This window comes from Triticum aestivum, chromosome 7B, assembly GCF_018294505.1.
Source record: "Triticum aestivum cultivar Chinese Spring chromosome 7B, IWGSC CS RefSeq v2.1, whole genome shotgun sequence".
Classification (NCBI taxonomy): domain Eukaryota; kingdom Viridiplantae; phylum Streptophyta; class Magnoliopsida; order Poales; family Poaceae; genus Triticum; species Triticum aestivum.
The window spans coordinates 104807924-104880012 of NC_057813.1; positions in this window are offsets into that span (position 1 = coordinate 104807924).

The window sequence follows — 72089 nt, forward strand, 5'->3', positions numbered from 1 at the left end:
TCCTTTGTCAGTGATTCAAAGCAATAGTCTATCATTTGACATAAAAACAATAATACTTCGAGCGTACCAATAAAGCAATCATGTCTTTTCAAAACAACAAGGCCAAAGCAAGCTTATCCCTACAAAATCATATAGTTTGGCCATGTTTCATTTTCGTCACACAAAAATGCTCCCATCATGCACAACCCCTATGACGAGCCGAGCAATTGGTTCATACTTTTTAACGTGCTTCAGGTTTTTCAACCCTCACGCAATACATGAGCGCAAGCCATGGATATAGCACTATAGGTGGAATAGAATATAATGATGGAGTTTATGGGGAGAACACAAAAATGGAGAAAGTCTCACATCGACGCGGCTAATCAACGGGCTATGGAGATGCCCATCAATTGATGTCAATGTGAGGAGTAGGGATTGCCATGCAACAGATGCACTAAGAGCTATAAATGTTTGAAAGCTCAACAAAAGAAACTAAGTGGGTGTGCATCCAACTTGCTTGCTCATGAAGATCTAGGGCATTTGAAGAAGCCCATCGTTGGAATATACAAGCCAAGTTCTATAATGAAAATTCCCACTAGTATATGGAAGTGACAACATAGGAGACAATCTAAATGAAGAACATGGTGCTACTTTGAAGCACAAGTGTGGAAAAAGGATAGTAACATTGTCCCTTTTCTTTTTCTTTTTTTTTCTTTTTTTCGGTGGGCTTCTTTGGCCCCTTTTTTTATTTAGGCTTCTTTGGCCTTTCCTTTTTTTCTTTTTTTTCTTTTTTTATTTTTTTCATGGGGCAATGCTCTATAATGATGATCATCACACTTTTATTTACTTACAACTCAACATTACAACTCGATACTAGAACAAAGATATGACTCCATATGGATGCTTCCCGGCGGTGTACCGGGATGTGCAATGATCTAGCGTAGCAATGACATCAAAAAACGGACAAGCTATGAAAACATCATGCTAGGTATCTTATGATCATGCGAAGCAATATGACAATAAATGCTCAAGTCATGTATATGATGATGATGGAAGTTGCATGGCAATATATCTCGGAATGGCTATGGAAATGCCATGATAGGTAGGTATGGTGGCTGTTTTGAGGAAGACATAATGAGGCTTATGTGTGATAGAGCGTATCATATCATGGGGTTTGGATGCACCGGCGAAGTTTGCACCGACTCTCGAGGTGAGAAAGGGCAATGCACGGTACCAAAGAGGCTAGCAATGATGGAAAGGTAAAAGTGCGTATAATCCATGGACTCACATTAGTCATAAAGAACTCATATACTTATTGCAAAATTTTATTAGCCCTCGAAGCAAAGTACTACTATGCATGCCCCTAGGGGGATAGATTGGTAGGAAAAGACCATTGCTCGTCCCTCTCTGCCACTCATAAGGAATACAATCAAAGAAACACCCCATGCTTCAAATTTGTCGCACAACGGTTACCATACATGCATGCTACAGGACTTGCAAACCTCAAGACAAGTTTCTCTAAAATCCACAACCACCCACTAGCATGACTCTAATATCACCACCTTTATATCGCAAAACTATCGCAAGGAATCAAACATATCATATTCAGCGATCTACAAGTTTATGTAGGATTTTATGACTAACCATGTGAATGACCAATTCCTGTCATCTCTCTAAATAGATATAAGTGAAGCAAGAGAGTTTAATTCTTTCTACAAAAGATATGCCCGCGCTCTAATAATTATAAGTGAAGCAAATGAGCATTCTACAAATGGCAGTTTTCTATGTGAAGAGAAACAGGCAATCCAAACTTCAAATGATATAAGCGAAGCACATGAAGCATTCTATAAAGCCATACTCAAAAGATTTAAGTGAAGTGCAATGAGCATTCTATAAATCAACCAGGGACTATCTCATACCAGCATGGTGCATAAAATAAAAATGAAAACTAAATGCAAAAGACGTTCCAAGACTTGCACATAATGCTCGATACTTGTTGAAGAAAGAGGGGATGCCTTCCAGGGCATCCCCAAGCTTAGACGCTTGAGTCTCCTTGAATATTTACTTGGGGTGCCTCGGGCATCCCCAAGCTTGATCTCTTGCCTCTCTTCCTTTTCCTCATATCGAGACCTCCTCGATTAGACACTTCATCCACACAAAACTTCAACAGAAAACTCGGTAAGATCCGTTAGTATAATAAAGCAAATCACCACTCTAAGTATTGTATCAAACCAATTCATATTTTGTTTTTGGATTGTGTCTACTGTAACATAATTTTTTTCATGGCTTAATCCACTAATATAAATTGATAGATTCATCAAAACAAGCAAACTATGCATCAAAAACAGAATCTGTCAAAAACAGAACAGTCTATAGCAATCTGAACATTCACCATACTTCTATTACTCCAACAATTCTACCAAAATTAGGAAAAATAAACAAGTTGTATAGCAAGACATTGCAAAAGGAATCAAAATCAATTGACGTTCCAGTTAAAAATGTAAAAGCGCGCACTACAGCCAAAGGTTCTGTCCTGCACCGTACAAACCAACAACCATTGTAAACATCCTAAAGGCAAACCTTGGCATATTATTTTTAAAATAAAATGAAATTGTACAAGGGTATAATTATTTTGGATGAAAAGTTTCTGTAATTAAGATTCACAAAGTTTCCGTGAGCATGAACAAGGTTCAAGGCTAGCTCCCACTTCAACAATGCTTGTCTTTCTCACTTTCACTTTCCTTTTTGAAAAGTTTTTAGGTTCCCCTCTTTATTTTTTTGTTTTTAAACTATATAAAAGCACTCAACAGAAATAAATGACTCTCTAAAACTTCTGGGTTGTCTACCTGGCAGCGCTTTCTTTAAAGCCATTAAGCTAGGCATTTAGTGCTCAAGTAAAGAATCCACCCGGATCCCAAGGTATATCAAAGCCAATTTTAATTAATAATGATTTGTAATTTAGTAGTGAGCACAAAGTAAAATATATCAATCAATAACAAAGTCTAACTCTCTTCCTATGCATCGGCATGTCATAAAAGAACAATTCATGCACACATAGTAAAGGCCAATGCATAGTATAAGCAGTTTCTTGCAATTCTATCATATTGGAAACATAGAGAGGTGGAGATATAGTTCCTCTCTCATAATAATTGCAAGTAGGAGCAGCAAGCACATGCATATTATATCTATCAAGATTATCATGTGCAATGGTAAAAGGCAACCCATCAATATAATCCTTAATAAGCACAAACTTCTCCGATATAGTGTAGTAGGGAGAATTCAAAAAGATAATAGGATTATCATGCGTGGGTGCAATAGCAACAATTTCATGTTTAACATAAGGAACTATAGCAAGTTCATCTCCATAAGCATAATTCATATTGGCATCTTGGCCACAGGCATAGCAAGCATCATCAAAAAGGGATATTTCAAGAGAATCAACGAGATCATAGCAATCATCATAGCAATCATCCTTCGGTAAGCACGAAGGGGAATTAAACAATGTATGAGTTGAAGAGTTACTCTCATTAGAAGGTGTGCACGGGCAGCTAATCCGCTCTTCCTCCTTTTGCTCTTCGCTCTCCTCATCATCTTTTCCATCCAAAGAGCTCACAGTTTCATCAATTTCTTCTTCCATAGCTTCCTGCAAAATATTAGTCTCTTCTTGGACAGTGGAGAATTTCTCAATATATGGTTTAACATAGGCATTAGAAGCATAATTATCATAACAATATTCAAGTATGGCAAAACTTTCAGATTTGTAAAGAGTAGCATCATACTTTTCAATCAAAGAAGCAATTTCAAAAGCACCCTTAAAAGCAACAAATTCTTCAATCTGTTGAACATCATAGTAATTATAAACACCCTTAGCATACAAAGATACGATTCCATTATCAATAAACTCACATTGGTAGGGAAGGTGTTTCTTAGGGTTTTCAGAACAACAAGTAACATCATATATTTCACATAAATTCCAAGCATAGCATTGCAAAAGTTGAATTTGATCCCATGATAGTTTCCTTTTCAGATATACGGTGTCACACATAACAAGCATGCTCATCTAAAGATTTGCCCTCAACTAAGCTAGTTGGGGTCTCAGCACGAGCACAAAGGGATCAAAGATGATCCAAGTAAAAAGCTTCAGTAGTGTGATAGAATTTGAGTGGTTCTTCAACCATTGGAGCATTAGGTACAACTAATTTTTTTTGGTATTTTGCGTTTCCTAACCATAACTAAAGATAGAAAACAACTAAGAACAGCAAATAAAAATTACTTAGTAATAAAGCAAACAAGCACACACAAGAATATTCACCCCACGCTATGACTCCCCAGCAACGGCACCAGAAAAAGGTCTTGATAACCCACAAGTGTAGGGGATCGCAACAGTTTTCGATAAGTAAGAGTGTCGAACCCAACGAGGAGCTAAAGGTAGAATAAATATTCCCTCAAGTTCTATCAACCACTGATACAACTCTACGCACGCTTGACGTTCGCTTTACCTAGAACAACTATGAAACTAGAAGTACTTTGTAGGAGTGATAGGATAGGTTTGCAAGATAATAAAGAGCACGTAAACATAAACTAGGGGCTGTTTAGATAAAGATGCAATAAAGTAAATATAGCGAGTGTGGAAAAGTGGTGGTAGGAGTTGTGAAATTGTCCCTAAGAAATCGACTATGTTACTAGACCGGTAATCACTATTGCAATTCTATTTGAGGAAGAGGCATAAGCTAACACACTTTCTCTACTTGGATCATATGCACTTATGATTGCAACTCTAGCAAGCATCCGCAACTACTAAAGATTCATTAAGGTAAAACCCAACCATAGCATTAAAGTATCAAGTCCCCTTTATCCCATACGTAACAATCCCCTTACTCGTGTTTGTGTTTCAGTCACTCACGCAACTCACTATAAGTGAATCATGAACGCATTGCAACACCCTACAGCGGGAATCCCTCACGCTTGCGCGACACGGAGGGCACCATAGGACAGCACCAATAATAAAACATGCAACTCAAACCAATCATAGCAATTCATCAATCACTGATAGGACAATAGAAATCTACTCAGACATCATAGGTTGGCAACACATCATTGGATAATAATATGAAGCATAAAGCACCATGTTCAAGTAGAGGGTACAGCGGGATGCGGGAGAGTGGACCGCTGGATATAGATGGGGGAAGGTGATGGATATGTTGGTGAAGATGACGGCGGTGTTGGTGAAGATCGCGGTGATGATGATGGCCCCCGGCAGCGCTCCGGCGCCACCGGAAGCAAGGGGGAGAGAGGGCCCCTTCTTCTTCTTCTTCCTTGACCTGCTCCCTAGATGGGAGAAGGGTTTCCCCTCTGGTCCTTGCGTCCCATGGCGTGGGAGGGGCAAGAGCCCCTCCGAGATTGGATCTATCTCTTTGTTTCTGCGTTCCCTGGTTCTGCCCTGATACCATTTCCTTTATATCTGGAGATCCGTAACTCCGATTGGATTGAAACCTTTGCCCAGATCGTTTTCCAAAAATTAGCTTTCTTGCGGCCAAAGAGGGGCATCAACCGCCTTACAGGTGGCCCACGAGACAGGGGGCACGCCCCCCTGGAGTGGTGGCGTGGGCCACCCTCGTGGCCACCTCGGGCACCGTTTCACGTTGATTCTTCCTCCCAAAAATCACAAATATTCCAAAAAAAATCTCTGTCCATTTTTGTCCCGTTTAGACTCCGTTTTATATTGGGTTTCTGCGAAACAAAAACATGCAACAGACAGGAACTGGCACTGGGCACTGGATCAACATGTTAGTCCCAAAAAATAGTATAAAAAGTTGCCAAAAGTATATGAAAGTTGAATAATATTGGCATGGAACAATCAAAAATTATAGAGACGACGGAGATGTATCACTCGGCCACAGCAGCCATTCTCTTACTCAAAGGCAATGTGCGCGTTGGAGCACTGAACTGCGACTAGAACAGCTTTTCCACTTCATCATCTCTTTGATCCTCAAAAAACTTGGCCGTATCAGCCGCACTCTTCGCCAAATATGCATAGGCGTCTGCAGGACTCCAGCGTTGATCAAGAGGAGCGTACTTCGGATCTAAAAACTTCATCCGCAACAAATAGGGGTTTCCAGCCCCAATCTCTCCGGCCTGTCGAAGCTCCTCTCGCGCATCCCTAATGTCGGAACACGTCTCCTTGGCCGCATCAAGGGCCTTCTTCAGGTCAGCCTTATTTGCCTGATTTTCTTTTTCAAGCAACTCATACCGGTTGGCGGCGTTTTATAGCTCCACAGCCATTTCGGCTATTTTATCTTCGCTCCGGCGATGAGCAGCCTGTTCGGCTCTCAACTCTTCGGCCGCCTTTAGGGAAGCCGCATTGCTCGCCCGGGCCTGTTCCTTGGCCAGGGCAAGTGCCTCCCTCAGGGCTTCCACGGCAGCAGCACCATCTGCAGTCCAAAATATAACATTAGCATTATGCTCCTCTCAGTTTTTCCTACAACAAATATATAATAAGGAAAGAAGAGCACATACCTTGTGACTCGTTAAGCCGCTCATTCACCAGTGTGATATCGGCATCAATAACTCCAATCTACCTCCTCAGTTCGGCAACTTCAACGGATTGTTTGGCTGTCGGATCCTTAGACACCTGCGCATAAATACAGCGCAAACATTACTTTCAGAATATGATCCCCCGTTTGCCGACTAGGGCAGACAACTAGAGTCTCAAGGGCTACTATCTATATGGAACCCACCTAGCGCGTGCCTCATAGCCAAAAATTATGTATTTTTCATGACATACCTCAAAGCCTCTGAGCAGGCTCGTAAAGGCTTCATTCAACCCGCTTGTGGTGGACAAAATCTTCTTGAGCACCATGCTCATTAATGAACGGTGCTCCCCCGAGAGATCATCTCGCTCCAGAAGGCCCGTCAGTGTGTCCGGTCGGACGCCGGATTGCGCCGGACCCTTTTTATCGCCCCCCGTTGGAGCTGAACGCTCCGAGCTCAGGGCGGACGAAGTATTAGCTTCTGACTCCGGCAGGACTAGACTCCTCCGTGACGACACCTCGGGGTCACCCGCCTCATGAGGCAGAGAGTTTTGTGAAGTCTCACTCTCCATCATCTCCGGAAGGAGATCCCCCGAAGACGAACTCTGTCGAGAAGAGCTGCTAGCCGAACTACAAATAATAGATCTTGGTTATTGTTCTCGGAGAAGGAAGTAGTACCTTCATATTTACGATTAACTTACAGCTTGGCTGAGGGCTGGCCCATTAGCGGGCATGGCGCGGTGAGGACGCCCTTCGGGGCAGGGCCCCTTGGTGAAGCTTTCTTCCCCTGTTTGGCCACCTCTGTCTCCAAGTCTTCAGAGGCAGCCCTTTTCTTCCCACGAGGGGAGGAGGCCTTAGATTCCCCTGCTCTATTATCCTCCTTTGGGGAGGTAGCAATTCCCCCGGTTTGTATGCGCAATGTGTGAAGTTCTATTTCTCTGTTCTTCCCTTCGTCTTTCCCCGAGGGCACTTTACTTAGCACACGATCAAGCATCTTGGCTATGGCAGGACTAGCCGAGCCTTCGGGAAGTGGCGTCGGACACCTGATTCTCTCCGCCTTGCTGCGCCATTCCTTGCCACGGAGGATTTTCAGAATAATATTATGATAAATATAAATGAAGTGTTTGGTTTCTGGGTTACTTACTTGGTTATCTGGGCGATTGCAGCTCAGGGCCGCATCCTCGATGGTGTCCGGACACTTTGCTTGTGGTCCGAAGAATAACTTACACATCCCTTCGAGCGTCAAGCTGAAGAAGTGCAGAATAGTCCACGGACCTTCCGGATTGAACTCCCACACCCAGAGAGGCCGGCGTTTGCACGGCAACATCCATCAGATTAGCATTACCTAAATTATGCTGGCAAGGCTAATGTCCCTCTCAAGAAGCTCCCTTATACGGCTCCGTAGTTTTGGTACATCATTAGCATGCCCCAATCCCCTCCTATATTGGTCCATGACGCCAGTTGAGGAGGAGGACCCGAACAGAAGTTGGGGGTAGCCACCCACTTCGTGCCTCTGGGAGCCGTGGCGTAAAACCACCTCCGCTGCCATAAATCGGACACCTCTGGGAAGGAGCCCTCTGGCCATGGAGCTTCAGTGTTCCTGCTTATTATTGCACCTCCGCACTCCGTGTGTCGCCCTTCAATCATCTTCGGCTTCACATTAAAGGTCTTGAGACACAAGCCGAAATGTGGAGTGACATGAAGAAAATCTTCGCACACAATGATGAACGACAAAATATGGAGGATAGCGTCCGGAGCTAGATCGTGAAAATCTAACCCGTAATAGAACATGAGCCCTCTCACAAAGGGATCAAGGGTGAAGCCCAAGCCGCGGAGGAAGTGAGAAACAAATATGATGCTCTCATTGGGCTCGGGAGTAGGGATGACCTGCCCTGGAGCAGGAAGCCTATGCCTCATGTTGGCGGTCAGATATCTGACCTCCCTAAGCTTTGCAATGTCCTCCTCTGTGACCGAGGAGGTCACCCACCGGCCTTGATTTGATCCAGACATGATGAAGGATTCGGGGTGCTTGGGTTTGGGTTTCGAGTGTTAGAACTCGAGATGCGAAAAGGCACAAGGGTGGTGGAAAAGAGGGATAGGCCTCGGCCCCTTTATAAAAGGGGAGAATATCAAACGTCCTCAGCGTGACTGCTTGGGACTTGCCTAAAAACACGGAGTCCTACCAACAGGCGTTATGGGGCTGCACGCTCCCATATTGATGGGAAATCCCGCGACAAGAGGAGCATGATCTCTGCTTGGATAGGATGTGCCAATAAAAACCGCCTCACAACGTGTATCGAGGCACGCCAAGAAAAACCGGTTCATATTGGATCATACCATGGTGTAAGAGCACACCGTACAAAAATTGCCAGCAGATCAGATTTATGAAGTGCTATGCTCTCTATGAAGGTGTGCGGAAATTATCTCGCAAAGCCAGATACAATCATCGATCTACTTTGGAGTATTCAGAGATGGAACCCACCTTGCAATGCCGAAGACAAACTGCACGCCAGACTCATCGTCATTGAAGCCTAGTTCAGGGGCTACTGAGGGAGTCCTGGATTAGGGGGTATCCGGACAACCGGACTATATACTTTGGCCGGAGTATTGGACTATGAAGATACAAGACTCAAGACTTCGTCCCGTGTCCGGATGGGACTCTCCTTTGCGTGGAAGAGAAGCTTGGTGATTCAGATATTATATTTCCTTCCTTGTGACCGACTCCATGTAAAACCTAGCCCTCTCCGGTGTCTATATAAACCGAAGAGTTTAGTCCGTAGGAGGACGATCACAACATTCATAATCATCATAGGCTAGCTTCTAGGGTTTAGCCTCTACGATCTCGTGGTAGATCAACTCTTGTAACACTCATATCATCAATATCGATCAAGCAGGAAGTAGGGTTTTGCCTCCATCCAGAGGGCCCGAACCTGGTTAAACATTGTATCCCTTGCCTCCTGTTACCATTATCCTTAGAAGCACAGATCGGGACCCCCTACCCGAGATCCGGCGGTTTTGACACCGACAATGGAGGTGCGGGATTGGGTCATTCAGCAGCCTGGAAAGGATCTCATCACCCTGTGCAGATAAGCCAAACCTGACACCTTGTTCGTGTATCTCCAGAGATATGGTAAGCGATTCAGCGGCTGGGTTTGCAACCAATTGCATTGCCTGATCGGGCAAGAAGTACAGGTCCGATTCAGTGGAGCTTGAGCTATCAGATTGAGTGATGGAATCATTCCAAGCCTGGAATGCATTGTCCAGAATGTTGTTTTCAGGAACAACACCATGCTGCACCATCAGGCCCTGCGCAGCTAACCAGGCATGACAGTTAACCAAATGGGGCGACATAGGTGGCATAGGAGGAGCGGCAGGCTTGGGCCAGGCATCCCAGCCAGTGTTGGCATTTGCCTGTTGAGCAGGGGCACCATTGGCAGGTCCCGCTTTGTTGCCAGCTTTGGGGGCACCTTTCTGAACAAGCCAGTTGTGCACTTGTTGATAGAGCTGCTCAGCAGTGAGCTCCGGGCCAAACTGCGGGTGCGGGTTTCCATCTGGAGGTGGCTGTTCTTCACCGGGAGCAGGAACCTAAGGAAGTAGTCCGTTCTAGTCGTTGCTGCGGAGAATCGAGATCTGGATTTTCCAGCAATCACGCGCACCACCAAGATGCCAGACCACAAAGCTCTTTGGAATGAGGTGCAGGTTGATAACTCTGACCCTCAAAAGGATAAACCTGCGGTCCTGACGAGGGTTATACCAAGAAACCAAAGATCCATATCCTCCCAAAGCCTTAGTGATATAATAGTCTGTTTGGTAATCGTAAGGGAAGCCAAACATCATGATCCAAACCTCAGGCCCAAAAGATGTGGTTCTTCTGTTCAGAGCCTCGTTATGCGTGACAAAAGTGATCAGCAGGTCCTCATCTTCAAGATCAATCGGGGTATTCACCGCAGTATCCCGCATAAAAGAATCTATGAACCCAAAAATCCCAATGCCAAAGGGGTGATCACTGACATCAGTAGTAAAGAGCTAGGATTATTGGAGATGTTGCACGATCTGGTTGCGGATGGTGGCTCAACGATGCAGCGGAACATAAGCACTGGCTTCAGCAATGGACAGAAATTCATGGCTAAGCGGAGTAATCGGGCCGACTGTCGGTGTCAAAACCGGCGGATCTCGGGTAGGGGGTCCCGAACTGTGCGTCTAAGACTAATGGTAATAGGAGGCTAGGGACACGATGTTTACCCAGGTTGGGGCCCTCTCGATGGAGGTAAAACCCTACTTCCTGCTTGATTGATCTTGATGATATGAGTATTACAAGAGTTGATCTACCACGAGATTAGAGAGCTAAACCCTAGAAGCTAGCCTATGATTATTGTTGTTCTACGGACTAAACCCTCTAGTTTAAATAGACACCGGAATGGGCTAGGGTTATACAGAGTCGGTTTACAGAGGAGGAGATCTACATCCGAATCGCCAAGCTTGCCTTCCACGCCAAGGAGAGTCCCATCCGGACACGGGACGAAGTCTTCTGTCTTGTATCTTCATAGTCCAACAGTCCAGCCAAAGTATATAGTCCGACTGTCCGGATACCCCCTTATCCAGGGCTCCCTCAGTAGCCCCTGAACCAAGCTTCAATGATGATGAATCCGGCGCGTAGATTGTCTTCGGAATTGCGAGGCGGGTTCCATCTCCGAATACTTCAAGATAAATTTCGAACACAAGGACCGTGTCCGGCTCTGTAAGATAAATACCACCGTAGAGAGAATAATAATCCATGAATCTAATCTGCTGACAATTCTTCGAAAAGTGACATCACGCCACGGTCCGGTTTTTATACGAACCGTTTTTTACAACTTGCTACCGCACACACCACGAGGCAGTTTCCTTGGCACGTCCTGTCAGGACAGAGATCGTGTCCCCCTTACTACGTGTATGGGTGATATGTCTCCAACGTATCTATAATTTTTTATTGTTCCATGCTATATTATTATCTGTTTTGAATGATTATGGGCTTCATTATACACTTTTATATTACTTTTGGGACTAACCTATTAACCGGAGGCCCAACCCATATTGCTGTTTTATTGCCTGTTTCAGTATTTCGAAGAAAAGGAATAACAAACGGAGTCCAAACGGAATGAAACCTTCGGCAACGTGATTTTTTGGAAGAATATCATCCTGGAGATGTGGAGTTCAAGTCAGAAGATACTCGAGGACTCCACGAGATAGGAGGGCCCCCCCCCCTTGTAGGGCGCGCCACCCCGTCTCATGGGCCCCTCGAGAACCCCCCCCCCCCCGACCGACTTCTTTCGCCTATATAGTATCACGTACCCTAAAAACATCCAAGGAGAAGATAGATCGGGAGTTTCACCGCCGCAAGCCTCTGTAGCCACCAAAAACCTCTCGGGAGCCCTTCCCGACACCCTGCCAGAGGGGGGATCCTTCACCGGTGGCCATCTTCATCATCCCGGCTGTCAGGACCCCGACTCAATGCCACATCGATCTAGCATGTAACACCTCATATCACTTTGCGGCCTCACGCACGGTATCCCCACTGGTGTCGCCTTACCTATGCCCGGGACCGTTTGCGTCTTTTGGCACACGTATATGACAGTGTCGCTAGCATCCATATGATAAGGAGCCCGGGCTGACATGGCTAGTCGTAAACCCAAAGTGGCACAAACTTACAGGGATAGGCATCCATGACCCCGCATCGAACGTGTCGGTCATCAGCGAGTGAATCCAGGCTGTAGCACTGGGCTAACAGGACTCCGGTGAACTGGGTTGTAGCGGGCTAACAGGACTCCGGTATTCATCGCGTGACATTTCCCCAAAGGGACAGACACAGGAATGAAGAAGGACACATGCCGGCCAGCCTATGTGTTCCGGAGCAGTAGCAAGCTACCATGGCTCAGTGGAAGCACTAGGAGACATTTCCCGGTAAGAGAGGCTACTAAGGATAAACAACTAGATAGTCAGATCCCACACATACCAAGCATTTCAATAACATACACACAATATGCTCGATATGTGCAAATACAACATGGATCACAACATGACTCTACAACTCAAGTATTTTATTCAATAGGCTCCGAGGAGCGAGATATTAGAAACATGAGTCTCATGACCCAACATTCAAAGCATACAAGTCAAAGCACAAGCGGAAGCTTAACATGTCTGAGTACAGACATCTACAAATGAAAAAGGCTGAGAAGCCTGACTATCTACCAGATCCTGCCGAGGGCACAAGATCGTAGCTGAGGTAACAAGCTAAACGTCGAAGTCCACACAGAACTACTAGTGAGACGGAAATCTCTGCAAAAACGTAAAATAGGCAAACGTGAGTACAAATGTACCCAGCAAGACTTACATCAGAACTAACTACATATGCATCATTATCAAGAAAGGGGATGGTGGGGTTTAACTGCAGCAAGCCAGCTTTGACTCGGTGGCTATCCTGAACTACGACTGCAATGTAACTCTTTTGAGGTGGCGCACACGAGTCCACATATTCACCATATCAATACACCACTATGGATCCGCCCCGTCTCCCTACGAGAACGCCATCCATAGCACTCACTCTTATCTTGCGTATTTTAGAGTATCCACTTTCACTTGTCTATGAACTGTACAAGCAACCCAGAAGTCCTTTACCGCGGATACGGCTATTCGAATAGATGATGTTAACCCTGCAGGGGTGTACTTCTTCACACACGCTCTCACCACTTACCGTCGTTTACATGACATGTACTCGGCAACCTTCAAGCGGAAGCCTAGCGAGGGTGTCGGCCACGACCTGACTAATCACACAAGTCTCTCATCCAGGTTTATCGCCTATTCGGGTTCCATCCGCAAGGAGATTCGGCCGGGGTGTCGCTCACGGCCCCAAACGATGTGTGCAGGGTTCCCAAGCCCACCTAGACGGGTGGATCTATGCTTGGTACACCGTGCCACGGTGCCTAGTCTGTCCCAAGCCCACCTGTACCGGGTGCCACTTGGTAGACTACTAACACTACCTACAAACACCAGAAACTAGTTGCAACTCCTGGACAGAGATCAAGTTGACTAATAAGTCGAGAGAGCTTGGAGCGCCCGGAGCCCAATGTGTGGTAGTAACTGTTCATGGATCACAAACACAGAACTCAGTTCCTGAGGACGGCTGCAATAAGACAACCTACCATGTACTCCTACATGGCCTCTCACCGCTACCTTTACCAAATCGTGTTCACACACTTAGTTCACACACAGTAGGACATGTTTACACACCTCCAATTCATCCCCGATGAATCAGACCTAACTCAACTTAAGCAGTAGCAGGCATGACAAACAAGCATGAATGAGTAGGCACATCAGGGCTCAAACAACTCCTACTCATGCTAGTGGGTTTCATCTATTTACTGTGGCAATGACAGCTCATGCAGAGGATAAAGGGGTTCAGCTACCGCAGCAAGTAACAGATGAATCATTGTTGTCCTAATGCAGTAAAAGAGAGCAGGAGCGAGAGAGTGGGATTGTATCGGAATGAACAAGGGGGTTTTGCTTGCCTGTCACTTCTGAAGATAGCATTGAGTCTTCATCAGTGTCAACGATCACAACGTCGGAACAACGTCTACCGAGGGGGAACAACACCGACAAACAGAGAAGAAACACGATCAATGCAATGCACAATATGAAGCATGCTATGACATGGCAATAAGAATGTGTTTTGGCTAATGCAAGCTAGAACAGATTGAGATGAGTCCATTTGAACCAAAGATTCAAATGCAAACCCATTTTAAGAGGTCATAATAGTGCATTAACTTGTTTCACCTAAACAACAAGGTTAATGTGTTCTAACATGCATGAAACTAGTGCAGATGGATAGATTTGATTTTTCTGATCATTTTTCATATATAATTTATTCGATTTGGAGCTATGTTGATTTTCTATGATTTTTAGAAGTTTGCAACAATTTCTGGAATTTTCTAAATAAAAATAAATCCAGAAATTAGTTATTGCATCAGCAGTGCGTCAGAGTGACGTCAGGGGGTCAACGGGGGCGTCCAGGTCAACCTGACCAGTGGGTCCCGCTTGTCAGTAGCTAATTAGACTAACTAATTTTGATTAAACCTAAACTAGGTTAATTAGCAGAGGGCTCCACCTAGTCAACTAAGTCAGCAGGGTCAAACCCGCCGGTCAACGGGTCAAAGCCTGCCGGCGAGACCAGACGCGGCGGCGTCTTGCGGGTTTTGCCCACAGGGCTTTATTTGCTACGCGGAGAGCAGCTACGGGCAGCTGGTGCTCGCCCGCATCCAGCCGTGGTGATGGCTTGGCCGGGGAGTGGCCGGAGCATCGCCAGCGACGAGTTTGGCGGAGGCCGAAGCTCGGGAAAGCTCATGCGCGTGGCTGCAGTGGCCTAGGTGGTGTGGCGCTAACACCTACGGCCTCTACGCGGTGCGAGGAGTGTGACGGGCACAAGCCCGTGACCAAATGGTCACCGGAGCAGCACCGGCGACGAGGTCAGGTGGCGGCGCGTTCGGGCACAGGAGACGCGGCGTCTACGACACTCTAGGGGCGAAACAGAAAGCACGGGGAGGTTCAGTAGCTCACAGAGAAACCACAGGGATGGTCAGCATGCTCGGGGAGGGCTCGGTGCGGTCGGAACAGGGACGGCGATCTGGGCGGCCCGAGGTTGAAGACGACGACGGCAGGGATGATGCAGGGGCTCCGGCATCGTGCGGCTTGGCTAGTCGACGTAGCCGACGACGACGAACCGTCCGGACACGGTGAGAGGGCGCGGGGACGGCGTTGGACATGGCTGTGGCGAGCGGCGGTGACGACGACGTCTCGGGCGATGTCGGGGAGGGCGAGAAAGAGGAGCCAGGGGGAGGAGCGGGTGTCTGCGGGGTCGGGGAGAGGGAGAGGTTTCGTCCCACGTCAACAGCTGGACGAGGGGAGCGGCGAGGCGGCGGGCAGCTGCGTGGCACGCATACTGTGCTCGCCATCGAGCAGCTGCCTGCCAGCCTGGCCAAGACAAGCAGCTCGCTGGAGCGGTGGCTGGGCTGGGCCGGCTTTGGTGGGCTGCACAGGTAGGTGGCCAGGTAAGTGGCCCAGGTAAGTGTTCTCTCTCTCTCTTTTCTAAATTATTTCTGTTTTCTATTTTCTGTAATTGTGTTTGGCTTTAATAAAAATGCCAGGGCATTTCCAAAAATCATGAAACTGCTCAATGTCACTATTTGGAATATTACCAACAACAAACATTTCAGTTTGTGATTATTTGAGCATTTGAAATATTATTTAGCAATTAAATGCCCAAATGCAAATAACATATGATTTAATTCAAAAATCCAGAATGGCCTAGAAAAATGTGCACCATTTTTGGGAGATGTTCTAGACTAATCCAAAAATGATGAACTTTTCTGAAGGGCATTTTGGGTTCATTGAGAATATTTTTATTTTAACCTAGTTGATTTGATCTGGTGCTAGGGTTTGAGAAATCCCCATTTCAACTTTCAAATAAATTAGACATGATGCAACAACCAAGATAGTCCTAGTGCGTAGCAAGGCTAGGGATGTGACAACTCACCCCCACTAAACAAGAATCTCGTCCCGAGATTCAAGCGTATGGTAAGATGAAGGGGAAAACAAACTAACACAATCTTCACGATCTAGGTTGCACTTCATAAGAATGTTGATTCCATCACCATCATTGTCTCGACGTCTTGCTCTGAGAACTTCAACTAACATGACAACGAGAGGAAAAGAAAGACTCTAGAAGGATCGATCTTATCAAAGGTCGAACAACTTAGGATCAACTAACGGAATGAGACATAGCAACATATCTTGAGCTGAGACACGAAGCACACATCTAGAGGGATGGAGTGGAGCAGATGACGAGGGTTCACTAAGTAGACAATAACCCCACACTTAAAAGATGGTGATTGGTTGTCAACGTAGCGAGGAGTTGAGTTGCCATGATACCATATCGAGACACCTTAGGGATGGTGACTCGTAGATATATCCCCTTAAGTGGCAAAAAGAATTACCTTTGATTCAGAGATCATTGAAACTCTTTATACCAGCTTAAGGCAAATCACAATCGATCATTTGGAGGAGTTCGGTAGAATAACATACTCGGACTAGAACGGATGATGTGGACTACCTTGCTGAAGACAACGCAAGGGATGATTTTGCTTGCGCGTGCTCTCAAGAACTTGAGCAATCCCATATTCATCAAGGTATTACCAATATCCGTGTCAAGGATCCTGGCAACACAATGTACTACCATGATGAATGCCGGTGGAGGATACAGATGCAAAGGAAGATAACACCTTCTCATATTTCACCTCGGCGGGGCCAAGGGGACAAAATCTGGATGATCGACCGAGAGACATTTAGCACTCCGCTTCTAATGTTCTCCTTGATGTGCTAGCGTAACCATTAATAGATATGGTTTGGTATCTAGAACATCAAGTAAAAGTCGGACTTCGGGAACACAAAATCCATAAGGATCAACTTCTAGATTAAGTCATGCGAGATCCTCATGGGAGGTGACCAAACGACTTAGTCAAGATATTACGACAATAGTGCTTCCAGCTAGGTGCGTCCAATTCACTGGAACCTATATCATAGTTCTTGGAAGAGGTTCCAACCATCATATCTGCCTGAGATTCAGATCTGGTTGGTAACAGAATATTTCAGACAACATGTCTGGAAAAGAAAGTATGCAACACAAACCGACGAGATAACGTTGCGAGATTCTCAGGAAATGGACTGCGGTAGCAAGCTCCAAAACATGAGCGGGTTGTGCTACTCGCCTGTGAACACGCTGTCTCAGACAAGCATGACCATGTAGTAGTCTTATAATAAAACACTACCGAGTTCAAGTGGGGAATCCATCATCGAGGATATCGAAGTCCTTACATAAGTCTAGCTCTTAAGAAGGAACTTCTTCTCCTTGAACAAATCAATCAGTGGCTTGGTGTGCTAAGGAACACATATAGAATGGAGGCGGCCAACCTATCAAACCATAAGAGTACTTCGCACATGCATGACTAACTTGGGACGATTCCAGAGGAGGCAATGTTGACTTCTCGAGGTCACGGCGGCAACTTGCATCAGGTGCACATGAACTGGAGAAAGTCACTTCTTACATCCGAACATATGCTTCATGAGCTAGCATGAAGAGACGCTTTCAAAAGTTTCCAACACTAGCTTAACGTTCAACAAAATCATGGAGGAGATCAGGATGTTGTCGATGGGCTCAACAACAATTCATCCAGGTTTCCATATAAACGGGATTCCACAATTAGGTGAACACGGTGATAGCATTGGTCGGACCAAAGGATGTAATGGTGTATGCCCGAGGAAACAACCACGAGTAAGACAACATTATGAATATCATTGGTTCTGATTTGATTTGGCGATAACCCATACCCAAATCAATGGTTTGGTAAGACAATAGATCCAACAATTGACCATGAGGATCAATCAATGAAGATATCATCTTTCTTCAACACACACGCACAAAGATATCCCTTTGGAATGAACTGAGTCGGACAAGCTTTTATCTTCCAACTCTCCAAGTTGTCGTTTAGCTTAGCCAACTAGTTTAGGGTATCCAACACAGATTCTTGGAGAAAGGGTGGTTCATAGAGAAACCAACTTGATCACAAACTCAACATAGCGGTCAGGTGACGACCTGGTGATACTTCCGAGAAGATATCTGAAAATCAAGAACCACCGATATGTTACTAAGCTCGAGAACAATCTTGCTTTCGAGGCAAGACGATGTGCTCAAATAAGAAAAGATTGGCAAAATCCTAACTCATTGGTCGAAGAGTGCACCAAGAAAATGGACTAGGTAGCACAATCTATCTTAGAATGGTGATTCAATATCCAACACGCTAAGAATGAGAATACTGTCCATTTACTACCAAGCAATGAGTTGCTAGGAGTATAGATTTCACACATCACGATTCACTTGTCGGCATTCCGGTTACAATAACACGGGAACCAAGGAATTAACAATGATGGCAAGAAGCATTACTGCATCAAGAATTCATAAGAGGTGGTGCAATTATCATGACACTCTTGACATAAAGATGGTAACACTCCAAGGTAGAGCAGAGCAGAAGCTGGATTGGCATTTTGATCTGTGGAATAAAATTTCTTTGACCCAATCCTAAATGTGGATGAGGTTCTGGAGTTTGTTTCTCCTAGTCACTCTGGAATAGAATGGCTTGATGGACCACAAGAATAACAGGCATCGATGAACACGAGGCACAATTACTCCTGACTATCAATTGATAGACGGGGGTCGAAATACAACTAAAGAGGGACAACTCAAAAGAACATATGATTTTCTAAGTTGTGGATGCATGGATTAGCATGTCGAACGAGTTCAACATATTTCTTCCGGACAACCCATGCGGAAAGGTAGAACTGGCAGAGTCACAACATAGAATCGAGAACTCGTCAAGAGCTCTGGTTGTGATCTTTTGGTTCAAGAACTTCTGCCATAAGCAGTTCTTGGTATTTGGAAGAAGGAAATGCCACGGACCTCAAGGACTATCACAAAGGGTAATAATATCCTAAAGGCACTAGCAATTACTATCAACATGAAGTAAGTAGGGTGAATCTCGGGTTCAAAACCCAGGAGTAGAATACCTACTACTAAGTGGCATCACGGGATACTTTCGAGAATAAAGGCCAGAATCATCACACTGGGAACACAAAACATGGCTAGATTACTAGATGATCCCCTAAGACACCTAGGGTCATAATAATAATTCCAACATATATGTCGAGGAAATAGAATACCTCAACTCAACAATTAGTGTGATTGAGCTGGCATAAAGGAACATCGAAACCAGAGGGAAAAGATTTTGCAAATGCATCATATTGTTTAGAAACCTGGGATGACTTGGACATCATAACAGCTGTAAATGCTTGAAAAGGTTTGAGACATGCTACAAAATGGTGGCATAACCACTCAGAAGCACAATATCAAGGTTTCGAGATCAACAGTTAACATACAGAAGTAGTAGGAACTGGACTAAGGCTTAAATCCAACAATCTTATAAGTCTACGGATTAGTAACACGTGATCCTGATAGACAGAAGAGAAAGCCTAGTTCCTTAACCCCGTAGGAAAGATAAGATGACTCGGATCAGAAGGCATAAGGTATAAGGAGTAAAAAGAGCCTTACGTTCCATCCCAGAATCAATTCCCTTATATAACTAAAGAATTTCTTGACTCAACTTCGACCAGTTTGGCTTGGTAATCCTACAGGCAGTCAAGCTCTGATACCAAAACTGTCAGGACCCCGACTTAATGCCACATTGATCTAGCATGTAACACCTCATATCACTTTGCGGCCTCACGCACGGTATCCCCACGGGTGTTGCCTTACCTATGCCCAGGACCGTTTGCGTCTTTTGGCACACGTATATGACAGTGTCGCTAGCATCCATATGATAAGGAGCCCGGGCTGACATGGCTAGTCGTAAACCCAAAGTGGCACAAACTTACAGGGACAGGCATCCATGATCCCGCATCGAACGTGTCGGTCATCAGCGAGTGAATCCAGGCTGTAGCACTGGGCTAACAGGACTCCGGTGAACTGGGTTGTAGCGGGCTAACAGGACTCCGGTATTCATCGCGTGACATTTCCCCAAAGGGACAGACACAGGAACGAAGAAGGACACATGCCGGCCAGCCTAAGTGTTCCGGAGCAGTAGCAAGCTACCATGGCTCAGTGGAAGCACTAGGAGACATTTCCCGGTAAGAGAGGCTACTAAGGATAAACAACTAGATAGTCAGATCCCACACATACCAAGCATTTCAATAACATACACACAATATGCTCGATATGTGCAAATACAACATGGCATCACAACATGACTCTACAACTCAAGTATTTTATTCAATAGGCTCCGAGGAGCGAGATATTAGAAACATGAGTCTCATGACCCAACATTCAGAGCATACAAGTCAAGCACAAGCGGAAGCTTAACATGTCTGAGTACAGACATCTACAAATGAAAAAGGCTGAGAAGCCTGACTATCTACCAGATCCTGCCGAGGGCACAAGATCGTAGCTGAGGTAACAAGCTAAACGTCAAAGTCCAAGTGTAACTACTAGCGAGACTGAAGTCTCTCTGCAAAAACATAAAATAGGCAACGTGAGTACAAATGTACCCAGCAAGACTTACATCAGAACTAACTACATATGCATCATTATCAACAAAGGGGATGGTGGGGTTTAACTGCAGCAAGCCAGCTTTGACTCGGTGGCTATCCTGAACTACGACTGCAAGTAACTCTTTTGAGGTGGCGCACACGAGTCCACATATTCACCATATCAATACACCACTATGGATCCGCTCCCGTCTCCCTACGAGAACGCCATCCATAGCACTCACGCTTATCTTGCGTATTTTAGAGTATCCACTTTCACTTGTCTATGAACTGTACAGGCAACCCAGAAGTCCTTTACCGCGGACACGGCTATTCGAATAGATCATATTAACCCTGCAGGGGTGTACTTCTTCACACACGCTCTCACCACTTACCGCCGTTTACACGACATGTACTCGGCAACCTTCAAGCGGAAGCCCAGCGAGGGTGTCGGCCACGACCTGACTAACCACACAAGTCTCTCGTCCAGGTTTATCGCCTATTCGGGTTCCATCCGCAAGGAGATCCGGCCGGGGTGTCGCTCACGGCCCCAAACGATGTGTGCAGGGTTCCCAAGCCCACCTAGACGGGTGGATCTAGCTTGGTACACCGTGCCATGGTGCCTAGTCTGTCCCAAGCCCACCTGTACCGGGTGCCACTTGGTAGACTACTAACACTACCTACAAACACCAGAAACTAGTTGCAACTCCTGGACAGAGATCAAGTTGATTAATAAGTCGAGAGAGCTTGGAGCGCCGGAGCCCAATGTGTGGTAGTAACTGTTCATGGATCACAAACACAGAACTCAGTTCCTGAGGACGGCTGCAATGAGACAACCCACCATGTACTCCTACATGGCCTCTCACCGCTACCTTTACCAAATCGTGTTCACACACTTAGTTCACACACAGTAGGACATGTTTACACACCTCCAATTCATCCCGATGAATCAGACCTGACTCAACTCTAAGCAGTAGAAGGCATGACAAACAAGCATGAATGAGTAGGCACATCAGGGCTCAAACAACTCCTACTCATGCTAGTGGGTTTCATCTCTTTACTGTGGCAATGACAGGTCATGCAGAGGATAAAGGGGTTCAGCTACCGCAGCAAGTAACAGATGAATCGTTGTTGTCCTAATGCAGTAAAAGAGAGCAGGAGCGAGAGAGTGGGATTATATCGGAATGAACAAGGGGGTTTTGCTTGCCTGGCACTTTTGAAGATAGCATTGAGTCTTCATCAGTGTCAACGATCACAACGTCGGAACAACGTCTACCGAGGGGGAACAACACTGACAAACAGAGAAGAAACACGATCAATGCAATGCACAATATGATGCATGCTATGAGATGGCAATAAGAATGTGTTTTGGCTAATGCAAGCTAGAAAAGATTGAGATGAGTCCATTTGAACCAAAGATTCAAATGCAAACCCATTTTAAGAGGTCATAATAGTGCATTAACTTGTTTCACCTAAACAGCAAGGTTATTGTGTTCTAACATGCATGAAACTAGTGCAGATGGATAGATTGGATTTTTCTGATCATTTTTCATATATAATTTATTTGATTTGGAGCTACGGTTGATTTTCTATGATTTTTAGAAGTTTGCAACAATTTCTAGAATTTTCTAAATAAAAATAAATCCAGAAATTAGTTATTGCATCAGCAGTGCGTTAGAGTAACGTCAGGGGGTCAACGGGGGCGTCCAGGTCAACCTGACCAGTGGGTCCTGCTTGTCAGTAGCTAATTAGACTAACTAATTTTGATTAAACCTAAACTAGGTTAATTAGCAGAGGGCCCCACCTAGTCATAAGTCAGCGGGGTCAAACCCGTCGGTCAACGGGTCAAAGCCTGCCGGCATTTAGCCGCCGGCGAGGCCATACGCGGCGGCGTGCTGCGGGTTTTGCCCACAGGGCTTCATTTTCTACGCGGAGAGCAGCTACGGGCAGCTGGTGCTCGCCCGCATCCAGCCATGGTGATGGCTTGGCCGGGGAGTGGCCGGAGCATCACCGGTGATGAGTTTGGCGGAGGCCAAAGCTCGGGTCAGCTCGTGCGCGTGGCTGCAGTGGCCTAGGCGGTGTGGCGCTAACACCTACGGCCTCTACGCGGCGCGAGGAGTGTGACGAGCACAAGCACGTGACCAAATGGTCACCGGAGCAGCACCGACGACGAGGTCAGGCAGCGGCGCGTTCGGGCACAGGAGACGCGGCGTCTACGGCACTCTAGGGGTGAAACGGAAAGCACGGGGAGGTTCAGCAGCTCACAGAGAAACAGTAGGGATGGTCAGCGTGCTCGGGCAGGGCTCGGTGCGGTCGGAACGGCGACGGCGATCTGGGTGGCCCGAGGTTGAAGTCAACGGCGGCGGGGATGATGCACGGGCTCCGGCGTCGTGCGGCCTGGCTAGTCGACATAGCCGACGATGACGAACCATCCGGACACGGTGAGAGGGCGCGGGGACGGCGTTGGACGCGGCTGTGGCGAGCGGCGGCGACGACAACGTCTTGGGCGACGTCGGGGAGGGCGAGAGAGAGGAGCCAGGGGAGGAGCGGGTGTCTGCGGGGTCGGGGAGAGGGAGAGGGTTCGTCCCACGTCAATAGCTGGACGAGGGGAGCGGCGAGGCAGCGGGCAGCTGCGTGGCACGCATGCTGTGCTCGTCGTCGAGCAGCTGCCTGCCTGCCTGGCCAAGCCAAGTAGCTCGCTGGAGCGGTGGCTGGGCTGGGCCGGCTTTGGTGGGCTGCACAGGTAGGTGGCCAGGTAAGTGGCCCAGGTAAGCGTTCTCTCTCTCTTTTCTAAATTGTTTCTGTTTTCTACTTTCTATAATTGTGTTTGGCTTTAATAAAAATGCCAGGGCATTTCCAAAAATCATGAAACTGCTCAATGTCATTGTTTGGAATATTACCAACAACAAACATTTCAGTTTGTGATTATTTGAGCATTTAAAATATTATTTAGCAATTAAATGCCCAAATGCAAATAACATATGATTTAATTCAAAAATCCAGAATGGCCTAGAAAAATGTGCACCATTTTTGGGAGAGGTTCTAGACTAATCCAAAAATGATGAACTTTTCTCAAGGGCATTTTGGCTTCATTGAGAATATTTTTATTTTAACCTAGTTGATTTGATTTGGTGCTAGGATTTGAGCAATCCCCATTTCAACTTTCAAATAAATTAGACATGATGCAACAACCAAGCTAGTCCTAGTGCATAACAAGGCTAGGGATGTGACACCGGCGCTCTCCCTGATGAGGAGGGAGTAGTTCACCCTCGAGGCTGAGGGTATGTACCAGTAGCTATCTGTTTGATCTCTATCTCTCGTGTTCTCTCTTGTGTTCTCTCTATGGAACGATCTTGATGTATCCCGAGCTTTGCTATCGTAGTTGGATCTTATGATGTTTCTCCCCCTCTACTCTCTTGTGATGAATTGAGTTTCCCCTTTGAAGTTATTTTATCGGATTGAGTCTTTTATAAGAACACTTGATGTATGTCTTGCCGTGCTTATCTGTGGTGACAATGGGATATCATGTGCCTCTTGATGTATGTTTTGGTGACCAACTTGCGGGTTCCGCCCATGAACCTATGCATAGGGGTTGGCACGTGTTCTTGACTCTTCGGTAGAAACTTTGGGGCACTCTTTGAAGTACTTTGTGTTGGTTGGATGAATCTAAGATTGTGTGATGCATATCGTATAATCATGCCCACGGATACTTGAGGTGACAATGGAGTATATAGGTGACATTAGGGTTTTGGTTGATTTGTGTCTTAAGGTGTTATTCTAGTACGAACTCTTTTATATATTGATCCGAAAGAATAACTTTGAGGTGGTTTCGTACCCTACCATAATCTCTTCGTTTGTTCTCCGCGTTTACGCTCACTTTTACCACTTGGAGTGACTCTTTGGAGTGACTCTTTGTTGCATGTTGAGGGCTTGTTATATGATCTATCTATGTTATTATTGTTGAGAGAACTTGCACTAGTGAAAGTATGAACCCTAGGCCTTGTTTCCTATCATTGCAATATCGTTTACGCTCACTTTTACCACTTGTTACCTTGCTGTTTTTATTATTTCAGATTACAAAAACCTTTATCTACTATCTATTTTGCACTTGTATCACCATCTCTTCACCGAAATAGTGCACCTATACAATTTACCATTGTATTGGGTGTGTTGGGGACACAAGAGACTCTTTGTTATTTGGTTGCAGGGTTGCTTGAGAGAGACCATCTTCATCCTACGCCTCCTACGGATTGATAAACCTTAGGTCATCCACTTGAGGGAAATTTGCTACTGTCCTACAAACCTGTGCACTTGCAGGCCCAACAACGTCTACAAGAAGAAGGTTGTGTAGTAGACATCAATGGGTAATCCAACCGTGCATGTTGGCATGACCCCGTGTTTTTAGGCAAGTCCCGAACAACCACGTTCGGGACGCTTGATATTCTTCCCCCATTTATAAAGGAGCTGGGGCCTACCCTTCTATCTCCACGCTCGCACATCTCGCACCCTGAGTTCCAACACCCAAAGCTCGAGCCTAAGCGCCCCGGATCTTCGATTATGTCCGGATCTGACCATCAAGGCCGATGGATGGCTTCCTCTGTCACAAAGGAGGATATTGCGAAGCTCACGGGGGCTGGGTATTTGACCGCCGATGTCAAACACAGGCTTCCTGCTCCCGAATAGGTTATCCCCACTCTCGAGACCAACGAGAGCGTCGTATTCGTTTCCCACTTCCTCCGGGGATTAGGTCTTACTCTTGACCCCTTTGTGAGGGGGCTCATGTTCTACTACGGGCTAGATTTCCACGATCTAGCTCCAGAATCCATCCTTCACAACGTCTACAAGAAGAAGGTTGTGTAGTAGACATCAAGCTCTTTTTTGGTGCCATTGCCGGGGAGGCTAGGTAAACGGCACTCACACCCCGTCAACTAAGCTCTTTTCTGGCGCCGTTGCCGGGGAGGTGAGTGCTTGAAGGTATATCTTTAGATCTTGCAATCGAGTCTTTTAGTTTCTTGTTTTATCACTAGTTTAGTTTATAAAAGAAAACTACCAAAAAAATGGAGTTAAGTTTGTCTCATTCGCTTCGTCTTTTTAATATCTTTCATGAGTATGATGGAAGGGAAAATTGTGCTCAAGTGCTAGAAGAAGAATGCATTAGAATGTTTGGTACTATATCTTTGTATGATGAGCATGATTGCAATGTTGTTAGTATGAATTCCTTGAATATCCATGATGCTAATGATATGCAAACCAACAATCTTGGGGAAGCTATGTTTGATGAAGATGATATTTTTAGTCCCCCAAGTTTTGATGAGCAAATTTATTATGATGAAAGCATGCCCCCTATTTATGATGATTATATTGATGAAAGTGGGTTTGGAAGAGTGTCAACTTTAGGTAGTATTGATCCCACTATTTTGGAGGATGTTGAATCTTATTCTAATGAATATGAAAGTGGATTTGAAAGAGTGTCAACTTTATTTAGTGATGATTCCACTATTTAGGAAGAGGTTCCAATTGATTATGAGAACAAAGTTGCTATCTATGATGATTATTGTGATGACTTGTATGCTATTAGGAATAATGATAAACATGAAACTTGTCATCATGATTTTAGTTTTCAATTGGATTATGCCTCACATGATAATTATTTTGTTGAATTTGCTCCCAGTACTATTCATGAGAAGAAATTTGCTTATGTGGAGAGTAGTAAATTTTCTATGCTTGTAGATCATGAAAAGAATGTTTTAGGTGCTGGTTATATTGTTGAATTCATTCATGATGCTACTGAAAATTATTATGAGGGAGGAATATATGCTTGTAGGAATTGCAATAATGTCAAGTTTCCTCTTTATTTGTCAAAAATCTTCAAGCTATGCTTGTTTTACCTTCCTACGCTAGTTGATTATTGTTTGCATAAGTTGTTTGCTCAGAATATCCCTATGCATAGGATGTGGGTTAGGCTTAAATGTGCTAGTCATATGCTTCATGATGCTCCCGTTATGTTTCGATTCTTATCTTTTATGTGAGCATCATTGCCATCATCATGCCTAGCTAGAAAGGCATTAAAGAAAAGTGCTTGTTGGGAGACAACCCAATATTTACCCTTACTATTTTTGTGTGTTCACATGATTATGCTACTGTACTAATCATGTTTTATAGCTTTTGTTTCAATAAAGTGCCAAGTAGAGCCTTTGGGAAGACTTAGGTGAAGTTTATGTGATCTTGCTGTAAAAAATAGAAACTTTAGCGCTCACGAGAATAGCTGCCATTTTTTACTGGAGAGTGATTTTAGGTTGATTATTTGCAAATAATTAATAGACAAATTACTCAGGTCCAGCAATTTATTACATAATTTTTGGTGGTCCACAAGTATACGTTTGATACAGATTACTACAGACTGTTCTGTTTTTGACAGATTCTGTTTTCATTGTGTTGTTTGCTTATTTTGATGCATCTATGGTTAGTATTAAGTGGTATGAACCATAGAGAAGTTGAAGTACATTAACACCAAAATGAATTTATAATGAGTTCATTACAGTACCTAAGTGGTGTGGTTTTATTTTCTTATACTAACGGAGCTTACGAGTTTTGTGTTGAGTTTTGTGTGGTTGAAGTTTTCAAGTTTTGGGTAAAGATTCGATGGACTATGGAATAAGGAGTGGAAAGAGCCTAAGCTTGGGGATGCCCAAGGCACCCCAAGGTAATATTCAAGGACGACCAAGAGCCTAAGCTTGGGGATGCCCCGGATGGCATCCCCTCTTTCGTCTTTCTTCATCGGTAACTTTACTTGGAGCTATATTTTTATTCACCACATGATATGTGTTTTGCTTGGAGTGTCATTTTATTTTGTTAGTGTTTGCTTGATGTTAGTTAGAATAATGTTTTGCTTCTTTAGTTTCAATAAAAAAGGTCAAGGATAGCCTTTGCCATGCTTATTTTGCGAGTATACATGTTGCTGTTTGAAAACAGAAAGTTTACCGCTGTTGCAAAAATTCCCTAGAAAAGTCAGAGAATGGTATAACATTGAATCTTTTTGAATATTAAGCTCTGATAAATTTACTACAGTTGGAATTGTATTTCATAATTTTTGGAGTCAGGGAAGTATTGATACCCTTGCATTCTTTACAGACTGTACTGTTTTGACAGATTGCTGTTATGTTTGCATTGTTTGCGTATGTTTGCTTGTTTAATGATTCCATTTGAGGATAGGAGTATTAAATATGCAGAGGCATTTAGTATTCAATGTTGAATAATAATTTTAGTGATTTGTTACAGTAGAAAATGATAAGGTTTTGCATTGGTTTATACTAACCAATCTCACGAGTTCTTGTTGAGTTTGTTGTGAATGAAGCTTTTGATAAAAAGAATAGAAACCATGATATGAGAGGAATTAAGGAGACATAAAAGCTCAATCTTGGGGATGCCCAAGGCACCCCAAGATAATATTTCAAGAATTCTCAAGCATCTAAGCTTGGGGATGCCCCGGTAGGCATCCCACCTTTCTTCTTCAACAACTATCGGTTAGTATCGGTTGAGCCTAAGTCTTTGCTTCTTCACATGAGTTGTGCTATCCTTGCAATGTCATTTTATTTTGCTTTGCTTGCTTTTTTAATAAGATACCAAGATCTGAATTCTTAAATGGGAGAGAGTCTTCACATAGTTGCACAATTATTTGACTATTCATTGAACTTCACTTATATCTTTTGGAGTAGTTTGTCGTTTGCTCTAGTGCTTCAGTTATATCTTTTAGAGCACGGCAGTGGTTATATTTTGAAGAAATTGCTAGTCTCTCATGTTTCACTTATATTATTTTGAGAGTCTTAAACAGCATGCTAATTTTAATGGAAACTATCATAGGAAGTGAATTGGATGCTATGATCGATATGTTCCTTGATAATTGTTTTGAGATATAAAGGTAGTAATGTTAGAGTCATGCTAGTGGGTAATTATGAAATTGAGAAATACTTTTGTTGAAGTTGGCAAGTCCCGTAGCATGCACATATGGTAAAAGTTGTGTGACAAATTTGTTGCATGAGGTGCTCTTTTGATTGTCTTCCTTATGAGTGGCAGTCGGGGACGAGCGATGGTCTTTTCCTACCAATATATCCCTCTTGCGGCATGCGTAGTAGTACTTTGCTTCAAGGGCTAAGTAGACTTTTGCAATAAGTATATGAGTTCTTTATGACTAATGTGAGTCCATGGATATACGCACACTCATCCTTCCACTTTGCTAGCCTCTCTTATTACTGCATAACTTTCGCCGGTATTGAACCCATTATTTACCTTCCTCAAAATAGCCACCATACCTACCTATTATGGCATTTCCATAGCCATTTCGAGATATATTGCCATCCAACTTTCCACCGTTCCGTTATTATGACACGCATCATCATTGTCATATTGCTCTTTGCATGATCATGTAGTTGACATCGTATTTGTGGCAAGGCCACCTTCATAATCTTCATACATGTCGCTCTTGATTCATTGCATATCCCGGTACACCGCCGGAGGCATTCATATAGAGTCATATCTTGTTCTAGCTTTGAGTTGTAATTCTTGAGTTGTAAATCCATATAAGTGTGATGATCTTCAGTATTAGAGCATTGTCCCAGTGAGGAAAGAATGATGAAGACTATGATTGCCCCACAAGTCGGGATGAGACTTCGGACTTTATAAAAATAAAAGAGGCCAAACAAGCCCACCAAAAAGAAAGAAAAAAGAAAAAATAGGAGAAAGAAAAAAAGAAAGAAAAGAAAAAAAAGAGAAAAAGAGAGAAGGGACAATTGCTACTAACTCTTTTTCCACACTTGTGCTTCAAAAATAGCACCATGATCTTCATGACAGAGAGTCTCATAGGTTGTCACTTTCATATACTAGTGGTAGTTTTTCATTATAGAACCTGGCTTGTATATTCCAATGATGGGATTCCTCAAAGTGCCCTAGGTCTTCTTGAGCAAGCAAGTTGGATGCACACCCACTTAGTTTCTTTTGTCGAGCTTTCATATATTTATAGCTCTAGTGCATCCGTTGCATGGCAATCCCTAATCACTCACATTGATATCTATTGATGGGCATCTCCATAGCCCGTTGATACGCCTAGTTGATGTGAGACTATCTTGTCCCACTTTTTGTCCTCACAACCACCACCATATACCACCATAGTGCTATGTCCATGGCTTGCGCTCATGTATTGCGTAAGAGGTGAAAAAGCTGAAGCGCGTTAAAAAGTATGAAACAATTGCTCGGCTCGTCATCGGGGTTGTGCATGATGGGAGTATTTTGTGTAATGAAAATGAAGCATGGCCTAAGCTTTCTTTGGCTATGCTATTTTGATAGGACATGATTATTTGTTAGTATGCTTTGAAGCATTATTATTTTTATGTTTTATAAGCTTTTATCTTGTATCATTTGGATCTGAACATTCATGCCACATTAAAGAAAATTACATTGAGAATCATGCTAGGTAGCATTCCACATCAAAAATTCTGTTTTTATCATTTACCTACTCGAGGACGAGCAGGAATTAAGCTTGGGGATGCTTGATACGTCTCCAACGTATCTATAATTTTTGATTGTTCCATGCTATATCATTATCTGTTTTGAATGATTATGGGCTTTATTATACACTTTTATATTACTTTTGGGACTAACCTATTAACCGGAGGCCCAGCCCATATTGTTGTTTTATTGCCGGTTTTAGTATTTCGAAGAAAAGGAATATCAAACGGAGTACAAACGGAATGAAACCTTCGGCAACGTGATTTTTTGGAAGAATATCATCCTAGAGACATGGAGTTCAAGTCGGAAGATACTCGAGGACTCCATGATATAGGAGGGCGCCCCCCTGTAGGGCGCGCCCCCTGTCTCGTGGGCCCCTCGGGCCCCCCCCCCCCCCCCGACCGACTTATTTCGCCTATATAGTCCCACGTACCCTAAAAACATCCAAGGAGAAGATAGATCGGGAGCTCCGCCGCCGCAAGCCTCTGTAGCCACCAAAAACCTCTCGGGAGCCCTTCCCAGCACCCTGCCGGAGGGGGGATCCTTCACTGGTGGCCATCTTCATCATCCCGGCGCTCTCCATGACGAGGAGGGAGTAGTTCACCCTCGAGGCTGAGGGTATGTACCAGTAGCTATGTGTTTGATCTCTCTCTCTCTCTCTCTCGTGTTCTCTCTCGTGTTCTCTCTATGGCACGATCTTGATGTATCCCGAGCTTTTCTATTGTAGTTGGATCTTATGATGTTTCTCAACCTCTACTCTCTTGTGATGAATTGAGTTTCCTTTTATCGGATTGTGTCTTTTATGAGAACACTTGATGTATGTCTTGTCGTGCTTATCTGTGGTGACAATGGGATATCATGTGCCTCTTGATGTATGTTTTGGTGACCAACTTGCGGGTTCCGCCCATGAACCTATGCATAGGGGTTGGCACGCGTTCTTGAATCTTAGATAGAAACTTTGGGGCACTCTTTGAAGTACTTTGTGTTGGTTGGATGAATCTGAGATTGTGTGATGCATATCGTATAATCATGCCCACGGATACTAGAGGTGACAATGGAGTATATAGGTGACATTAGGGTTTTGGTTGATTTGTGTCTTAAGGTGTTATTCTAGTATGAACTCTTTTATAGATCGATCCGAAAGAATAACTTTGAGGTGGTTTCGTACCCTACCATAATCTCTTCGTTTGTTCTCCGCTATTAGTGGCTTTGGAGTGACTCTTTGTTGCATGTTGAGGGCTTGTTATATGATCTATCTATGTTATTATTGTTGAGAGAACTTGCACTAGTGAAAGTATGAACCCTAGGCCTTGTTTCCTATCACTGCAATACCGTTTACGCTCACTTTTACCACTTGTTACCTTGCTGTTTTTATTATTTCAGATTACAAAAACCTTTATCTACTATCTATTTTGCACTTGTATCACCATCTCTTCACCGAAATAGTGCACCTATACAATTTACCATTGTATTGGGTGTGTTGGGGACACAAGAGACTCTTTGTTATTTGGTTGCAGGGTTGCTTGAGAGAGACCATCTTCATCCTACGCCTCCTACGGATTGATAAACCTTAGGTCATCCACTTGAGGGAAATTTGCTACTGTCCTACAAACCTGTGCACTTGCAGGCCCAACAATGTCTACAAGAAGAAGGTTGTGTAGTAGACATCAATGGGTAATCCAACCGTGCATGTTGGCATGACCCCGTGTTTTTAGGCAAGTCCCGAGCGACCACGTTCGGGGACGCTTGATATTCTTCCCCCATTTATAAAGGAGCTGGGGCCTACCCTTCTATCTCCACGCTCGCACATCTCGCACCCTGAGTTCCAACACCCAAAGCTCAAGCCTAAGCACCCCGGATCTTCGATTATGTCCGGATCTGACCATCAAGGCCGATGGATGGCTTCCTCTGTCACAAAGGAGGATATTGCGAAGCTCACGGGGGCTGGGTATTTGACCGCCGATGTAAAGCACAGGCTTCCTGCTCCCGAACAGGTTATCCCCACTCCCGAGACCAACGAGAGCGTCGTATTCGTTTCCCACTTCCTCCGGGGATTAGCTCTTACTCTTGACCCCTTTGTGAGGGGGCTCATGTTCTACTATGGGCTAGATTTCCACGATCTAGCTCCGGACTCCATCCTTCACATCTCGTCATTTACCGTTGTGTGTGAATCCTTCCTCCACATCACCCCCCACTTCGGCTTATGGCTCAAGACTTTGAATGTGAAGCCGAAGATGATTGAGGGGCGACACCCAGAGTGCGGAGGCGCCATAATAAGTAGGAACGTCGATGCCCCGTGGCCCGAAGGCTCCTTCCCGGAGGTATCTGATTTATGGCAATGGAGGTGGTTCTATGTCACAGCTCCTCCAGGCTCAAAGTGGGCGGCCGCGCCCGCCTTCCGCTCGGGCCCTCCACCTCAACTGGCATCATGGGCCAACGTGGGACTAAACTGGGGGCCTGCGAATGATGTACCAATGCTGCAAAGCCACATTCGGGAGCTCCTTGAGAGGGACATTAGTCTTGTCAAAATAATCCAGGTAATGCTAGTTCGGCGGATCCTGCCGTGCAAACGTCGACCTCTCCGGATGTGGGAATTCAATCCAGAAGGTCCACGTGCCATCCAGCATTTCTTCGGCATGAAGCCCGAAGGGATGTATAAGTTGTTCTTCGGACCACGAATAGAGTGTCCGGACACCACCGAGGATGCGGGCCTGAGCTGCAATCACCTCGATACCCAAGTAAGTAACCCTATAACCGAACACATTGCTTATATCTGTCATATCATTGTTCTGAACACTATCCGCAACTAGGATTGGCTTAGTAAGGCGGAGAAGATCAGGTGTCCGGCCCCGTTTCCCAAAGGCTCGCCTGGCCCGGCAATGGCCAGTATTCTTGAACGGACACTAAGTCAGGTGCCACCAGAGAAAGCCGAAGGGAAGAGTGGGGAGGCCAAGGGTGGGCCTCACACATTGCGCATACGAACCAGGGGGATTAGCTTCTCCATGGAGGAGGAGAATCGGGGAGGAGAATCTGAGGTTTCCTCCCCCCGCGGAAAGAAGAGGGCCGTCTCCGAAGACTTGGAGACAGGGGCGTCTAATCAAGGGAAGAGAACTTCACCAAAGAGCCCTGCCCCGAAGGGCGTCCTCACCGCACAGTGCCTGCAAACGGACCAGTCCTCCACCGAGCTGTAAGTTTTATTAAACAAGGACCTTATTGTGTTTTCCTCTGAGAGTAATAACCGGGACCTATTTTTGTAGTCCGGTTAGCAGTTCATCTCAACAGGGCTCGTCCTTGGGGGATCTTCCTCCGGAGATTGTGGAGAGTGAAACCCCACCTGCCTCTCCGTCCCGTGAAGCTGGCGACCCTGAGGTATCGTCACAGAGGAGTTCAGATCCAATGGGGCCGGAAGCTAACACTTCGGCCGCCCCGCGCCCGGCGCGCTCGGCTCGTGTGGCGGACAAGGAAAAGGGTCCGGGAGAGTCTGGTGTCCGGCCGAACACACTGACGGGCCTCCTGGAGTCAGGTGCTCTCTTGGAGGATCATCGTACACTAAAGGGTACGGTGTTGGAGAAAATCTCCTCCGCCACAAGCGGTTTAAACGAAGCTTTCAAGAGCCTGCTCAAAGGCTTTGAGGTAAGCAGCAAAAATACGCAGCTTTTAGTTGTACCGCATGCGATACATGTGCTCTGTATAGATAGTAGCCCCTGAGACTGTGGATGCCAGCCGATGGCGGCAAACGAAGGATCATACTCCCAGATAATAATCGCACTTGTAATGATGTGTGGGTTGCTAAGGGTTCGGCTGTAGACCAAGCCGTTGAATGCGCCGAATTGAGGCGGCAAATTGACGTGGTGGAGGCCGACGTCATGCTTGTTCACAAGCGATCCGAGGAGTCGCAGAGTATGCTTTCCTATATCCACATCTATTTTGGGAAATTGCAAGAAGGTTGTAATATTAATGTGATGTGATGTAGTTGCAGGTGGAGCTGCTGCTGTTGAGGCCCTGAGGGCAGAGCTTGCCCATGCCAAGGAACAAGCCCGTGTTAGCAATGCGGCTACTCTAAAGGCAGCCGAGGAGTTGAAAGCCGAACAGGCCGCTCATCTCCAAAGCGAAGAAAAGATAGCCGAGATGGTTGTGGAGCTGAGGGACGCCACCGGCCGGTATGAGCTTCTCGAGAAAGAGAATCAGGCGAAGGCGGCTGACCTGAAAAAGGCGCTGGACTCGGCTAAAGAGACGCGTTCTGAGACTAGAGACGTGCGGGAGGAACTTCGACAAGCCGGGGAGATCGCGGCTGGAAATCCTTATTTGTTGCGGATGAAGTTTTTAGATCCAAAGTATGCTCCATTGGATAAGCTATGGAGTACCGCAGATAAGTATGCGGACTTGGCGAAGAGTGCGGCTGATGCAACCAAGTTGTTCAAGGACCATGAAGATAATAAAATAGAAAGAATGTTCTGGTCGCAGTTTAATGTGCTAGCGCGCTCCTTGCCCTTGAGTGAGACGATGGCCGCTATAGCCGAGCTTCATAGGTTGTCCGGCCTTGCAATGAGGTCTGTGATAGACCATCTGTGGCCGAAGGGGCCGACGCCGGACAGTTACTTTGGTTTGTTGCAGCAATTATTTGGCGCCAGAGCGTAGATCGATGCCGTGAAGAGATCGGTGTGCATAGAGGGTGCGCAGATGGCTCTTACCCGTGTGAAAACATACTGGGTGGATATGGAGGCCACCAGCATTGCAACCCAGGGTCCGGCAGGAAGCCAAGACCCAGTCGAGCACTATTTTGAGCGGGTCATAGAAGGTGCCCGTAGAATAGAGGCGCAGTGCTCAAAGAATGTCATGTTTGAGTGACGATTCTATTAAATGTAAACAATTATGTGTTTGATTATTGCCTGAAATTATTATAATGTCTCATGTGTGGCTGTTTATGTATGCATATAACGTGAAAGTTAGCAGTCGTTGGCTTCGGCCCCCACACATATAATGCGGGGGTGTTCGAGAAAATATGCGTGAACACACTTAATCCAACGTCTTGGTCCATTAAGGAGGTGATCGCACATCGAACCAGGCAACCAGACTATATAGTTGTAACACTTTATACTTAGCCATAGGAGTTTGAAATGTGGGGCTACTATGTAGCCCCTGGTACTTCCGTGAGCGTCTGGATACGGTGCGCGTACTTGACTGGTATACTGGTCCTTCATTAATGCGGAGGAATCCTATAGATTCCGATTAGTGCTCGAGTGGTTGACCAGTCTCTTGTTGTATCATGATAGTCAGTTTTCGGCTTTCTCTACTGAGGTGCTCGTCCGGAATAACCAGGGCACAATCGCAGTAGTTCTCCTTTGGCCGCCTTAGCCAATAGAACGGAACATAAGGAAGCAAACCTAGGAGCCGGGCTAACCCAACATTTGACCAAAGACAATATTCGGAGCTGATGCATATAAGGCCAAACTCGTGATGTCGAACACTCTCGAAGGTATTCGGACTTTATAATATATATTGGGCTGAATGATGCCCTTGACCCTGTGATTCCAGGTACGTGCATTGATCTGTCGTGGCCAAAAGCCTAGAACGCTAGTAACCCTTATAGGTTTATGAAATACCCATGGGACGTCGAGCAACAAGAGACAGTAAAGAAGGTTTACGCTGGGGCTTAATCTGAAGAGAAACCTGTGGGCGGGGCCCTGCTGCACGTCTGTCCATGTGTCTCCGTTGTGCCGTATCCTGGAAGTGTGTCGCACCGGTAGTGTCTGTAGAAAAGAAAAAAGAAAACATGCGAAAAGTTAATTATGCTCGAGAAATGTTCGAGATCTGGCCTGTTAATGAGGCAAGGCGAATTGTGGGCTTTTGTTACATGTTTGCAGCCCCTTGTATTATTTATGGGGACACATGTACAGCCCCTGGCTCAGGTTTATCCGAGCCATTTTGAAAAATGGTGTATTGGACTCGTCTAACCATGTCCGTGGTCTTGACGACCGATCATGTGTTCTGGTGGGAGAGGCCGCCTAGAGTCCGGCAGTGGGAACTGCCGCATACTGCTCTGTGTTTTCACTAACCGTGATGACACCACGTGGACCGGGCATCTTGAGTTTAAGCAGGCGTAGTTCGGTATTGCCTTAAAGCAAGCGAAGGCCATTCTTCCAAGCAATGCATGATAACCGCTGCTGAAGGGGGCGATGTTGAAGAGTAGGTTCTCGCTTCTGAAGTTGTCGGGAGAACCGAATGTCACTTCTAATACGAGAGAGCCCCAGTAGTGGGCTACTACGCCTGGAATCACTCCATTGAAGGTGGCGTTATTTTGACTTATTCTGGATGGGTCTACCCCCATCTTGCGGATGGTGTCTTGATATATCAGATTAAGACTACTGCCGCCGTCCATTAGGATGCGAGTAAGATGGTATCCATCAATTATTGGGTTGAGCACCAAGGCAGCCGATCCTCCATGACGGATACTGGCCTGGTAGTCCCTGTGATCAAAAGTGATCGGGCAATTTGCCCAAGGATTGAATTGGGTGCTATAAACTCTGCGTGAGTTGCGTGTACCATGTTTACCATTTTGACTTCTGGTGGGAATTGTTTCTGGCCCCTGGTGTTCGGCTGGCGAGGCTCATCCTCGTCTTCGCTTGGTGTTTCCCTTCCCTTGTGTTCAGCATTTAACTTGTCGGCCTGCTTGAAAACTCAACATTCTCTGTGGGTATGATTTGCAGGTTTGTCGGAAGTGCCATGGATTTGGCACAATCTGTCCAAGACTTTGTTCAGGCCGGATGGTTCCTCTTTACTGCCTCTGAATGGCTTCATTCCTTCACCAGGTCGAGAGCCCCTAAATCCGGCATTGACCGCTGTGTTGTCCGGACTATCATTATTTCGACGTTTGTGCTTAGAGTGTCGTGGCTTCCCGTTGCCATCTCGGATTTTGGATGTACCTGGGTCGCTGGTGCCTCTACGAGCCAACCAGTTGTCCTCACCCGCACAAAATCGGGTCATGAGGCTTGTTAAGGCTGCCATCGTTCTCGGCTTTTCTTGGCCGAGGTGTCTGGCAAGCCACTCGTCTCGGATACTGTGTTTGAAGGTTGCTAAGGCTTCGGCATCCGGACAGTCGACAATTTGATTCTTCTTAGTGAGGAATCTATTCCAAAGTTTGCGAGCGGACTCTCCAGACTGCTGTATTATGTGACTTAAGTCGTCAGCATGTGGAGGTCGGACATAGGTCCCTTCAAAGTTGACCCTGAAAGCATCCTCAAGTTCCTCCCAACTTCCAATTGAGTTTTCGGGGAGGCTTTTCAGCCAATGACGAGCTGGTCCTTTCAACTTGAGGGGGAAGTATTTGATGGCGTGGAGGTCATCCCCACGAGCCATGTGTATGTGAAGGATAAAATCCTCAATCCAGACCCCAGGGTCCGTCGTTCCATCGTATGACTCTATATTCACGGGTTTGAATCCCTGTGGAAATTCATGATCCAGCACCTCGTCCGTGAAGCATAGGGGGTGTGCGACCCCTCTGTATCTGGCCGTGTTGCGGCATGCTGCCAGCTGCTGTTGCTCCCGGTGTTGATTTCGGACTGGTATTTGATCAATATGATCGTTGTGGTGGCCCTCATCCCACGTCGGAGCATGTCCTCTGGACCCATAGATGGATCTGGCCGCATTGGCCTTTTTTCCAAGAGCGCTCGTAAATCATGTGCGGTATCGATGGCTGCTCTATCGCGACCGTGAGGTGGTGGGTCCGGCTGAGTAGCCATATTGTTTTTGTGTGGAACGGGTGCTGCGGCTTCATCGTCAAATTCGGGTAGCAGTTTGCGCTTTGGGTAGCTCTTTGTGTGGCAATTATCGCCACATTTCCCTTCGGTGTCCAGCACCTTATTCCATCTTTGGTTGAGCGTGTCCTGCACGGCCTTAATCCTTTGCTTCTGCTTCTTCAGGCTCCGTGCTGTGGCCAGAAGTTTTCTGCGGAGGTTATCTTGTTCCGAATGTTCTTCCGGGATAATGAACGCATCGTCAACCGGACTGTTCTCTTCTTTGGAGGTAGCATGATGATTTCGGCCCTCTAAATTTATCTGATTGGGTGTCTGCTCCGGGCTGTGTTTGGCATGACCTGGTTTGTCATGCTCCATCGCTGGGTCCCTATGGTCGTTGTTGCCTTCGGAATCAACCGGAGTGTCATCCTGCTTTGGGTTGTTATCGCTATTTTTTACTCTGACTGGACCTGAGGCGGCGCTTACGCCGTCGTTTTTGCTTTGGCCCGGGGGGTTTATCCTCCGTTGTGTCCTTTTTGTCACCATTGTCTTCTTTGGGGGTGTCCACCATGTAGACGTCGTACGATGAAGTGGTTGTCCAGCGCCCCGTGGGCGGTGGTTCCAGATCGTCCCCTACATCAACGTCCATACCGTCGATGTTATTGGGGTCGGAGTCAAGCATGTCTGTTAGGTCATCGACAGTGGCTATAAAGTGGGTGGTGGGTGGGTTGCGATTTTCTTCGTCTTCCGTATCCCACACAGGTCGGACATAGTTCGGCCAGGAGTCTTCTGACAGAGAGAGAGACCTTAATGAATTTAGCATGTCTCCGAAGGGTGAGTGCTGAAAGATATCTGCGGCGGCAAATTCCATAACCGGAGCCCAGCCAGATTCGATGGGCTCGGATGCACGCGGTCCGGAACACACGACCGGAGGCGAGTCCGTGGGTCCTTAGATACAGATCCGTTTAGGAGAGGAGTCTGTGTTCGGCTCTAAAGCCGATGAGTGTGCGGTCTTCGGGGCGGGGTCCATCCACCCGTCGTCAGAAGGCACGGCCTGCTCTGGAGCAAAGTCCGGAGCTGTGGCAGGTGCGATCTCCCGAATAATGTCTGACTGCAGATCTAGGTCATGTTCGTCGTGATTGTTCGGCGCTCCTGACATGGGTCCGAATCCATCGAAGATCAAGTCTCCGCGGATGTCGGCAGTGTAGTTTAGGTTTCCAAACCTGAGCTCATGGACGGGGGCATAGCTATCGATCTGCTCCAGATGGCCAAGCGAGTTGGCCCGCAGTGCGAAGCCGCCGAACACGAAGATCTGTATAGGGAGAAAAGTCTCACCCGGGACAGCATGGTTGAAGGTTGGAGAAGCCATCTAGACTTGCAGTGACGACACAGAGGAACTCTCAATGAAAGCACCAATGTCGGTGTGCAAACCGGCGGATCTCGGGTAGGGGGTCCCGAACTATGCGTCTAAGACTAATGGTAATAGGAGGCTGGGGACACGTTGTTTACCCAGGTTCGGGCCCTCCCGATGGAGGTAAAACCCTACTTCCTGCTTGATTGATCTTGATGATATGAGTATTACAAGAGTTGATCTACCACCAGATCATAGAGGCTAAACCCTAGAAGCTAGCCTATGGTATCATTGTTGTTGTTCTACGGACTAAACCCTCCGGTTTATATAGACACTGGAGGGGGCTAGGGTTACACAGAGTCGGTTTACAGAGGAGGAGATCTACATCCGAATCGCCAAGCTTGCCTTCCACGCCAAGGAGAGTCCCATTCGGACACGGGACGAAGTCTTTTGTCTTGTATCTTCATAGTCCAATAGTCCGGCCAAAGTATATAGTCCGGCTGTCCGGATACCCCCTTATCCAGGACTCCCTCATCGACCACCATTCCACTGCGCACAAGTCGATCCGCCGGCCCTGGCTCGACGGCGAAACCCGGCGGGAGGAACAGTATAGGGTTGAGCGGCTAGTTCGCCATTGCCGCAGGGCAGAGAAGCGGACAAGTGGGCGGTGGAGTGGGATGTTGATGTGACGACAATGGAGTACGAGGCAGCAATGTCGCAGTCTGCGGTGATGGGACGAGGCGGGGCGATGCCAGTTGGGTTTTCGAGGTGGAAGCCAAAGCGTGAATGGAGGCGGGGGAGGCATAGCTGCCTTGGCAATCCATTTCCATTTCTGTTGGAAAATGGCTCATTGACAGGATCGTGCCACGTGCCCGTAGAACCCGCATGCATCACATCGGACGGTATTCCTCTGGGTTTTGGTCATCGTTTGGGTGGAAAAAGGATTGCCCAGAAATCGTGACACAGTAATAGCAGTCTCCTTGTTTGACTCAGGCAGGTGGCGATTGTCATGGTTGCAGCGTTTTGGGCAATTTCCGGTTTTGTGATCCGACCCCGAGTAGTTAATGCAAATGAGACGGGCATGGCAAGTGATCCTGGTGTGCCCCTATTGAAGGCATCTATTACACAGAGCAGCCCAATTAGTGGCAAGGGAATTAATATCATCAGCCGAATATTCTGCTTGGGCCAAATCCGCCTGGTGACGAGAATTGAGTAGCGGGGGCCACGAGTCATAAGGAGGGGCATAACGGAAAGCAGACTGGAGGAAACATTTGGGCAAAGGTGGGTATTGGACATGCAATGGGAATTTGAATTGCCCAAATAAAATGCGCTCAATAACCGAATCCTCCTTCGACTCCGCCTGGACAAGATAATGGCCAATTAATGCCAGGTTGGCAGTGGTCGGGGCGCTGATGTCGCACTGCTGAGTTGGCGGTTGGATCGAAACAAATTGAATTTGAAAATTGTCTTTGTTCTTCACCAACGAGGAAGTATAAGCTTCATGATCATTCGAGCTAGAAAAATTCCAGTGCTTCAAATTAACAAGATTAAACTTGCTTAGCTCTTTGGCCGACGAGTGATCATGAGATTGTCCCTCCCGCAAGAAATCCAGAGAACCAGAGATGGCCACATGCTTACGATCCAAAACCTCGACCAGTTCTTGATCCGCATGCCAATGTGAAGCAGAGAAACGCTTAGCAAAGTGGCCATTGAACAAATGGAAATGACAGACAAAGTCTGGCCAAACACGATCCTTTAAACCATAGATGAAATGCCCCACTTTGTTGTTGGCCACAGATAAACGAAATGATCGTGAGGAAAGGGCCACAACCTTGAAACCAGAGCAGATTCCTCCAAGACAATATTGCAATGCCAATCCAACCGAGTCATTCATGAGAGGGAAGGAAGCCGAAGAGAAAGAAACAACCAAAAAGAACCCCTTGGTGTCTCGGGAGGGATAGAAGTGCTCCGTAGATCCAAACTTACGTCTCACCTAATCGGCTAGGGACAAACCAGGAGAAAAATCCCAATGTAGAAGGCCTTCCATGGTGGTTGAATCTAGAGATCTCCATTGTTGGTGGACAGAAGGTGCGAGGGGAGAGACATGGGAGAGGAGAGGGTGAGAGACGCCATCTTAGCCATCACCACTTGAGAAACAAATATCATATCCATGAATCAATGGAAAAGAGTTTGCAGCTCAATATTTGCGGCATCAGCTTATTACTTGATTTTTTTTCTTGGTCTTTGTATTTTTTATCAATTGCAGTCGTACATTCTGGTACGCCTTAATTCGCCAGGGGCTTCATCTTACCCCATAACATGGAAATAAAGTCTGAACACTTTTATAGTACAGTTCGGCACCCCGAACTTATAGAATTATATGCATCGGCTCTGAATCATGTCTTTGGTCAATAGTTGGGTTGCCCGACTCCTGTGCTTACTACCTTATGTTCTGTTATATCGGCTAGGGTACTAAAGGGAGAACTACTGTAATTGTGTGCCGGTTCTTCCGAACGAGCACCTCAGTAGAGAAAGCCGAAAACTGACTGTCATGATGCGGCGAGAGCTAGTCAGTTGTGCGAGAGGTTTCAAATCCTTAGAGATTTTTTCCGCATTATGCAAGGGATCGGTTTCTATCCGATCAGGCGTGTATAGCGCCCCAAGTCCGGACTGCCGAAAACTAGGGGCTACGCCCATATTTAAAATTGTCGAACTCCTATGGCTAAGTGAGGGTAATAAAGCTGTATAGTCTGGTTGCCTTGTTCATTGCGCTAAACACCTCCTTTAAGGACCAAAATTTGGAGTAAAGAGTGTTTAGATTTATCACGAACACCCCCGTACTATCTACGTGGGGGCAGAAGCCGACGACTGGCCAACTCTCAAATTTCATACGCAGTCGCATAGGAGGTAAAATTTTAAATAAACAAGCATTATATTACATAAAGATCTTGTTTCATATTATAGGACAGGATAAAATAAATGTTTTCATGGGAAAATGATATCCTTGGCACATTGCTCCGCCACAAGGCGGGATCCCTCCAGAACACTGTCAAAATACAGTTTGGGTCGGTGGTGCTCCTTACCCTCAGGCAGCCCCTCGGTCAACAGCTTCCTGGCGTCCATCTTTGCCCAATGCATCTTAGCACGGGCAAAGGCCATCCGCGCGCCTTCAATACAGACCAACCGCTTGATGGCTTCAAGCCGTGGGCAGGCACTCACAAGCCGCTTCACGAGTCCGAAGTAGCTGTTGGGCATGGGCTCGGAAGGCCATAGCCGGATAATTAAGTTCTTCATGGCCAGTTTGGCTGCCTTATGCAGCTCGACCAGCTGTTTCAGTTGGTCGCTAAAGGGCACCGGATGTTCTGGTCCAAGGTATTGAGACTAGAACAGCTTCTCTGTAGAGCTCCCCTCTTCGGCTCAATAGAATTCGGCAGCATCTGATATGCTACACGTCAGATCCGTAAACACCCCTGGAGAACTCCAAATCAGGGTCAGTAAAAGGAACCTTTCCTTCACATATTTGCTCTGCATTATAAAAGCCTTACCCGTTGTGATTTTCTTGGCCGCTTGGATTTCCTGGAGGGCGCTCTGGGCTTCCGCTCGGGCATCTTATGCGCTCTGACGGGCCTTCGCAAGTTCGGACTCTCGATCCTTAAAATCACGCTGCAAGAACTCGTACTTCTTGACGGCGTCCTGGAGCTCTTGCTGGACCTCACTGACCCGAGTCTCGTGCTTATCACGTGCGGCCTTTTCCTTAGCCGCCCTATCCTCGGCCTCGGTCAGCGACCTCCTCAAAGCCTCTGCCTCGGTCTTCGCCACTAACAAATATTTTGACACTTCAGTCAGAACAATTCATTCATTACACCTGAATTTAGACAAGGATAAATACATACCTTTGTTCTCATCCAGCTGCTTCTTCACATGGCCAAGCTCCTCCTCGGCCCGCTCTAGATTCTATTTTAGTCCGGAGACTTCCACAGTATGAGCGGTCGCAGCCAGCAGCGAAGCTTGCTTATTCACATAGACATATTAGAATAGACTCTTGGAAAAATTATTTGATCCTCTGTTTGGCTTTTTCTTTACGAACACCGACAGAGCATCAGGGGCTACTGTCTATACTCTGACATTCTTTTTCTAATTACGTTGCTTACCTCAAAGCCTGTTAGAAGGCTAGTGCAGGCTTCGGTCAGTCCGAATTTGGCGGACTGGACCTTCTCAATCACCATACTCATAAGAGTACGGTGTTCTTCAACAACGGAAGCGCCTCGCAGTGCTTCCAGCAATCTATCCGGTGCCTCTGGATGGACAGAGGTCACCGGTGGAATTGGCTCGCCCCCCTCTTTCAAAAGAGGTGGCATGCCGAAGTCTGGAGCCACATGGACCTCTGCAGCTATATTTGGCTGAGGGCCGAATTGGATACGGCCCCCATCATTGGTGCACATAGGGGTTTGCTCCCCCATGTGTTCGGCAGCCGTGGTCTCACCCTCCGGCACCATCAGTACGGCCTCTTGAGCCTCCTCCTGGCCTAGGATCCTTAGAGACAACACCTCGGTGTTGACCGTGGCCTTGGGTGAGGAGGCCGTCAGAAGGGACCCGCTGTCCATTGCCGATGGGTCCAGCGACCCCTTCGAAGAGGAGGATAGCTCAATGTTGCACTGGGCCAGACTGCAGGTGCATAATCCAGAACGTTAAAAACAATAAAGTATAAAGGCCGGAAATACTACCGTGTCCAGATACTTACGATTAGCGAGGGGCTTGACCCTGGGCTCCCACTCCCCGCCGCTATCGGTGGCTACCGCGGAGTTGTCCGAAAGGGAGGTTTTTCCCTTCTTGGGTGCCTCGGCCTCCCCATGTGTGGGGGTGATCCTCTTCTTCCCCCCCCCCCCCCCCCACTGTAGGGGGGAATGGATTTCTTCTTCCTCCTCCTCTTCTTCATCGTCTTCGGATATTGCGTCTGAAGCACCCTTGCGACGGATACCATCTCTGGTCCCCTTGGCCTTCTTCTCTGGCACCTCATAAGGCGCCGGATGTAGCATCTTTGTCAGAAGCGGGGCTTCTAGGTCTTCGGGCAGCGGAGCCGGACAGTTAATCCGCTCCGCTATCTTTATCCAGGCCTGAAAAATTTGGTAGGGAAGCTTAGATTCCTTCCTCAAATATGCCAGTAGAGGGTATACCTTGAAAACATGAAAGAACTTACCGGATTGACCTGGCGTTTTGAGCTAAGCCCACGATCCTTGGTCGTGGGCGATGGCGTCTCGCCGGCCTTGAAGAGCACCTTCCAGATGTCTTCATGCGTCGTGCCGAAGAGCTCTAGTAGCGTCTGGTGCTTGGCCGGATCAAACTCCCACAAGTTGCAAATCCGGCATTGGCACGGAAGGATCCGGTGAATGAGCATAACCTGTATCACATTGACGAGCTTGATTCTCTTATTTATCATGTTCTGGATGCACGTATGGAGCCCTGTCAGCTTGTTCGAAGAGCCCCAGGACAAGCCCTTCTCTTGCCAGGAGGTGAGCCGCATCGGGACTTTGGATCGGAATGCGGGGGCCGCCGCCCAGTTGGTGTCGCGCGGCTCGGTGATGTAGAACCACCCTGATTGCCACCCCTTTATAGTCTCCACAAAGGAGCCTTCGGGCTAGGTGACATTGAGAATCTTTCCCACCATGGCGCCTCCGCACTCTACTTGTTGGCCGCTCACCACCTTTGGCTTCACATTGAAGGTCTTCAGCCATAGGCCGAAGTGAGGTGGGATGAAGAGGAAGGCCTCGCACACGACAATAAATGCCGAGATGTTGAGGATAGAGTTGGGGGCCAAGTCATGGAAGTCTAGCCCATAGTAAAACATCAGTCCGCGGACGAACGGGTGGAGGGGGAATCCCAGCCCGTGGATGAAGTGAGTAAGAAATACTACCCTTTCTTGGGGCTCCGGGGTGGGGACGATCTGTCCCTTGGATGGAAGTTGATGAGCGATGTCCTTGGCCAGGTACCCGGCCTCTCGGAGCTCCTTGATGTCCTTCTTCGTGACAGAGGAGGCCATCCACTTGCCTCCAGCTCTAGATTCGGACATGATTGGAGTGCTTTCTTGGGTGGAGAAGGCGAGAGCTTGGGCACTGGAGCTCAGGAATGGATGGGCATAGGAAGAAGAAGGCATGGGTGTGAAAAGGTGAATCCTTATCCCCTTATAAAGGCTGTAAAAGTTATGCGCCTCCCTGCTCGCCTTAAAATGTGCCTATTCCCCAAGCGTCGTGCACATGACACGGTTGGGATACCCATGACCGTAATAATGAGAATCCCGCGATAAGGGGACACATTCTCTGCTTCGACAAGACGTGCCAATGAAGCCGCACCTCGAAATACGGAGCGGCAGGCTAAAAACGGTTAGAATAATAACCGGGCAGTGGCGTGATGTCACGCTACAAAAAGTTGTCAGCGGATTGGACACATGAAATATTATACTCTCTACGGTTATGTGTGGTACTTTTGTTGCAGAGCCAGACACATTTTCTATGTTCGGAAGGCTATGTTGGAGTATTTGGAGAAGGAACCCGCCTTGGAATGCCGAAGACAATCTGCCCGCCAGAATCATCGTCATTGAAGCCTGATTCAGGGGCTACTGAGGGAGTCCTGGACTAAGGGGTCCTCGGACAGCCGGACTGTATACTTTGGCCGGACTGTTGGACTATGAAGATACAAGATAGAAGACTCCGTTCCGTATCCAGATGGGACTCTCCTTTGTGTGGAAGGCAAGCTTGGCGATTCAGATATGTAGATTTCTTTCTCTGTAACCGACTTTGTACAACCCTAGTCCCCCTCGTGTCTATATAAACCGGAGGGTTTGGACTTCTAGGGTTTAGCCACAACAATCATAACCTCATAGGCTAGACTTCTAGGGATTAGCCATTATGATCTCGTGGTAGATCAACTCTTGTAATACTCATATTCATCAAGATCAATCAAGCAGGAAGTAGGGTATTACCTTCATAGAGAGGGACCGAACCTGGGTAAACATTGTGTCCCCCGCCTCCTGTTACCATTAGCCTTAGACGCACAGTTCGGGACCCCTACCCGAGATCCCCCGGTTTTGACACCGACATGCCCCAAGGGGGGCACGACCCACCAGGGCACGCCAGGGCCCCCTAGCACGCCCAGGTGGGTTGTGCCCACCTCGGTGGCCTCCCGCACCCCCTCTTTGCACTATAAATTCCCAAATATTCCGAAACCCTTCAAGGTTAACCTAGATCAGAAGTTCCGCCGCCGCAAGGTCTCTCTATCCGTGAAAACCAATCTAGACCCTGTTTCGGCACCCTGTCGGAGGGGGGGAATCATCTTCGGCGGCCATCTTCATCATCCTGGCGGCCACCACGATGAGGAGGGAGTAGTCCACCCTCGGGGCTGAGGGTTTGTACCAGTAGCTATGTGTTTGATCTCTCTCTTTCTCTCATGATCTATATCATGGGCTTTGTTAATATAGTCAGATCATATGATGTTTCTCCCCTCTATAGTCTTGTTATGATGAATAGAATCTTTACCCTTCAAAGTTTTGTCTTATTGGATTGAATATTCAGAGATGAGAACACATGATATATGTCTTGCAATATGAATACTTGAGGTAACAATTAGGTATCGTATCGATTCACTTGTTATGTGTTATGGCATTCAACTCACGGATTCCCGCGGTGATATTGGGGTAATCTATGCATAGGGGTTGATGCACGTTTTTCTCCGACGGAAACTTTGGGGTCTCTTTATAGTTCTTTGTGTTGATTGAGTATTATGAATATGAATTTGCTTTGGTGTTATTCTAGTACGAACTCTAGGATAGATCAAATAGAGAAAATAGCTTTGTGTTATTTTAGTACGAACTCTTGAATATATCAAACGAAAATAATAGCTTTGAGGTGGTTTTGTGACCTACAAAAAATTCATATCTTTTGTTCTCCGTTAATAGGAACTCGGGAGTGATTCTTTATTGCACTTTGAGGGATAATCATATGATCCAACTATGTTAGCATTGTTGAGAGGTTGCACTAGCGAAAGTATGGACCCTAGGCCTCATTTTTAAGCGTTGCAACACCGTTTTTGTGCCCGTTTACTATTTGCTACCTTGCTGTTTTTATGTATTTTGATTATAAAAATATATTTCTACCGTCTATATTACACTTTCATCACCATCTCTTCCCCGAACTAGTGCACCTATACAATTTGCCATTATATTGGGTGTGTTGGGGACACAAGAGATTTCTTGTATTTGGTTGCAGGGTCGTTTGAGAGAGACCATCTTCATCCTACACCTCTCACGGATTGAAAAACCTAGGACATCCAGTTGAGGGTAAATTGCTACTCTCCTACAAAACTCTGCGCTTGGAGGCCCAACACGTGTCTACAAGAATAAAGTTGCATAGTAGACATCAAATATTTAAGAGCCAATATGGGCATCCAGGTTCCACTATTGGTTATTGACCAGAGAGCTTTCTCGGTCATGTCTACATAGTTCTCGAACCCGTAGGGTCCGCACGCTTAATGTTCGTTGATGATATAGTGTTATATGAGTTATATGATTTGGTGATTGAATGTTGTTCGGAGTCCCGGCTGAGATCACGGACATGATGAGGAGCTCCAGAATAGTCCGTAGGTAAAGATTGATATATAGGATGATGATATTTGGACACCAGAAGAGTTTCTGGGCTACCAGATAGTCATCGGATCACCGGAAGGGGTTTCGGGAGGCCCCGTGAGGTCTATAGACCTAATGGGACAAGAAGAGGCACACACCAGTCAACAAGGGGGCCAGCACGCCCACTCCCTAGTCGTCGTCCCTAGAAGAACGAAAAGGGGCGCATCACCTCTTCCTGCCTTCCCCTCCTTGTCGGAGAAAGGAAAGGGAAGGCGCCACCTCCTCCTTCCTTTCCCTAGCGCCAAAAGAAGGAAGGGGCGGCATAAGGCAGGAGCCCAAGTAGGATTCGGACCTACTTAGGGCGCCCCCTGGCCACTCTCCTCTCCCCCCACCTATATATATGTCGGAGGGGGCTGCCACACAAGGACACAACATTGTTTTAGCCGTGTGCGGCGCCCCCTTCCACCGTTTACACCCTCGGTCATATTTTTGTAGTGCTTAGGTGAAGCCATGCGGAGATAGCTTCACCATCACCATCACCACACCATCATGCTGCCGTAACTCATGCACTACTTTACCGTCTTGCTGGATCAAGAAGACGAGGGCATCAGTCAGCTGAACGTGTGCTGAACACAGAGGTGACGTACGTTCGGTACTCGATCGGTTGGATCACGAAGAAGTTCGACTACATCAACCATGTTACTAAACGCTTCCGCTTACGGTCTACAAGGGTACGTCGACACACTCTCCCCTCTTGCTGCTATGCATCTCCATGGATAGATCTTGCGTGTGCATAGAATTTTTTTTGTTTTCCATGCAACGTTACCCAATAGTGGCATCTGAGCCAGGTCTATGCGTAGATGATATGCATGAGTTGAACACAAGAGTTGTGGGCGGTGATAGTCATACTTCTTACCACCAACGTCTTATTTTGATTCAGCGGTATTGTGGGATGAAGCGGCCCGGACCAACCTTACATGTCCACGCACATGAGACCAATTCCACCGACAGACATGCAACTTGTTTTGCATAACAGTGGCTGGCGGGTGTCTATTTCTCCTACTTCAGTTGAATCGAATTTGACTATGGCTGGTCCTTAAGGAAGGTTAAAACAGCAGACTTGATGAATCACCATTGTGGTTTTGCATAGGTAAGAATGGTTCTTGCTAGAAGCCCGTAGCAGCCACTTAAAACTTGCAACAACAAAGTAGAGGACGTCTAACTTGTTTTTGCAGGGTATGTTGTGATGTGATATATATATATACGTTATTGTATGAGATGATCATGTTTTGTAATATCGACAACCAGAAGGAGCCTTAGGGTTGTCTCTTAATTATTGTATGAAGTGTAAGTACCATGTAATTGCTTTATTTTATCGCTATGCGTTAGAAATAGTTGTAGAAGCAATAGTTGGCGACATGACCCCAATGCAACAATTGAGATCAATGTGTCGAGCCGGTGACGATCAAGATCATGTCAATGCTTTGGAGATGGATATCAAAAGAACAAGATGATGATGGCCATATCATGTCAAATATTTTGATTGCATGTGATGTTTATCTTTTATGCGTCTTATTTTGCTTAGAACAACGGTAGCATTATAAGATGATCCCTTCACTTAAGTTCAAGATAAAAGTGTTCTCCCCGAGTATGCATTGTTGCTAAAGTTCGTCGTTTCGAAGCACCTCATGATGATCGGGTGTGATAGACTCTACGTTCACATACAACGAGTGTAAGACAGTTTTGCAGATACGGAATACTTGGGTTAAACTTGATGAGCCTAGAATGTATAGACATGCTCTAGGAACACTGGAGACCGAAAGGTTGAACATGAATCATATAGTAGATATGATCAACATGGAGATGTTCACCATTGAAGACTGCCCTATCTCACATGATGATCGGACATGGGTTAGTTCATTTGGATCATGTGTCACTTAGATAACTTGAGGGATGTTTATTTAAGTGGGAGTTCATTAGTAATTTGATTAATTGAACTTAATTTATCATGAACTTAGTCTTATAGTTTTGCATATCTATGTTGTAGATCAATGGCGCGAGCTACCGTTCCCCTGAATTTTAATACGTTCCTAGAGAAAGGTAAGTTGAAAGATGATGGTAGCAACTACACGAACTGGGTCCGTAACTTGAGGATTATCCTCATTACTTCTCAGAAGAATTATGTCCTTGATGCATCGCTAGGTGACAAACCCACTTCCGCTAATTTAGACATTGTGAACGCTTGGCAAACATGGTCTGATGACTACTCTATAGTTCAGAGTGTCATGCTTTATGGCCTAGAACCGGGACCTCAAAGACGTTTTGAACGTCATGGAGCATATGAGATGTTCCAAGAGTTGAAGTTAATATTTAAAGCAAATACACAGGTCGAGAGATATGAAGTCTCCAAGTTCTATAGCTGCAAGATGGAGGAGAACAGTTCTGTCAGTGAACACATACTCAAAATGTTTGGGTATCATAATCACTTGACTCAGATGGGAGTTGACCTTCCAGTTGATAGTGTTAGTGAGAGAGTTCTTCAATCACTGCCGCCAAGCTACAAAGGCTTCGTGATGAACTATAATATGCAAGGGATGAACAAAACAATTCCTGAGCTCTTTGCAATGCTTAAGGCCGTGGAGGTAGGAATCAAGAAGGAGCATCATTGTTGATGGTTAACAAGAGCACTAGTTTCAAGAAAAAGGGCAAGGGAAAGAAAGGGAACTTCAAGAAGAATGGCAAGCAAGTTGCCACTCGCGAGAAGAAGCCCAAAGCTGGACCCAAGCCTGAAACTGAGTGCTTCTACTACAAAGGGAATGGTCACTAAAAGCGGAACTACCCAAAATACTTGGCGGATAAGAAGGATGGCAAAGTGAACAAAGGTATATTTGATATACAAGTTATTGATGTGTACCTTACTAATGCTCGTAGTAGTGCCTGGGTATTTGATACTAGTTCAGTTGCTCGTATTTGTAACTCAAAAGAGGAGTTGCGGAATAAACGAAGATTGGCTAAGGACAAGGTGATGATGCGCGTCGGGAATGGTTCTAAGGTCGATGTGATCGCCATTGGCACGCTACCTCTACATCTACCTTCAGGATTAGTTTTAGACCTCAATAATTGTTATTTGGTGCCAGCATTGAGCATGAACAATATATCTGGATCTTGTTTGTTGCGAGACGGTTATTGATTTAAGTCAGATTATAATGGTTGTTCTATTTATATGAATAATATCTTTTATGGTCATGCACCCTTGATGAATGGTCTATTCTTGTTGAAACTTGATCGTAGTGATTCACATATTCATAATATTGATGCCAAAAGATGCAAAGTTGATAATGATAGTGCAACATACTTGTGGCACTGCCGTTTAGGTCATGTAAGTGTAAAGCGCATGAAGAAACTCCATGCGTATGGGATTTTGGAATCACTTGATTATGAATCATTTGATACTTGCGAACCATGCCTCATGGGCAAGATGACTAAAACTCTGTTCTCCGGAACAACGGGGCGAGATTATGAATTATTGGAAATAATACATACCGATGTATGCGGTTCAATGAGTGTTGAAGCACGTGGTGGGTATCGTTATTTGTAACATCCCAAAATTCTAAATTTTGGAATGTTATGTTAAATGAATGGTTATGATTGTTTGTTTGACTATTGTATGATTAATTGTGTGAAATTGAGTGGAATTTGGAACTTTTTGAAAGCTGAATGAGAGGGAATAAAAGGACTTTCCCGAACTTTCATCTTATTTCATCACAAAACCCTAGTGTGAAGATAGTACGACTTCTTCCATTTAAAGAAATGAAAAGGGATTTGAAAATGATTTGAATTCCATTTGAAATATTTCAAATTAAGAAACTTTAAGCAACTCAATGAGTTCATGGGAGAAGATAAAAAGACTTCTTCAAATTTGAAGAAATAGAGTTGGAAGTTTCATTGAAACAATTTGAAAGTCAATTTGAAGTTATATGAAACTCATTTTTCTTTTGAACTTATTTGAATTTCAAATTTCAAATCCTCTAAAAACTATTCAAAATGAGAGAAGAAACATGAATCATCAAAAAAAACCAGAGGGCATTTGAAATATATTTTGGCCAAGGGAAAATAGAGAAGATTTGAAATTGGTTTGAAATTCAAATTCAAATCCAATTGGGAGTTATTTGGTTTTTATTCAAATTAGTTTTCTCCTCAAAATGAATAAATTGAAACAAGGGTAAAATGATTCCCTTCAATGCAAAATTAGGAGAAAATAAATTTGAAATCATTTTGTTATTTTAAAAATGATTTGTAATTATTTTAAATGCAAAACTAGCACTGTTTGACTTTGATGAATTTTATGAAATTTATTTGAACTTGAAAAATAGTTCATATTATTCCTGGTATTTCTCTAAGCATTTTGGTATATAATATGCCTATGTAGATTTTTATTATTCTCTCTCTGTGTGCAAATTATTATTTTCCTTTCTGTTAAAAAACACACGCACGCACGCATAGGCCAGGCACGCCAGCCGGCCAGCGGCCCAAGCCGATCGGCCCAGCCAGCCCCCCAGGCCACCCGAGCGCTTTTGCCTCGCTCGCCCGCACTTCTCTCTTGCTCGCTCGCTCACCCCGCATCTGCTGCCATGTGCGACCCACAGCTGCCTTTGTCCCTAACCTCCCGCTCAACATGCTGGATAAGTACACGCCCGTGCCGCCCGAACTCGTCGGTTGCCTTGCTTGGGATACACTACAAAAAAAAGACACATCCATGAGACTGTGGGCCGAACGAAATTTTACTTGTCATACTTATGACACTTCTATGACGATAATTGTGACAAAACCCGGTATCATCATAGATGTGGTGGGCTCCTACTTCTCTGACAAAAAATCATGACAGAAAATGGGCTTTTCATCCTGGGCGGGCTGGAGACGCAGCTTCATGACATTCTTTGGGCCGTCCATGACGGAAAAAACCATGGTAGAAGTGAGGGCAAGGAAAATTTCGGGGAGTTCCCAATTACGGTGGGTGGTCTGGGGCCGAGCGATGCACGTTCCTCTCATACCGTACGCGCGTGGGTCTGAGGCGTCGCCTAACTGAACCTGAGCGATTGCACTGCAGGCTAGGCGTTACTGAACCCGAGTGATCGAGCGATTCCTTCGCTACTGCTGCTAACTGAAGCTGATCGATGCTACCTCTGGATGAATAGTGAGCATTGCTGGGGGGGTTTGCATGAACAGTTAGTATTGCTGGGGGGTGGATATACAGTTCCCGGTGGGGATGGATGAACAGGACCCGTGGTGTTGCCTCTGGATGAACAGGACCTCGATCGATCAAGCCGGTTGGGGCTAGATGAACAGGACCCTGTGGAGGGCTGGATGAATAGGATGACCTCGTGGAGGGTTGGTTGAACAGTAGCCGGTGGAGGGCTAGATGAACAGTAGCCTGTGGAGGGGTGGTTGAACAAGAGCCTATGGAGAGGGCTGGTTGAACAGTAGCTGGTGGAATAGCGCGCGGTGGAGGCTGGATGAACAGGAGCCCGTGGATGAACAGTCGCAGGTGGAGGATGGAGGAGGTCGACGGTGGAGATGAACAGTATCCAGTGGAGTCCCGTTTTGCGGTACGCCACACCCTCCCGATGAACAGGACCCCCGTTTCGACCGTAGCACTCCAACACAAGTCCGTTTCCTCCGTTTTGCGGTACGCCACACCCCTCCCAATCAACAGGACCCCGTTTCGACCGTAGGAGGTCCAACAGAAGTCTGTTTCCTCCGTTTTGCGGTATGCCAGACCCCTCCAAATGAACAGGATCCCGTTTCGACCGTGGCCGGTCGAACACAAGGTCGTTTCCTCCATTCTGCGGTACGACAGGCCTCGCTTGCATTGGTTGTTCCATCCAACTCGGTTGGCTCCCACGCGTTCTGTTGCCTCCCAATGAACACGACACATGTCGTTCCCTCCCCATGAACACGACAATGATGTAGTTTCTCCATTCCGACCCAGCCATGTACACGAGCCATGGCCATACATATGCGCGAGTAGGCATTCGAGACCCCGCACGTATGTACGTACATGGCCGTATTTACTTTCTTGCACCCTGGCCATTGTACGTACGTGTATGTGCTACGTGCGTGCCTCTACTACGACACGTGCGCGCCTCTACTACAACACATGCACGCCTCTACATCGACCAGTATGTACGTACACGTTCGCGACCAGAATGACAATGCTGCGTACGCTTCGACCAGGTAGGTCCCAACTGACAGGCACTTCCTTGCGTGCAAAAATGTAGCTGGTGGGTCCTAGCAGTCAGGGGGCGAATCGTTTTTTCTTTGCCCGGACGCACTTCCTTGTGTGCGAAGATGTAGCTGGTGGGTCCCAGCAATCAGGGGGGAAACGGTTTTTTTTGCGAAATACGGTGGCCCATCCGGTGGGTCCCTCCTGTTAGGTGGAGGAATAATTATTTTGCGCATAATAAGGAAGCACTTCCTTGCGGCTGCCATGGACTCAGCTGTCAGCCTCTCCACATACCGTACTCTTTCGATGGAAGTCTGTCGGATGTCGAGTTCCGGCAGACCCTTAAGGATCGAACTCTGGGGTGTGCACGAAGATCTTCCCCCTACCGATCCACGTCCGATCGCCTCGTGAGAATCTAAGCTAAACGATGAACAACACAAGGGACACAAGATTTATACTAGTTCGGGCCACCATTGTGGTGTAATACCCTACTCCAGTGTGTGGTGTGGTGGATTGCCTCAGGGGCTGATGATGAACTGTACAAGAGAAGAACAGCCTCGCGAGAGGTGTTGTTGAGCTGGTGTGATGAACTGCTAGGGTGAGTTCAATCGCCTCTCGGTCTAATGAGTCCTCTCTCTGTCCCCCTATCCCTGGGGTGGCTAGTCCTATTTATAGAGGCCCTGGTCCTCTTCCCAAATATTGATCGGGAAGGGCGCCAACAACGGCCATTTTGAAGGGGAACATCCAGTACAAGTTATCCTGACTAAAGTTGGTCTTCGGCTGTCAAAGGCACTGGCGGTGACGCCGTCTTGGGATCCACGGTGACCTCCATCCTGCCGCTCTGCTGGTCTTGGTCTCGTTGCACTTAAATGGCAACCTTTGCCTGATGCCTCGGTACTCCACGCCTGTGCTTGCCCCCTTTGCACCAAAGAGGAAACAAGGACACTGCGCAGGCCGGCACCCGCCTGGCGCCTACCTGGTCTCGATCGTCATGTCTTGCATCACGAGCACCTCGCGAGGTACCCTGCCTTGATCTCTCCGCCTCCTCGCGAGCCTCCCTGGCAAGGCTGCCTTTGAGGAAGTTGTGTGTCGTCCGCCCCGCGAGGCTTGGCCCCTCGCGAGGGTCTTGAGTCTTGCGCTGATGAAGATTGGCCGTACTGGGCCACCACTTGAGCCACGCCGCAGGCCGCAGGCAGGCAAGTCTAGGGACCCCCGTTCCCAGAACACGGACAGTAGCCCCCGGGCCCAAGGCGTGCTCGGACTTGGCTTAGAAGAGAAGCGAAGGGGTGAGTGCGGAGCGCCGCGGGCCCCATCAGCCTGCGGCCTTGGGCGCCGCGTGGCGGTTGATTGGATGCGGGTGCCTCCGCTTCCCCATGCTGCCTCGGCAACTGCTCGACTTGACAAGTCCCTGCATGTAGAAATGGGTCATGATTACCTGTGATCGTGGAGGCCGACGGTCGGCCTCCTCCGGCTATAAAGGCGGCAGGGCGCTAGCTCCCGCTACACATCTTCCGCCCCGCTTGCTTCTTTCTCCCCATCTCAGCTACTTGTCGTCTCCTATGGTGCCGCCAAAGAGGTTCTCGGCCGCGGAGAAGGGAAAGGCTCATCGTGAAGGGCTCGATTCTTCCCCGCCCAAGCGCGGCCGAGGTCGTCCCCGCAAGCATCCTGCGTCTCCTGCAGCGGCCCCCCGCGGTCGCGGCTGCGATCCCCCGCGCAGTGATGTGCGTCTGGTGGGTGAGGGAAGGCGTGTCATGGTCGCGTGGCCTGGGAGGCCGTGCTTCCACTCGGTAGAGGTGCTGTCGGAGTTCATCGTGTGGTCAGTGGACCCAACCGACAGCTAGCTCTAGCTTCCTCGCTTGTTTGCAGGTGAACTCCCGGACAGCTTTCCTGGAGGCCTCTGGCTTCAAGCGGACAGCTGCTGCAGCAGGGCCTCCTAGGCTTCACTGGAGATCTTCGTCACCGGGAATGTGGCTCTGACCCGCGGCTGGCAAACGTTTGCCCGCGCGCGTGGCCTAAGCCGGCGGTGCACCCTGCATTTCAAGTTTGACAGTGACGCCACCCTCTACGTGAGGGTGTTCGGAGAAGACGGCCATCGCCTTGGGTGCTGCCTCGAAGATGATGACGGTGGCCGGGCGCCCAGCCTCGACGATGGTCGGGGTGAAGATGAAGGCGGGCGCGTGGCCGACGGCGTTCATAGCTCGCCAAGCCTCGGCGGCTCCCCTTCGAACGGCAACTCCTTCAGCGGTGGCCGCGACCAGCCTCCGCGTCGTCGCGCTCGCCTTGAGGGAGGTAGCGGGTTACCCCACCGTCATGCTTCGGTGAAGCGTGAGCAGGGGTCTGACTAAGCTCCGAAGGCAGTGCGAGCCCTCGCCACGAGTCGGTGCCGAGCAAGTCATGTCTATTTTGTTTTTCTCCCTTCCCTGCGCAAAGGGAGAGTAGTGTAGGGCCCCGCAGGGGCGTGCTGGACTGTTGCCGTTAATTATTATGATATTTCTGTTATTCATGTGCTGTGTTTTGGTGCCGTGAGCTTGCGTGTAGGAATTACTTAGCTCGTGGGGACTTGCCGCAGTCTTCGCTTCTCGAGGTTGAGGCCTTGTTGCGCGCTTCATGGCCTGCAAGAATTAGTCAGGAGAGGTAACTCCAAGTCTCGGTCGTGAGGGCAACCGACTCAGGTCCTGTGTTTGTGTCGCGATGCCCGTGGGGCATGGACCGGGAGGAGTGCTCCCATGGTGGACTCGGATAGGAAAGCCTCACAAGACTGGGTCAGAAAACACTCGCGAAGGCACCCATGTAGCCCCCTCGCAAGACTTGCAAGAGAGAAAACGAGTCAAGTAGGCGACAAAGACAAAGAGTCACAGGTCGGGGACGGCAACGACACTAAAAGCAACTTCCAATAAAACTGCAAATAGGGACGAACAAGCCAACTGCAGAAAGCAAATGAAAAAGCCGTGATCAGTACCTAATCTAGTCTTCGACGTCTTCTCACCAGCTCGGAGCTAAGTGCTACCACTGGGCGTGGGCGGGAGCCCCCGAGGCCCGAGGGCGGCTCTCTAGAGACTCCGGGGCATGTACAGCCCCAACTCATTATTATGTGAGAGTGTCACGGGCGGCGAGCTTCACAGGCATTGGCCTTCTTCACAGGCTCCGGGACTTTCTCGGGGCGATGAGCTTCACAGCCGTTGGCCTTCTTCACAGGCACAGGGCGTTTCCCGGTGCACTTAGCTTCACATGCGCCGGGCCTTCTTTACAGGCTTTGGGCCTTTTTCAAGGGTAGAACCTCCGGAGGTGCTGGATGTTCCACGCGTTCGGGATGGGCACCCCCTCCTAAGTCTCCAAGCATGCGGCGCTGGACCTGGAGACATGAACAACCTTGAACGGGCCCTCCCACATGGGCGAGAGCTTGTGCAGCCCCTCCCTGGAGAGCACCCGTCTGAGCACGAGGTCACCTACCTCGAGGGTCCTGGGGCGGATGTTGCGGCAGTGGTACCGCCGCAGCGCGTGTTGGTATCTTGCACCCCGAAGCGCAGCCTCCCGATGGCGTTCCTCTCCCAGCACAAGGTCCACCCCCCACATGGTGTCGTGCTGTGCTTCGTCGAAAGCCAGGATCCACGTGGAGCGATGCCTGACCTAGTGAGGGAGGACCGCCTGAGCACCGTAGACGAGGAAGAACGGGGTTTTGCCTGTCGACTTGGTAGTGGTTGTGCGGATAGACCATAGCACGGACTGAAGCTCGTCGTGCCAGCCCCTGCCGCAGTCCTCCAGCTTCTTCTTGAAGGTCCGGGTTTTGAGGCCTTTCAGGACCTCCGCGTTGGCGCGTTCAGCTTGGCCGTTGCTCCGAGGGTGTGCCACCGAGGCGTAGCATATCTGAGTTCCAAGGTTAGCACAATATGTTTTGAAGAGATTGCTAGTGAACTGCGAACCGTTGTCGGTGATGATGCGATTAGGCACCCCAAACCGACTCACGAGGCCCTTGATGAACTTGACCGTCGAGCCAGCCGGGATGGTGCGGACAGCTTCCACCTCCGCCCACTTTGTGAACTTGTCAATGGCGATGTAGAGGTAGCGGTAGCCCCCTGGCGCCCGAGGAAACGGGCCAAGGATGTCCAGTCCCCAAACACCGAACGGCCATGAGAGGGGAATGGTCTGAAGGCCCTAAGCCGGCTGATGGATCTGCTTGGCGTGGAATTGACAGGCTTCACAAGCCTTCACCAGCTCGATCGCGTCGTTGAGTGATGTTGGCCAATAGAACCCACTGCAGAACGCCTTGCTGACGAGTGTCCGTGAGGACGAGTGGTGCCCATAGTCTCCACCGTGAATGTCTGCCAGTAACTCTTTCCCTTGCTCCCTGGAGATGCAATGCAGGGAAACGTCATTCAGCCGCTTTCGATAGAGCTCTTCGTCTTGGATGCAGTAGGTCGTGGCCTGCCGTGCCACGCGTTTCGCGTCCTCCTCCTTTTCTGGCAGAGTCCCTTGCATCAAGTAATCCTTGAACTCCATGGTCCAACATCCCTCCTGAGGTTCCAGCGCCAGGAGCAGGCGCGCTCCTGAGGTTGGGCCACAGGCCGGGCCTCCCGAAGCAGGCGGTTGGGGGAGCTCCTCCCGAGGCTGCGTCGTGCTTGATAGTGATGGTGCCGCTGAAGGTTTGAAGAGTCGTTCCTCGAAAACGCCATGCTCCTGAGGCAACCTCCTAGACGCCCTCCTGGCGATGTCATCAGCCTCTTGATTGGTGCCGCGAGGCACATGCTGCAACTCCAACCCGCAAAACTATTTCTCCATCCTGCGGACCTCCGCAAGAAATGCTTCCATGTGTTCGTCCTTCGGCTCGTACACCTTGTTGGAGAAGTTGACGAGGAGTTGTGAGTCTCCCTTGATGATGAGGCGCTTTACCCCCAAGGCGGCTGCAGCTTTCAAGCCTGCTATCAGGCCCTCATATTCGGCTATGTTGTTGGAGACCTTCTCTCCATGCTGGAAGTAGAGCTGCACGGCATAGTAGAGCTTGTCCTGAGTGGGAGATATGAGCACTGCACCAGCCCCCGCGCCATGTCGCGAGAATGCCCCATCGAAGTACATGACCCAACTGTCCGGCACTTCGCTCCTTGGGGAAAGCGGCCAATCCTCACCCGCTTCGAGCCCTGGTGCCTCCGTCCATTCTGCCACAAAATCTGCGAGTGCGGCTCCCTTGATGACCCTGGTCATACTGAATTCCGGCTGAAACGCTTGCAACTCGATGTTCCATTCAGTGACCCTTCCAGCTGAGATGGGGCTCCTGAGTACCCTTTCCAAGGGATATGCCAAGACGACCTTAATGGGATGGCCTTGAAAGTAGTGCAGCACCTTGCATGAGGCCACTAGCAGCGCAAGGAGTTTCTGGGGCATGGGGTATCATGCCCTTGCGTCCCGCAGCACCGTGTTAACGACGTACACAGGGTGCTCGACGAGGTTGAGGGCGCTGGCGCGGCCTGCGTCTTTTGGAGGTCAAGGAGCCTCCCGAGGTGACGGAGCCCCCAGCGCCTGGTTGCCTGGCGGGGCCTCCTCCGCTCTGGGTGCGTCCCCCTGCTGAGGCCGATCCCCATCTGCCACGGTCACGGTCTTCGCAAGGCTTTCTTGGCTTTGCTCCGCTTTGGCCAGGGCCGCGGCCGGCACGACGTTGGCCCGGCACTCCTCCCTAACCACCACCAGGGCTGCGCTGGCGGGGTAGGGTATGGCTGCAAGGGAGAGCACCAAGGGCTCCTAAGGGCGCGGAGCCACCATCACCGGAGGGCTGGTAAGGTACTTCTTGAGATCTTGGAATGCCTTGTCGGCCTCCTCCGTCCATTCGGACGGGCCCTTCTTCTTCATCAGCTTGAAGAAGGGCAGTGCTTGCTCCCCCAGCTTGGAGATGAAGCGTACCAACGTGGTTACTCACCCGGTGAGCTTCTGCATTTCTTTGAGGGTCTTCAGCGGACTCATGTCTTTGACTGCCTTGACCTTCTCTGGGTTAGCCTCGATGCCCCGGTGGGACACGAGGAAGCCCAAGAGCTTGCCCGAGGGGACTCCGAATACGCACTTCTCCGGGTTGAGCCGCAGATCCACTTCACGGAGGCTCGCGAAGGTTTCTTCCAGGTCATGTATCAGGGTTTTCGCCTCCCGAGACTTCACCATGATGTCATCGACATAGGCATCGGCGTTCCTCCCGAGCTGCCGGCCCAAGGCGATGTGCATCAGTCGTTGAAAGGTCGTGCCTGCGTTGCGCAATCCAAATGGCATGCAGGTACAGCAGTATACTCCACACGGGGTCAGGAAGGTCATTTTCTCCATGTCTTCTACCGCCATCTTGATCTGGTGATAGCCTGAGAAGGCATCCAGGAAGCACAACAGGTCACACTCGATGGTAGAATCGAAAATCTGGTTGATGCGAGGGAGCGGGAATGGATCCTGTGGGCAGGCCTTGTTGAGGTTGGTAAAGTCGACACACATGTGTTCCTTTCCCCCATTTTTCGGCACAACAACAGGGTTGGCCAGCCATTCAGGATAGTGAACTTCGTGAATGACGCCTGCTGCCTCTAACTTGCGGGTTTCTTAGGTCTGCTTCTCGGTGGACTGTTGCCATGCCTTCTGCTTCACGGGGCGAACGTTGGGGCATACGTTGAGATGGTGTTCAATCACATCCCTTCGGACCCCTGCTAGCTTATCAAGTTCCCACGCAAACACCTCCTTGTTTGCACGCAGGAACTTCACCAGGGCCTCCTCCTGCTCAGGACCGAGGTTGGCGCCTATGGTGAAGGTGGCGCCAGAGGATCCATCCTTGTCGATGGGTACTTGCTTGGTCTCCGCCTTGTCTTTGGTGAATAGCTGCTTCTTCTTGGTCGGTGCAGCCCCCTTGAGCTCGAGGATATCTGTACTGGCAGGCTGCGCCACCGCGGCCGTCTTGAAAGTGCACTTGAGCGCCTGCAGCGCATCCCTTGTGTCTTCGGACACGGTAAGGACGCCACTGCTCCCGGGCATCTTCATGAGGTTGTAAGCCGGGTGAGTCGCTGCCATGAACTGGGCCAAGGCTGGGTAGCCGAGGATGGCGTTGTACGGGAGGCTGATGGGGGCGATGTCGAAATCGACCAGCTCCGTGCGGAAGTTGTCGTGGGTGCCGAAGGTCATTGGGAGGCGAATCTGCCCCAGGGAGCCGGTGGATTTGCCTCCAACGCCCGAGAAGGGCCTGTGGGGTTGGAGCCGCTCTAGCGGCACGCGGAGGAGGCTGAAGGCCTCCACCAAGAGCACGTTGAGGCTAGAACCACCGTCGATGAGGGTCCTGGTGACGGCCACCTGGCAGATGGTGGGGGTGCATAGCATCGGGAGTGCACCCGCACAGGCGGTGTTGGAGGGGTGATCGTCTAAGCTGAAGGTCAAATCAGCCTTGGGCGCCACCCAGCCTGGAGGGGCTTGGCAGCGCTTGAGGACGGTGTCGATCTGGCGGACGAACGGCTTGACGTGGTGGCCCGAAGGCGGTGCCTGCAATCCACCCAGGAGGGTCTTGATAGCCCACAAGTGTAGGGGATCGCAACAGTTTTCGGTAAGTAAGAGTGTCGAACCCAACGAGGAGCTAAAGGTAGAATAAATATTCCCTCAAGTTCTATCAACCACCGATACAACTCTACGCATGCTTGACGTTCGCTTTACCTAGATCAAGTATGAAACTAGAAGTACTTTGTAGGTGTGATGGGATAGGTTTGCAAGATAATAAAGAGCACATAAACATAAACTAAGGGTTGTTTAAATAAAGATGCAAGAAAGTAATATTAGTAGAGAGCTTTTTGTTACGAGAAAGTTATTTGTCCAAGGCAATCGATAACTAGACCGGTAATCATTGTTGCAATTCTATTTGAGGGAGAGGCATAGGCTAACATATCATCCCTTACTTGGAATTCTATGCACTTATGATTGGAACTCTAGCAAGCATCCACAACTACTATAGATTCATTAAGGTAAAACCCAACCATATCATTAAAGTATCAAGTCCCCTTTTATCCCATACGCAAACAACCTACTTACTCGGGTTTGTGTTTCCGTCACTCACGCAACCCATTATAAGAAAATCATAAACATATTGCAAACCCTACAGCGGGTATCCCTCACGCTTGTGCGACACGGAGGGCACAATAGGACAGCACCAATAATAAAACATGCAACTCAAACAAATCACGATCATCAATTAACCCACAAGACAAAACGGATCTACTCAAACATCATAAGATAGCCATACATCGTTGGGGAATAATATATAGCATTGAGCACCATGTTTAAGTAGAGATTATAGCGGGTAAGAGAGAGGTTACACCGTTGCATAGAGGGAGGAAGAGTTGGTGGAGATGTTGGTGAAGATGGCGGCGGTGTTGGTGAAGATCGCGGTGATGATGATGGCCCCCGGCAGCGCTCCGGCGCCACCGGAAGCAAGGGGGAGAGGGTCCCCCTTCTTCTTCTTCTTCCTTGACCTCCTCCCAAGACGGGAGAAGGGTTTCCCATCTGTTCCTTGGCTCCCATGGTGTGGGAGGGGCGAGTGCCCCTCCGAGATTGGATCTATCTCTCTGTTTCTACATTCTCAAATTCTGCCCTGGCACCGTTTCCTTTATATCTGGAAATCCGTAACTTCGATTGGACTGAAACCTTCGCCCAGATTGTTTTCCAAAAATTAGCTTTCTTGCGGCCAAAGAAGGGCATCAACCGCCTTACGGGTGGCCCACGAGATAAGGGGGGCGCGCCCCCCTGGAGGGGTGGCATGGGCCTATCTCGTGGCCACCTCGGGCACCGTTTCGCGTTGATTCTTCCTCCCAAAAATCACAAATATTCCAAAATAATTCTCCGTCCGTTTTTATCCCGTTTGGACTCTGTTTGATAATGGGTTTCTGCGAAACATAAAACATGCAACAAACAGGAACTGGCACTGGGCACTGGATCAATATGTTAGTCCCAAAAATAGTATAAAAAGTTGCCAAAAGTATATGAAAGTTGAAGAATATTGGCATGGAACAATCAAAAAATTATAGATACGACGGAGACGTATCAGCATCCCCAAGCTTAGTTCCTGCTCGTCCTCGAGTAGGTAAATGATAAAAAAGATAACTTTTGATGTGGAATGCAACCTAGCATAATCTTGATCATATGTCTAATCATGGCATGAATATTAAGACATGAGTGATTCAAAGCAATAGTCTATCATTTGACATAAAAACAATAATACTTAGAGCATACCAATAAAGCAATCATGTCTTTTCAAAAAAACATGGCCAAAGAAAGTTATCCCTACAAAATCATATAGTCTGGTTGTTGCTCTATCTTCATCACACAAAGTATTAAATCATGCACAACCCCGATGACAAGCCAAGCAATTTTTTCATACTTTAATAATCTCAAACTTTTTCAACTTTCACGCAATACATGAGCGTGAGCCATGGACATGGCACTATAGGTGGAATAGAATATGATGGTGGGGGTTATGTGGAGAAGACAAAAAGGGAGAAAGTCTCACATCGACTAGGCGTATCAACGGGCTATGGAGATGCCCATCAATAGATATTAATGTGAGTGAGTAGGGATTGCCATGCAACGGATGCACTAGAGCTATAAGTGTATGAAAGCTCAAACTGAAAACTAAGTGGGTGTGCATCCAACTTGCTTGCTCATGAAGACCTCGGGCATTTGAGGAAGCCCATCATCAAAATATACAAGCCAAGTTCTATAATGAAAATTCCCACTAGTATATGAAAGTGAAAGCATAGGAGACTCTCTCTATGAAGAACATGGTGCTACTCTGAAGCACAAGTGTGGTAAAAGGATAGTAACATTGCCCTATCTCTCTTTTTCTCTCATTTTTTTCATTTTTTTTATTTTTTTCTTTCTTTTTGGTGGGCTTCTTTGGCCTCCTTTTTTTTATTTGGGCTTCTTTGGCCTCTTTTATTTTCCATAAAGTCCGGAGTCTCATCCCGACTTGTGGGGGAATCATAGTCTCCATCATCCTTTCCTCACTGGGGCAATGCTCTAATAATTTTGATCATCACACTTTTATTTACTTACAACTCAATATCTAGAACAAAGATATGACCCTATATGAATGATTCCGGTGGTGTACCGGGATGTGCAATGATCTAGCATAGCAATGACATCAAAAAATGGACAAGCCATGAAAACAACATGCTAGCTATCTTACGATCATGCAAAGCAATATGACAATGAATGCTCAAGTCATGTATATGATGATGATGAAAGTTGCATGGCAATATATCTCGGAATGGCTATGGAAATGCCATGATAGGTAGGTATGGTGGCTGTTTTGAGGAAGATATAATGAGGCTTATGTGTGATAGAGCGTATCCTATCACGGGTTTTGGATGCACCGGTGAAGTTTGCACCAACTCTCAAGGTGAGAAAGGGCAATGCACGGTAACGAAGAGGCTAGCAATCATGGAAGGGTGAGAGTGCGTATAATCCATGGACTCAACATTAGTCATAAAGAACTCATATACTTATTGCAAAAATCTACAATCCATTGAAAACAAAGTACTACGCCCATGCTCCTAGGGGGGTAGATTGGTAGGAAAAGACCGTCGCTCGTCCCCGACCGCCACTCATAAGGAAGACAATCAATAAATAAAATTGTGCTCCAACTTCATCACAAAGCGGTTCACCATACGTGCATGCTACGGGAATCACAAACCTCAACACAAGTGTCTCTACAATACACAACCACCCACTAGCATGACTCTAATATCACCACCTTTATATCGCAAAACTATTGCAAGGAATCAAACATATCATATTCAGCGATCTACAAGTTTTATGTAGGATTTTATGGCTAACCATGTGAATGACCAATTCCTGTCATCTCTCTAAATTGATATAAGTGAAGCAAGAGAGTATAGTTCTTTCTACTAAAGATGTGCCCACGCTCTAACAATTATAAGTGAAGCAAAAGAGCATTCTACAAATGGCGGTTTTCTATATGAAAAGAAACAGGCAATCCAAACTTCAAATGATATAAGTAAAGCACGTGAAGCATTCTATAAAGCCATACTCAAAAGATTTAAGTGAAGTGCAATGAGAATTCTATAAATCAACCAAGGACTATCTCATACCAGCATGGTGTATAAAAGAAAAGTGAAAACTAAATGCAAAAGACGCTCCAAGATTTGCACATAGTGCATAAATGAAACGAATACGAAAACATACCGATCCTTGTTGAAGAAAGAGGGGATGCCTTCCAGGGCATCCCCAAGCTTAGGCGCTTGAGTCTCCTTTAATATTTACTTGGGGTGCCTCGGGCATCCTCAAGCTTGAACTCTTGCCTCTCTTCCTTTTTCTCATATCAAGACATCCTCGATTAGACACTACATCCACACAAAACTTCAACAGAAAACTCGGTAAGATCCGTTAGTATAATAAAGCAAATCACCACTATAAGTACTGTTGCAAACCAATTCAAATTTCGTTTTTGCATTGTGTCTACTGTAATATAACTTTTCCATGGCTTAATCCACTAATATAAATTGATAGATTCATCAAAACAAGCAAACTATGCATCAAAAACAGAATCTGTCAAAAACAGAACAGTCTGTAGCAATCTGAATATCCACCATACTTATGGTACCCCAAAAATTCTACCAAAATAAGGAAAAATATACAAGTTGTACATAAAGACGGTGCAAAAGTAATCAGAACCAATTGACGTTCCAGTTAAAAATGTAAAATCGTGCACTACAGACAAAGTTTCTGTCCTGCACCGTACAAACCAACAAGCATTGTAAACATCCAAAAGGCAAACCTATGCACATTATTTTTATAATACAATGGAATTGTACAAGGGGATAATTATTTTTGATGAAAAGTTTCTGTAATCAAGATTCACAAAGTTTTCGTGAGCATGAACAAAGTTCAAGGAGCTCCCCCACTTCAACAATGCTTGTCTCTCTCACTTTCACTTTCCTTTATGAAAAGTTTTTGTGTTCCCCTATTTATTTATTTTTTGTTTTTAAACTATATAAAAGCACTCAACAGAAATAAATGATTCTCAAATGACTCTCTAAAACTTCCGGGTTGTCTCCCTGGTAGCGCTTTCTTTAAAGCCATTAAGCTAGGCATTTAGTGCTCAAGTAATGAATCCACCCGGATCCCAAGGTATATCAAAGCCAATTTGAATTAACAATGATTTGTAATTTAGTAGTGAGCACAAAGTAACATATATCAAGCAACAACGAAGTCTAACTCTCTTCCTATGCATCGGCATGTCATAAAAGAACAATTCATGCACACATAGTAAAGGCCAATGCAGTATAAGCAGTTTCTTGCTATTCTATCGTGTTGGAAACATAAAGAGGTGGAGATGTAGTTCCTCTCTCATAATAATTGCAAGCAGGAGCAGCAAGCACATGCATATTACATTCATCAAAATCATCATGTGCAATGGTAAAAGGCAACCCATCAATATAATCCTTAATAAGCACAAACTTCTCCGATAAAGTGTGGTAGGGAGAATTCAAAAAGATAATAGGACTATCATGCGTGGGTGCAATAGCAACAATTTCATGTTTAACATAAGGAACTATAGCAAGTTCATCTCCATAAGCATAATTCATATTGGCATCTTGACCACAAGCATAGCAAGCATCATCAAAAAGGGATATTTCAAACAAATTCAAGGGATCATAGCAATCATCATAGCAATCATCCTTCGTTAAGCACGAAGGGGAATTAAAAATGTATGAGTTGGAGGGTTACTCTCATTAGAAGGTGGGCACTAGTAGCTAATCCGCTCTTCCTCCTTTTGTTCTTCGCTCTCCTCATCATCTTTTTCATCCAACGAGCTCACTGTTTCATCAATTTCTTCTTCCATAGCTTCCTGCAAAATATTAGTCTCTTCTTGGACAGCATTGACTTTCTTCATAAAAGTATTAATATAGTAATTGTATTCATAATTTTCATAGCAATATCCAAGTATAGCAAGATTTTCCGGCCTATAACCATCATCATCAAAAGCTTCATACTTTTCAAACAAAGCTTCAATATCATAGGCAGCCTTAAAAGCAAAAAATTCTTCTATTTGTTCCACATCATAGTAATCATATATACCATTAGCATAGGAAGCTAAGGTTTCATTATCGTTAAATTTGCATGAAAAGGGGAGGTGTGGAGCCTCCATCCTAGAGCAACAAGTAATATCATATCTCAAGCATAGATTCCAGGCATACCAACGCAACATAATAAATTGATCCCATAATTCCCTTTTTGTGTCGAGCGATAATCCCTAAAGTATTCATGTTGATCCAACGTGTCTCCCATTATAAAGTTGAATGGGGCTTTCTCAGGATTATCAAAGTAGTACATAATATCTCTCGCATAATGAGAGTCGGGGGTTTTAGGAGTTACCCCATGAGGGAGTCCTAGACTAGGGGGTGTCTGGATAGCCGAACTATCATCATCGGCCGGACTCCAAGACTATGAAGATACACGATTGAAGACTTCATCCCGTGTCTGGGTGGGACTTTCCTTGGCGTGGAAGGCAAGCTTGGCGATACGGATATGTAGATCTCCTACCATTGTAACCGACTCTGTGTAACCCTAGCTCTCTCCGGTGTCTATATAAAACGGATGGTTTTTAGTCCATAGGACGAACAACAATCATACCATAGGCTAGCTTCTAGGGTTTAGCCTCCTTGATCTCGTGGTAGATCTACTCTTGTGATACCCACATCATCAATATCAATCAAGCAGGACGTAGGGTTTTATCTCCATCAAGAGGGCCCGAACCTGGGTAAAACATCGTGTCCCTTTTCTCCTGTTACCATCCGCCTAGATGCACAGTTCGGGACCCCCTACCCGATCCGCCGGTTTTGACACCGACATTGGTGCTTTCATTGAGAGTTCCTCTGTGTCGTCACCGATAGGCTTGATGGCTTCTTCGATCATCAACAACGACGCAGTCCAGGGTGAGACTTTTCTCCCCGAACAGATCTTCGTATTCGGCGGCTTTGCACTGCGGGCCAATTCGCTTGGCCATCTGGAGCAGATCAAAAGCTACGCCCCTGGGCGTCAGGTCAGATTTGGAAGTTTGAACTTCACAGCTGACATCTGTGGAGACTTGATCTTCGATGGATTCGAGCCACAGCCGAGCGCGCCGCACTGTCACGATGACCATGATTTAGCTCTGCAGCCGGACAGTGCCCTGGAGGCCGCACACGAGCCCGCTCCGACCCTCGATTCGGAGCCGGCTGCGTAGATCGAGGACGGGTGGCTAGACACCGCCTCGAGGGCTGCAACCTCTACGGCGATGGAGCCGAATACTGGCCTTGTCCCTTGTGAAGCTCGTGACTCCGAGGTGCCGAACTCCTCGCCAGACTCCGAACCTCCCGCGACCCCTCCAATCGAATCCGATTGGGCGCCGATCATGGAGTTCACCGCTGCGGACATCTTTCAACATGCACCTTTTGGCGACATCTTGAGTTCGCTAAAGTACCTCTCGTTATCAGGAGAGCCCTGGCCGGACTGCGGTCAGGACGGTTGGGATGCGGACGACGAAGAAATTCAAGGCCCACCCACCACCCACTTAGTAGCCACTGTCGACGATCTAACCGACATGCTAGACTTCGACTCCGAAGACATCGACGGTATGGATGACGATGCCAGAGACGACCAAGAACCAGCGCCTACTGGGCACTGGAAAGCCACCTCATCATATGACATATACATGGTGGATATCCCAAAGGGTGGGAATGGCGAAGGAACAGCGGAGGATGACCCCTCCAAGAAACAGCCCAAGCGTCGGCATCAGCGGCGCCGCTCTAAATCCCGCCATAGCAAGAATGGAGATTCCGGCACCGGAGATAATAATACCCCAGACAATGCCGAAGACAACCCCCTCCAGCAAGATTCAGCACAGGAGGACGGAGAAGCCAGCCCTCATGAGAGAGCGGCAGACGAAGAGGTAGAGGATGATAATTACATGCCTCCCTCCGGAGACGAGGCAAGCCTCGACGACGACGAATTTGTCATGCCTGAGGATCCCGTCGAACAAGAGCGTTTTAAACGCAGGCTTATGGCCACGGCAAACAGCCTCAAGAAAAAGCAGCAACAGCTTAGAGCTGATCAAGACCTGCTAGCCGACAGATGGACTGAAGTCCTTGCGGCCGAAGAGCATGAGCTCGAACGCCCCTCCAAAAGCTACCCCAAACGTAAGCTACTCCCCTGATTAGAGAAGGAGGCATATAAACCTGCATCACCAGCGCACAATACGGCTGACTGACCACCCCGTGGCCGCGACAGAGAGGCCTCTAGGCCCTCCACTAGAACCGTACCCCGGCATCGCTAGAAAAGCACAAGGCCATAGGGGAACGCTATGAACTTGCGAGATATATTGGAGGATAAGGCAATACAATCAAGATCGATCTACGGATCGCGTGGGTGCCCCATGTTACGTGACGACAACCGTCGCGCCGGACACAGCAAGTCCGGTCGGGCCGAACACAGTAGACAAAGCTCTTTTGAGCTTCGTCGTGATATGGCCCAATACAGAGGCACCACACACCCACTATGCTTCCCAGATGAAGTAATGGATCATCAAATCCCCGAAGGGTTTAAACCCGTTAATATTAAATCTTATGATTGCACAACAGACCCCGCGGTTTGGATCGAAGACTATCTCCTTCATATCCACATGGCCCGCGGTGATGATCTTCACGCCATCAAATACCTCCCACTCAAGCTTAAAGGACCAGCTCGGCATTGGCTTAACAGCTTGCCAGCAGAATCAATTGGGTGTTGGGAGGACCTGGAAGCCGCATTCCTTGATAACTTCCAGGGCACGTATGTGCGACCACCAGACGCTGACGACCTAAGCCATATAATTCAGCAGCCAGACGAATCAGCCAGACAATTCTGGACACGGTTCTTAACTAAGAAAAATCAAATCGTCGACTGTACGGATGCATAGGCCCTCACGGCCTTCAAACATAACATCCGCGACGAGTGGATTGCCCGGCACCTGGGACAGGAAAAGCCGAAATCCATGGTAGCCCTCACATCACTCATGACCCGCTTCTGCGCGAGAGAGGACAGCTGGCTAGCCCGCAGCAACAACCTCAGCAAAAATTTTGGCAGTCCGGATATCAAGGACCGCAATGGCAGGTCGCGTCGCAACAAGAACAAACGCCGCATTAACAGCGACAACAATGAGGATACGACAGTCAATGCCGAATTCAGAGGATCCAAACCCGGTCAGTGGAAAAAGCCATTCAAAAGAACTACTCCAGGTCCATCCAATTTGGACTCAATACTCGATCACTCGTGCCAGATACATGACACCCTCGAAAGGCCAGCTAACCACACCAACAGGGACTGTTGGGTATTCAAGCAGGCAGGCAAACTAATTGCCGAAAACAACGACAAGGGGTTGCATAGCGATGACGAGGAAGAGACCCGACCGCCGAACAATAGAGGACAGAAGGGTTTCCCCACACAAGTGCAGACGGTGAACATGATATACGCAACCCACATACCCAAAAGGGAGCGGAAGCATGCACTCAGGGATGTATACGCGATGGAGCCAGTCGCCCCGAAGTTCAACCCATGGTCCTCCTGCCCGATCACTTTTGATCAAAGGGACCACCCCACCAGCATCCGCCACGGCGGATTCGCCGCATTGGTTTTAGACCCAATCATTGATGGATTTCACCTCACCAGACTCCTGATGGACGGCGGCAGCAGCCTGAACCTGCTTTATCAGGATACAGTGCGCAAAATGGGCATAGACCCCTCAAGGATTAAACCCCCGAAGACGACCTTTAAAGGCGCCATACCAGGTGTAGAGGCCAATTGTACAGGCTCAGTTACACTGGAAGTGGTCTTCGGATCCCCGGATAACTTCCGAAGCGAGGAGTTAATCTTCGACATAGTTCGGTTCCGCAGCGGCTATCATGCTCTGCTCGGACGTACCGCGTTTGCAAAGTTCAACGCGGTGCCGCACTACGCATACCTCAAGCTCAAGATGCCAGGCCCTCGAGGAGTCATCACGGTCAACGGAAACACTGAACGCTCTCTCCGAACGGAAGAGCATACAGCGGCTCTCGCGGCAGAAGTACAGTGCAGCCTCTTAAGGAAATTCTCGAGTCCGGCCATTAAGCGACCGGACACGGCTAAACGCGCCCGGAGTAACCTACAACAAGACCACCTGGCACGTTCCGAGCACGCGTAGCAATGCGGCCCCAACCCCAGCCCCTGCAAAATTGCAAGACTGGTCCTTTGTGTACATCATTACGCTCTAGAGATACCATGGGCATAGGGGGAGGGGTACGACCACGATAGGCCCAGAATGCGGCTTAACCACACCAGGGGCCCTCAAGTGTGTCATTCTTTTTTTCTTTTTCTTTTTTTACCCACAGGACTCTGTTCATCAAAGGCCCTGTCCGGCAGTAGACCTGCCGAACTCACGATCCAATAGCCATGGAAGGAGAAATACTACGACGAATACCCAGGTGGTCTCCATTACGAGCATTAAATCTGTTTTATACACCATTCCGCAGCCTACCCCTGGAGGGGGACATGTTTAATAGTCACATCCCTTGCTTATCGCACTATTTGTATCGTTCTGCATTCACGGCAGTATTTCTTGAATAAACAATGCAGCACCTTTTTGCTTATAATTTCATTTCTTTCTTATACATATGTTCATTTGTGACATGTGTCAGGACCCCGACTCGATGTCACATCGATCTAGCCGGTAACACCTCGTATCACTTTGCGGCCTCACGCACGGTATCCCCACGGGTGTCGCCTTACCTTTGCCCGGGACCGTTTGCGCCTTTTGGCTCACGTATATGATAGTGTCGCTAGCATCCATATGATAAGGAGCCCGGGCTGACATGACTAGTCGTAAACCCAAAGTGGCACAGACTTACAGGGACAGGCATCCATGACCCAGCTTCGAACGTGTCGGTCATCAGCAAGTGGGTCCGGGCTATAGCACTGGGCTAGCAGGACTCCGGTA